Source organism: Pagrus pagrus (genome assembly GCF_965226575.1).
Source record: "Pagrus pagrus genome assembly, chromosome: 2".
NCBI classification, from domain to species: Eukaryota; Metazoa; Chordata; class Actinopteri; order Spariformes; family Sparidae; genus Pagrus; species Pagrus pagrus.
Window position 1 is genome coordinate 26,790,685 of NC_140186.1, and position 71,065 is coordinate 26,861,749.

The 71,065-nt window shown below is 41.8% G+C and overlaps 4 protein-coding genes across 5 annotated transcripts; 3 read left to right on the forward strand and 1 right to left on the reverse strand.

Annotated features, from left to right (window-relative positions):
- Positions 1-1,124: 1,124 nt before the first annotated feature.
- Positions 1,125-10,097, forward strand: LOC311266455 (germ cell-specific gene 1-like protein). Its single transcript, XM_084368830.1, has 5 exons — positions 1,125-1,621; positions 4,887-4,934; positions 6,170-6,322; positions 6,901-7,012; positions 9,068-10,097. The coding sequence occupies exons 1-5, from the start codon at positions 1,333-1,335 to the stop codon at positions 9,360-9,362; spliced, it is 897 nt and encodes a 298-aa protein (XP_084224956.1). The 5' UTR covers positions 1,125-1,332; the 3' UTR covers positions 9,363-10,097.
- A 727-nt stretch (positions 10,098-10,824) lies between these two features.
- tmc5 (transmembrane channel like 5) lies at positions 10,825-21,033 on the reverse strand. Of its 2 annotated transcripts, none has more exons than XM_084375649.1 (18): positions 20,958-21,033; positions 19,438-19,554; positions 19,205-19,307; positions 18,036-18,117; positions 17,668-17,928; positions 17,126-17,268; positions 16,712-16,856; positions 16,233-16,385; positions 15,702-15,868; positions 14,962-15,037; positions 14,771-14,868; positions 14,574-14,669; positions 14,393-14,468; positions 13,775-13,908; positions 13,476-13,649; positions 12,476-12,554; positions 12,221-12,310; positions 10,825-12,128 (listed from the first exon to the last, which is right to left on the reverse strand). In XM_084375649.1, exons 1-18 carry the CDS (start codon positions 20,962-20,964, stop codon positions 11,562-11,564), a joined length of 2,568 nt encoding a protein of 855 aa, XP_084231775.1. In that variant the 5' UTR covers positions 20,965-21,033; the 3' UTR covers positions 10,825-11,561. The 2 variants fall into 2 exon arrangements, with proteins under 2 accessions (XP_084231775.1, XP_084231774.1); XM_084375648.1 differs by having other exon boundaries at positions 10,825-12,131.
- Positions 21,034-23,795: 2,762 nt separating this feature from the next.
- Positions 23,796-32,942, forward strand: tmc7 (transmembrane channel like 7). The gene is made up of 16 exons (XM_084340150.1): positions 23,796-23,998; positions 25,949-26,222; positions 26,365-26,513; positions 26,647-26,802; positions 26,881-26,966; positions 27,040-27,185; positions 27,259-27,406; positions 28,574-28,756; positions 28,886-29,031; positions 29,295-29,409; positions 29,968-30,065; positions 30,648-30,831; positions 30,923-31,053; positions 31,272-31,427; positions 31,522-31,600; positions 31,716-32,942. Exons 1-16 carry the CDS (start codon positions 23,983-23,985, stop codon positions 31,917-31,919), a joined length of 2,271 nt encoding a protein of 756 aa, XP_084196276.1. The 5' UTR covers positions 23,796-23,982; the 3' UTR covers positions 31,920-32,942.
- Positions 32,943-33,049: 107 nt separating this feature from the next.
- nomo (nodal modulator) lies at positions 33,050-50,008 on the forward strand. The gene is made up of 31 exons (XM_084341134.1): positions 33,050-33,279; positions 33,878-33,967; positions 34,053-34,098; positions 34,219-34,319; positions 34,630-34,736; positions 34,839-34,911; positions 36,405-36,557; positions 36,750-36,887; positions 37,602-37,691; positions 37,798-37,903; positions 37,997-38,147; positions 38,264-38,441; positions 38,826-38,967; positions 39,057-39,188; positions 39,863-39,999; positions 40,110-40,197; positions 40,398-40,461; positions 40,548-40,643; positions 40,745-40,966; positions 41,387-41,469; positions 41,607-41,766; positions 42,743-42,869; positions 43,764-43,877; positions 44,055-44,182; positions 44,271-44,412; positions 44,628-44,711; positions 46,452-46,562; positions 46,656-46,757; positions 46,917-47,036; positions 47,170-47,262; positions 47,559-50,008. Exons 1-31 carry the CDS (start codon positions 33,124-33,126, stop codon positions 47,688-47,690), a joined length of 3,666 nt encoding a protein of 1,221 aa, XP_084197260.1. The 5' UTR covers positions 33,050-33,123; the 3' UTR covers positions 47,691-50,008.
- The last annotated feature ends 21,057 nt before the right edge of the window (positions 50,009-71,065 follow it).

The window sequence follows — 71,065 nt, forward strand, 5'->3', positions numbered from 1 at the left end:
ATGACCCGGTCACTCAAGATAATCCACAGACTTTGTTGTGAGCTCTACTCAGTACTACTCAGGTTTATAGCATCTTCAGTGGCACTGGAGGAAACTTCCAAAGTAAAAACTTTTCTATCTAACCCTAGTGATGTCATCAGGGTAACATGGATTCAGCTTCAGACTGAAATTATTGAACAGAAAGCCTACATTACAGACTTGAGGTGCATTTGGTGGTTTAAACTGGTTTGAAAGATTTGTGCCTGTAGAAGGCAGGGAGGGAACGAGTTGAAGTCATTATTGCGTTGCATTGTGGGAAATGTAGGATGCAGCTAGAATTTTATTTGTGCAGTTGGGGACATCCTCACTTCTAGGGACTAAAAGGATGGGATATCCAAGGTTTTGCTGCTTCCTGTCTTTTATAAGGACCCTTTTTGTGAGTCTCCTAACTTTATTGCTGAAGTGGCCCTTTAATTAATGAATCATCATCATCATCATCATCATCATCACTGAGAAACTGGCTTAAATTCAGTCATTCTACAGTGAAATCTGGGTGTCTTTGGTTTTGGATCGCAGTGGGAACTTTTGCCCCACATATGGCTGATAATCACCCTGTGGTTGATGAATTGTTTGTGGGCGATGGAGGGAGGAGATGTAGAGGAGGAGACAGAGAGGAGGAGACGGAAAGGAGGGGACAGAGAGGAGAAGTCAGAGAGGAGGGGACAGAGAGGAGACGGAGAGGAGGAGACAGAGAGGAGGGGACATATAAGAGGAGACAGACGGGAGGAGACAGAGAGGAGACAGAGAGGAGGGGACAGATAAGAGGAGACAGACGGGAGGAGACAGAGAGGGGACAGAGAGGAGAAGACAGAGAGGAGACAGAGAGGAGAAGACAGAGAGGAGGAGACAGAGAGGGGACAGAGAGGAGAAGACAGAGAGGAGGAGACAGAGAGGAGAAGACAGAGAGGAGGAGACAGAGAGGGGACAGAGAGGAGAAGACAGAGAGGAGGAGACAGAGAGGAGGGCGTGAGAAAATCCCACCCTGGATGCGAGCATCAAATCCTTTGACAACGTCACGTCCTGGAGGCTGGAAAGAGGAAAAACGAGTGGGATGCCGGGAGTTGTGACAGTGTGTCTCCCAGCTGGTCTCGTGTGGGGATGCTGTGTGTGACCTGCGCCTCAGTGGACACTAATGGTAACAGCGGAGCGGCTGATGGGAGCTCTACCTGACCAGGTGTGTTTGGAAACTAGCTCGCGCACCCACCCACCCCTCTTCCTCCTCCTCCTCCTCCTCCCCCTCGCGCCCATGAACTTTTCGGTCCTCCGCGCGCCGCTGCACCCCTCTGACGGACCATGACGACGTCTCGCAGGTGCAGGACCCTCCTGTCGGTTAGCTTGAACTTCTTCGCCCTGTTTTTCTCCATAACCGCCTTTATAACGACTTACTGGTGCGTGGGGACCCAGAGGGTGCCCAAGCCAAAGTGCAGCAAGCTGCGGACTCACCAGTGTATCGACTACGGAGTGAACGAGACGGACCCGAACAAGGTGGTGTACAGCTGGGAGACCGGGGACGACAGGTTCCTGTTCAGACAGTTCCACACCGGCATCTGGTTCTCCTGCGAGGAGAACATCCACGATGAAAGTAAGACCACAAGGTGTGTGTGTGTGTGTGTGTGTGTGTGTGTTTTGAAGTGGTGGAAGTACATTTACTCAATTAGTAGGCTAAATATTGAGGCTAACTTTTTCATTATATAGCCTACAACTGTACTACGTCACCACACCTCAGTCAGAGTTGTACTCCTACTTCCTGTCCAGTGAGAACCACCTATCTATGATGAAGTGACACTGGATGTGAATGTTACTGGTAACCTAAAAGATGAAGTGTTTCTCTCACTGGTTGAGAAAATGGTGCTTCTTATGCTAAATAAACTATTTAAAACCCTCTTGAATTAGTTGGAAAGTGCATTGTGACCAAGCTGAGAACAGGCAGCACAGCACAGCCACACAGCAAACATGATGACTTTAGATGTGGTGCCTTGATACAGAGTAAAATACTCAACTACATTTAAAGTTGTTAAAATCAGCTCAACCTTAAACATCTAGAGCATTACAAATGCACCATGCAGTGTATATTAAAAGAGTTTATGGGAAGACATTTTAATCAAAGAGAAATTATTCATTTTCATGACTGAATAAACAAACTGGCCTTAAAGAACAACATAGTTTCACACTGTTTTATTTGTTTATATGTGGCGGACCCTGCCACCTTTTTTAGCTTCAAACAGTGTTCTGGGGACCTTCATTTTCCTCTGAGAACAGCTTGTTTATTCAGATAACAAACAAAGAAATATTTCTGTGTTTGTATTATTACCTTATTAATATTGTAAATATTAAAAGTATGAATTACTACATAGCGCCCCTTTAATACAGCAGTATTAAACCAAATAACATGATATGTTATAGTAAAACACAGACCATTCATACTTTAACATAAGTATGGTGTTGATTGCAGTACTTTTACTTGTAGTGGAGTTTTTCCACATTGGTATTGATGCTTTGACTTGAGTACAGGATCTGAATACTTGTTCCACCAGTGGTGTGTTGTGTGTGGCTGCTGGGCTTGCTTAACTTTATACATCGCCAATTGACACAGTTATTACAGTTATTTTCTTTGCTTATATTCATGTGGGAAGTGCAGTGATTTGTTGTGCTGAGAGGTTTAATGTTAAATGAGAGCACATTTACTAGAGCGCGACCAGCCGTTAATATCCACCGATACTGGCCAACCATATTGACGTAAATGTTATCGGATTTTTATTTTTTTTTTACAGAAAATAATGCAGAAAAAGATGCTTGGAGTAATTCGTAGTTGTAAAGTTTCCAGTGAAGTTGATTTGAGGGATCATTTGCAAAAATGTGCATTTATGCAAATATTCTGTGTATATAAGAATCATATAAGAATGTGTATATGTATCAGCGACATATATATATATATATATATATATATATCAGAATTTTCTTACTGCCTAATATTGCTGTCGGCATCGGCACCAAAATAGTATTAGTATTTAGAGGACACAGTGAAATTGTTTTGGCAGGGTAAATAATGAGAATGAAGAAAGCCTTAATGCAGAAAAACTATATCTTCCCAATTTTTTATGTATTTTTTTTATTGATTATTTCAATGATTCGAAAATCTAATTTTGAACTGTCTTTTTCTATTTTTCTAAAATTGCCTTTATTCCTTCATATTTTGCAGCTTTCATTTCACTATCTTTTGCTTTGATTGTTACAGAACAGATTATCATTGTCATCATCATCCAGCCATTCACAATTTAAAACACAATACATAACAAACAGGCCTTCATCTCTGAAATCTGTCATTATAGCTCATCTGTCATAATGGCACACTCAGTTCAAATGGAGATTACTCGCTCTTTTTCTGTTATTCCATTTCAGGATAATCACTCTCCATTAATATCAGTCTACTTATCAAATTGCTGGTAAAATTGCTTTGTCTGGTTTTATCTGGCATGAAAACACAGAGCCAACAGCAGCACATGGGAGCTTCAGTGTGAAGGGTAAAAAAAGGAGAGAAGGGAGGACAATCACACTCCAGATACAGTATTGTGCTCTGTTCAGGGCTTTAAGTGAGGGGCTGCAGCACTTGATAGGAGCAGAATGTGATTGCTTCACAGCTTAAGCCAAAGGGAAGAGAAAACAGTGAATGGAACTGGATGATATTGGAGTATAGTCCTTACATTACAAGGGGTTCAAGATGGCGAAGAGTTTCATAGCATCAGAAGTCATGGGAGGTTCAGGTCAAAGGTGTGATCAGGCCTGGTTAAATATCTCTGATTAGTTCACTGCATCTTTATCAAGAACTGTTCCAGCGTCCAAAACTCAATAAAACACCGCTCTGACATCAGCCAGTAACTGTGCTAACAGTGCTAACAATATATATTTTTACGATGCTAAAGACTAAGAATGAACCACACACTGAGATTACTCCAGCAGGAATTGCTAGCACATGTCTATCTCATCAAGTGGCTGTACGATGGAGGGGGGGCTGAGACAGCTTGAGTTAATAAGGATTATGTAACAGGGGCCTTGATGAGTTTTTCCTCAAAACAGCTGTTGCCACCCTTCTTCTACCTGATTAAAGTGTTCCACTTACAACAAATCCAGCGACACGCTCCGCTTGACATCAGAGGGGAAGCATCACATCTGCAGGAACATGCCGTGTCAAGGGTCATATTTGATATCCTGTCTGTGAGAGTGACGCAGGAGCACTTTTACGTCTCACAGTGTGTTTAAGGTTGTGACTGGCGTGAGTGTTACTACAGTGCAGAGTGATATCTCTGTTTTATTATATCATTGTAATTCTATGCAAAGTGCCTGTAATTCAGTAGGACAAGAAGCAGATGTTGAGCGAGCTTTGCCAGCACAGCAGCTGGTGACACTGAAGCAGAAGCTCAAAAAGCTGCATTTCTGACACACCTGCCTCTTATTTAACAATCTGTCTATTTATTTTTGAACTTATGAACTGTGAATTTGGTGTTGCTGCGTGGCCGTCGGGCAGGAGGTCATGCTCCTGTCCGAGCCAATCCAGTGAAAGCCACCTGGATAGAAATTGGGAATTAAACACAGATTAGGAACTGGACTGAGGTCTGTATCAGTGCAGTCCTGAGAGCATAGATTTATTCAGTTTGTTAATCCTAAACTGGTCTCCTCTGACATTGCCTCTTCTTTACTCCTCCACAATCATATTACTTCATATTACTCAATCATAAACTTGCCTTGCCTTACTCACATATTTCTGTGAATCCAACAGTAAGTATTGGCTAAAGATATGACTGCTGCAGTGCTGGGCGAAATCATGATATCATGTTGTTTTTGTTCTGCAGGTGAGATGTGCCGAAGCTTCATCGACTTGGCCCCTGCATCAGAGAAAGGTGAGTGTCCACTGCTCATCAACAGGAGGTCCCATCAGGATCAAAAGTTCCACAACGATCCCACTGAGGACACCCAGGAGTCAGTTTGCATCTGTTTAGTAGAGTTTAAAGTTCACATGGTGAAGTTTCTGATTGAAAGAGGTTAGAAATGAGACTTTTTCCTCAGATTGAAACAATTTGTATTGGGGCAAGTAACGTCAACGTTGAACGCTGCAATAAGGAAATCTATTGTTCAGTTTTCACAGGAAACATAAAATGATTGTCTCACTAAATTTAAATGTAATGTAAATCTGAAGCCTGGTTTAGAAATCGGTAACAGAAGAGACTGAGGTACTATAAATCAAGTTTATTGTGTCATCAAGACATCCTCACAAAAAAAATGTAAACACATCTCTATCTTTCTAAATAAAGTCATCATCATCCAAGTTTTGAAGATGATGATTTAGACAATGACATGGTACAGTCTCTAAACTGAGAACGAGAACTTAAGACCTAAAAATATAAATTTTCTAAATAATTAAACCTATTTATGAAGGTATGACATCCAGAGCTACAGCAACTAATGACTACTATTTTGACAATTGAGAAACAAAAAAAGTCAAAATTCTCTCTTAAATGTGAACATTCTCTGGTTTCTTCACAGTTTACTGTGACAGTAAACTAAATATCTTTGGGTGGTGGTCACACAAAACATTATAGGATATCATCCAGAACGGGGCTTTGGGAAACCCTTCTTGACATTTTTCACCATATTCTGATAATTTATAGACCAAAAAACTTCAATATTAGACAATAATCAATTTTGATCCACTCAATTATGAAGGACGATTGTTCCCCTGTACTGTAAATACTTCATGTTCGGTTTGCAGTAAGCACATAACCCTTATTGTAGGCACTGTCTTTTGAAACTCTTTATGAAACCATGGGAACACAGATGCTGCCACACACATTTCTTTTTTACTTGAAGGATTTTCAGCTGTGGGGACATTGTCATTTGAGAAATGCTCACTTCCTGTCTCTCTGTGAAGTGACTGAATAGCAAGAAAGACTGCAGTAAAGATTCATTTTCCACTTGTTAATAACATATCAGTGTCTGTGTAAACTGCTGCACAATTAAAAGGACATGAAACAGCTACACATGACGTTATTGTAATATATTGTAAGTTATGTCACACTATAATTGGAAATGTTAATATATGATTTGATTTAATGTGCATCATGTGCTTATTCTGCAGGGATGCTGTGGCTGTCGCTGGTGTCTGAGATGTTGTACATTGTTCTGCTGGTGGTGGGCTTCAGCCTCATGTGTTTAGAGCTGTTCAACTCCAGCAACGTTATCGATGGACTCAAGCTCAATGCCTTCGCTGCTGTCTTCACTGTGCTCTCAGGTATTTTCATTGTTATGAGCTGAAAGGCTGTGAGTGTTTGTTTTTATTGCCTGTGATGCCCTAAAGTCAAGTGTTTGTGATTCCAGTTCCCACAGCTTGATTAAAGACTCCCATCTTGTGGTGAGCAGTGTGTGATAACAAAGCAAAGGTCCTCTGCTTTTAAAATGGATTTAGAAGATGAAGTGGGCTGTGAGCTTTCTTTACTGTAATTATCAGGAATGAATACAAAATAGATTCAAATGCATGACAAAGGAGTTTAGTACATAACAGAATGAGTCATTTTGATAAGTCATAAAGTGAAGAAATGTTCTTTCAGTGTCTGACAAGATGAAGAGAAGTTCTGATAGGATCAGAGGGGATATTAGTTTTGCAAAATAATCTTTCTTTCAGAAAGAACCAGAGTGCACTGTTAGGATGGGGACTGGCATCACATTATTTCAGTATGTGTGTGTGGGTGTGCATATTTGTGTGTGGATGAAAAGGCTTCATCATTCTATTTCTGAGGAACGCTTTGTGCTTTTTCTGATTTTGGACCGTTTGTCATGCAGCCAGCTGACTAACCACATATGTTATTTCAGGTCTTCTTGGCATGGTGGCTCATGTGATGTACACGCAGGTCTTCCAAACCACTGTCAGCCACGGCCCTCCTGATTGGAGGCCCTACAACTGGGACTACGGCTGGTCCTTCTGGTATGACTCCACACATCACACAGCAAAACTCAAACATCGCACTGTTTAAACAGGCCAAAAAATATCACAATCTATTTAACCCTCAAAGACCTAGACAGCTGCCGGCGACTAAAAATAGCTTTTGTTCTAAAATGTTTAATAGCTTTTGAACCGTTAATCCTATCCATAGGCTTTAAAACCTTGTGTAATGCGTTTCTCAGCTTTTCAGTGTTATCACAAGTCTTGTTTGAGCTTCAGGGACTCATTGGTGGACATTATGCCATCACGTTCTGCAGCATTGATCATAAAGGAAACCCATGTGGAGTCTTCCACAGGGCCAACAGACTTTGCTTTTGGATAACCTTTCTATTGACTGAACCTTTTTTGGACACATTTAAAGGATTTCACCTGTTTTTCACTGAAAAATACCTCTGATCATATTATAATAAATGGCTGTAACTTCCTTAGGAAAGGTCACATGTAGACAAAAATTCAGTCTCAAAAGTCTAAAACTTCCAAGTTCTTCATTTTCATTAAAAAACTAAACTTCCTGAAGTTCTGTCTATGGCCACAATAAAAAAAAATTGACTGGTAAAAATGTAAATGTAAAATGTGGCCTGACTGCAACTTAAAGGTGTTATTGAAAACATTCAGCCACTAAATGTAGCGTTCCATCTCCCCCTTCCATTGTATTCATGTCACAGCACTGCTGTTGTTTGAATCATCTGCTCCCTCAAGTGGGTACCAGTTTATTGCACTAGCTAATGATGATAATGCTAGCTATCAAATGTTAACGTTCCTAACATTAGCTAGCTAAAGTTAGGGCAGTACAGTGTGTTGGGTCCATACTGTAGAAATCAGTAATTTTGCTGACCAAAATAATCATTTTGGACCTGACGAGATGTTTTAAATTATTAATTTATGATTATAATAATGTTTTAAGGAAAAAGACATTTTTATTCTGCACCTCTCTGCAAGCTCTGTAGATGTGTTCCTTTTTTTAAATGAGTTGTCTCCATTAAAATGTTTTTATCAGTGTGACCTTTAAGGTTTTCCTGAATCAGATGATGTATGGCACTTGGTGCCGACTGCTAGAATAGGGTAGGAAAAACAATATATACAGGAGGAAGGTGCCCCAAAAATTTGTTCGAGGTCTTTAAAGGTTAATTGCAATCACCATCTAAGATTTCAATTGTAATCTTTCTTCATTTTTACAGTGGCCTTTGGATTATTGCAAGACTCAAAATAGCCAATGAATTTCTCAATTTTAAACACAATATTGCATTAAAGATCCTTATCCGCCATGCCGCTAGCTATAACTCTCGATATATTATTTACAGTATGTCACCCAAAGAAGAGTTATGTGAGGTTACTAATCCAATCAGCAAAGCCATCTAGTTGGCTACATCACTGTATTGGCTTATTCAAGTAGCATGGACCTGCTAGTCTGGAATAGAAGTAGTAGGACTTTAAATACCACAATCTCTACGACTTGCCTGAAGAGCATAATGAGGAAGCCTTCAGGATCAATCACAATCTAAAATCATCGGCCAATCCTGCTTGTTTTATTTTTGTACTAACACCATATGATGTACAAACAGTCAGCTGCTCCGCTCTCACCTCTCCCCAGCATCACTGTCTCTAATGAAAAAAGCCCAAAGCTCTCATGTTACAGCAGGATTAGGCTTTGGTGTCCAAAGCCCCAATACAGGCGTGATTGGAATTGCATAAGGGGATAATATTTCACTCCTTTACAATACGCACAGTATGCTGAAAATTCCTTTCAGAGGCTAAACAATTCTTGACCTCTTGTGCGCATTAACCAACCTGCATGAACAGAACATAGGACGGTGATTGGAATGTCTCATCTCACATGTGGCCGGCACGCTTGCAGGGAGCAGAAGGACTTAAAGCGATTGACACTAATCTCTGCAAACAAAAATATTGAGGGAAAACTGTCAAAATGCAATTTGGATTGTGTCCCTACACATCTGCTCGCCATTTTTTCATCACAAAAGACAACAGCAGTAGCAACATGTGCTGAATTAAGTGACTTTTTCTTCTTTTCTCACTCAGCATGGCGTGGGCGTCCTTCACCTTCTGCATGGGTGCATCAGTCACCACCTTCAACTCCTACACGAAGACCGTCATCGAGTTCAGGCACAAGCGCAAGACCTTCGAGCAAAGCATACGCGAGGAACACGCGCGGGAGGCCTTCGGATATTTCCGGGAACGCTCCGTGCACTCCATCTCCAAATCGGTGGAGGTTTATTCCAGCCAGACCCCGAAAAGTGGCAGGAAAACCCCCATTCCTGCTGACTCTCTGGACCTGAGTGACATTGCAGCATCTTTGGGGGAAGAACAGTGCTGAACGGGAAAGAACAGCAGGTGGTGGGATTATTCTTGATGTGTGCAGAAACGGGATGAAAACCTTACAGGATTTTAGACTACATCGTTAGCTCCATCTCTTTAACACTGCCTTAATTGTGGGTGTGTCGTTGGCATCGGTAGTCACACCAGAGCTTTGAACTACAGATGACTGGGAGAAAAAAATGAACAATCTCATGGATGAAGGTGTTTTTTTCCACAATGTAGATTTAAAAGAAACTGTTAAGTATACCCACAGAAGTAGAGTGAGGGTCTCTCAGATCAAACAGCCTTATTAAATCAATCAATAAATCAATGCAAAGACAGGGTGACAGTTTATCTGGTTTTCATTGATGATGAAATAAAGCCACAGATTCTTCCTGCAAATGACGTGCCTACATATATAAATTGTAAATAAGTCGTGGAATGTAAGTGTGCAGTATTTTTGTACATACAATGGTTGTGTAAAAATGTGTCTCATTTTTCTTCTGGATGTTAACAATCAGTTACTTTTATCATTTCACAGGTCGCAACAAGCAATTTCAAAACACATCGGTGTTAATAATATCAGGAAAAACTGATGTAGAAACACATCAGGAACAATCAGCCGACAGTATAGCGTCACACATTCGCAGTTCAGTTTGTAATTTTCATTTGATGTCTCTGCTTTGTTTGGAGGAAATTAATGATGCTGTGACAATGTCTCTTTTCAGAGTGTTTCAGGAGAATATGCTGGGTATTAAAGTCTTCCTCCACTCAAAAATGTGTTTTCTGTTATTCCTGACAGCAATTTCCTCAGAGATTTTCTTCGCCCTGTGTTTGCTTCTCAGGCTACAAAGAGCCGACTGCCCTATCCTCTGATTGGTGGAAGTTTTTACCTTCAGCCCTAACTGAAAGAGTGCCGGCAAAAAAATCCCTAAACTAATATTTTTGTTTATAGTCAATATATATTTTATCTGAAAAGATTCTAGAATCAAAGATATGGCAAAAAAATAAAACTGTTGTCTGCTGAAGGTAAAATTCCTCTGTGCTCACATAAAATTCTGAGTTTAAAATGCGCATGTTCCTTGTGACAAAACAAGGTTTTATATGCAACTCACACAATTATGTGAAAACATACACTGAGAAAAGTCTTCTCCATGAAGTAGGAGACATCTTGTGTCCACTTGAGAGAACAAAAATATCTGCATAGATTTTTGGATTTTTCGTGGGGAAAAGGAGTTTATATTATTTTAATAGTTTTTATATACAAAAAATATAGGGGGGGTCTGTCATGTTTGACAAGATGGCCGTTGTGTGGTCAAACTCAGCGTCTACTCTGTGATATTGTGTCCATAATGCCTATAGATGGCAGTGTTGTCTCAACAGAGCATGTGTGCAAAATTACATTTAACTCATTTAATGATGGTGACTGTATTTTCTTGGTTTTGTAGTTTGGTCTCAAAAGCCATTTTTATAAGATAATGTAAAGCACTGGACAATATAACTTTATTTTTGTTATTTATTTGCTTTCTTTTATCTAAATTTCATGTTTATCTACATTTCACAGAGAATATATACAGTTTTAGCATGTTATGTTTATGATACACAAAATACATTATAAATGGCACAAGATCAGGCCTAGTGTATATATTAGGCTTGAGCAAGTATGAGTGTCAACATCTGTACTCGTAATGAGCCTAAATCCTCATTGGGCCGCTAACTCAAGTTTATTTATTCAAGTAAAAAAAAAAAAAGTGAATAGTTTATCTAATAAATAATAAATATAACACCTTTTGATCAACCTTTAACAATTTCAGGCTTAAATTAACAACTCTTTGTTTAAACCCATTTTGAGTACAGATGCAGAAGTTATGAAGTTGTTTGAACAGATACAGATAATGGTGTGCTCACTCATCCTATGCTCCAGTACTTATTAACCTTGCAAGGCTTATATACTGTCATAGAAACATACTATTAAATATATTTGTAAAAAGGTGCATAAGAGGTGGACCTGCCCTCTCTCCTGGTCCTGCTCTAGCAGCTGTTTTAGTACTTTGTTCTTCCAGAACAGCAGGACTAAATGTATTGCAATTATAAAACAAATCACCCAATTTCTAAACTTGGAACTGATCCTGATACATATAAGTGTCATTTAAGTCATCTTAAAGAAGTCCATAATGTTCTTTTCAGTTCTGTTCCTTTGCCCACGCTAAGATAAAGTTCAGTAACCATCATCGTACTCGTTCTGGGCCTGCTGCCGGGCCAACATGGCCTGTATGAGGGCACTGGAGCCTGCGGGAGCTGGATTCTGTGGAGCCTCCTCTGCCCTCTGCCGGGCTTGCATCACTTGCATCATGACACCCGACACGGGGGATGGCAGGCCATCTGTGTCTCCGTACTCGTCTGCTCTTTGTCTAGCTTGCATGGCCTGTGTGAGAGCGCTGGGTGTGCTGTCAGACAAACCTTCTGTGCTGAAGTATTCATCTCCTTCTTGAATCTGGGACATCTGCCTGGCTTGCATGGCCAGTGCGAGGGCACTGGACGATGATGAGTGTGTACCATGCATGTGGTTCAAATCTTCATCCTGGCCTTCAGATTTCTGACGGGCCATCATGGCTTGAACCAGAGCGCTGGAGGTGGAGATGTCTGAGGGTACTGGAACTCCACCGCCGCTGCGCCTCTCCTCCTCCTCCTCCTCTTCAAGCCTCTGGCGAGCGAGTAAAGCTTGAACCATGGCGTTTGAGTTGGACTGACCGCCTGAGGGGTGGTCATCTGAACGCCGACTGCTCTGCTGAAGGACAACAGGAAATATCCAGTGAGGTTGATGACAACTCTCAAGTAAAAAATGATAAGATAGCGTGAGATATTTAAACAACAAACCCTTTTCTGACTCTTCTGTTTGGGTTTTTTTGGACTGGATTTCTGGAGGTTCTGGAGCTTTTCTAACAAGAAGGACTTGTCTTTCCCCTCCTGGTGACAGAAAAAGAGAAAACAAAGGAAGAACATTGTATATTACATTGTTATTACTGAAAAATGAATTTCAAATTCCTGTATAAACAGGCACACCACATGGGTACAAAATAAAGGTGAAAATAGACAGACACATTTTTAGGGATAGTTTTTAAAAACACTCACATTAACAATCTGTTGTCTCAGTTGGCCAATAAGCTGCTTGCGGCCTTGAGTGACTTGCCAGAAGATGTATATAATGACCCTGAGGAGGCAGACGCGATCACATGCGTGACATCATGACACCATACTGACACAAAGATGAATAAAGAATGTGAATACAGACACAACCACGCTGCACGAACACATTGTCCTAGACTGTAGCCGACAACGTTTAAAAGTCAAATACATTTCAGTAATTGTACTACAACACTGGGACTGTTTGTTTTTATGCCACTAAACTGAGCCACATGGTTACCCTGCATGACTGATGTACAGAGTGCTTAATGTCCCAACAAAAGTTAAAATCAATGATCTGAAAGGGGACTGCGCTGGACGTGACATGTTGTCTCAATATCATAAACTCAACACACTGAATTTTTCATGTAGCTGACATTATATCCTCAGTTAATTAGTTTCTTTCTACAATTTCTTCAATATGCAATAAATAAATAACAATAATGCACTTCTCTTTCCAATCAACACAAAACATTTGCATAATTTATATATGATTCGTATAATATAGCTTAGTTTAAAATCATTACAGCCTGTACATATATTAGAGAAACAAAATATCACAGCTGATCAACCACCTTGGTCCTGACTGAAATATCTGTTGCTATTCAGTTCTGTACAGATAATAATCATGGTCCCCAGAGGATAAATCTCTGTTGTTCCCTTGTCTTCTCCTCTCGCGCCACCATGATCAGCCTCAACTGATAGTGCTAATTAGCTAATGTTAGCATGCTAACACCTGATTACTTCTGATTAGTACATGATAAGACATAAATTGTGGTTGTTTTTGCACATTGTGTGTAACTTGTAGGTCCAGAATGAGTGAAAATGTGTATAAACTGACTCACAACTGGATTCTATCTGCTTCAACACAATACATACAGCACACACACACACACACACACACACACACACACACACACACAACATAACACCTGTACTATGCACTTACAAGATGATGAGAGTGATAAAAAAGTAGAAGATTTCACTTCTGATGACGTTTTGGTAGATCCAGACGACCCAGTGAGAGCTGGAGATCTCCTCCAGCTCATCTATCCAGATACCAACCACACTGAAGGTATTGTTGAGTCTCCGAAAAGGCCCACACTCCTCTGAGGGAGTCAGGCTGCAGAGCAGGAGAGAGGGATAAAATGAGACCGACGAATGCAGCTTGTGTACAAAATTGGCACTGTTTTGCATTTAATTGTGCGTTAATGTAATGTACGGTAGAAATAGGTCACATCCTCGTACCTCCAGGCAGTGTATGCAACTATGGACAGGGCTCCCACAAAGAAAGGGAAGAAGAGGAGGCCGATGAAGATGGTTTGCATCTGAGCTGCTCGGCCTGACCGCCGCGGAGGCTGGCAGTTCTGGGTCAGACTGACCTGAGGAAATGGTAAACAGAAACACTCATTATTTTTAACTTACTGAACATCACAGTTATTCATCTCCATAATAAAACATGAAGAACTCATCGGAGCTTTGATGAGCTTTTGCTTCAAAGGTCATTCAGCATGTTCATGAAACATTCAACAACACCAGACCCAGCCAAGCTCGAATTACCAATTGTCTTCAACTCATTTACTCTTCTGCGATTAATTGGCTTTTCATTGTGAGCAAAAGGTTTGCACCATAAATCCAAAGCCCTGCCTGTCTTTTCCATAACACAAAATAAAGCATGCGCTCAATGTGATGAAAGGATTTTGATTAATTATTGAAGCAGGTGCCCAAATAGAGTAACGTGAGCCTAAAACCGTGTGTAGAGCAGCTCAGGCAGCGATGGCATTGTATCTGCCTAAGGCAATATGTCATCTTGGCAGTTCAGTGTACAGTCACCAAGGCCTCTAAACATTAAGGGCCGGCGTTTACCTTCTTTAAGTAAAACAAGATGAAAAATTTGAGAATCTGGATGGCAGGCAGCAGAGGAGAGAAGTAGATTCCAATCCTGTGGAGAGAAAATTAAGGATAAGATAACATTTTATAAATAATTTAGCAGAGACCAGGAAAAAAAAAAAAAAATCATGATTTTAATTAATTTTTATTTACTTACCAGGCCAGAGTCTGTGCATAGATGAGTTCAAGAACATTTCTGGCTATGTCAAACTCTGGAACCCCCAGACGTGGGAATAATCTCGTCCCAACAACACTGTTACAGAGAGATAATGAATATGAGTTACATCTGAAGTTAACGTCTTTACATTTCTATGATTGTGAAGAATATAAACAAACGTTCAGTGTGTAGCTCACTTGCTTAGAAACTCTCCAAAGAAGGATCCCAACATCAGAAATAGGAAATCAAAAATGACCAGACGGTACAAAGCCTGTCCCACCATGGACTCCCAACACTGTGGGGAACACATTAAGTGAATCTCGACTGATTAAACTAATATTTGTGTTTTTAAAGATAGAAATGAAATGTTTGTCCCCGTCAAACGTACCGAAAACTTCTCAGCCACCACGTTCATCCAATAATAACACAAGACAGCCAGGATGGACATCTTGAGAAAGACATTTCTGTAAGTGTAAGAGGAAAAAGATTTCAAGCATTAAAGCTTAAAGAAATAGTTGGACATTTTGGAAAAGCGCTGATTTGCTTTCTCGCTGAGAGGAGGATCAGAGGACTGGACCACTCTCATGACTGTATGCTAAATATGAAGCAGTTAATTAGTGTAGCCTATCATAAAGACTAGAAGCGAGGGAAAACAGCTAACTTGAATTTGTCAGAAGGTAAGAAACTCTACCTACTGTACCAGCACTTGCATTAATGCATTAACACATGGTATCAATTTAAATTTATCGTATCACATCGTATCATCGCATCGTATTATCGTGTCGTATACTATCGCATCGTATCGTCACATCCTGCACCATGGTATCGTATCATTGTATCGTACTCTATCACATTGTATTGCATGATTAGGTTTTTGAATTGATTAAAGCAATGAGATATAAGTTGTTAATTAGGGAGCCAAGCTAGTTGTTTCCCCATAATTCAACTCTTTATGCTAAGCTAAGCTAATCGGCTGCTGGCTCCAGCTTCATATTCGGAGCGGTATCAATCTCCTCGTCTAACTCTGGCAAGAAAGCAAAAAAACGAAATTTAAAAACTGTTTCTTTAAAAAAATATATTCATTGATCTCATGTCTTAATAAAAGTAACTAGATTTCCTGCTTTCTACCTGACAACCAGAGCGTAGATCTGTCTCCGCTGGCTGGAGTAGATCTCAAACTTGTTGAAGAGGGAGTAGAAGAGCGGGACAACCAGGTTCATCAGAGACACCACAAAGGGGACCAGGAGGGTCTTCGCCTCCTGGAGCAGAGACCAGTTGGCTTCATCTGTTGTATGCTATAAAGATAACACATGGAGGTCAGATCAAGATAGTGTTAGATGACGAATACTGTGTGCAATGAAATGAATCAAACCCTGCATTGCCGGTAAATGACATTTGACACATTACATGTCAGCAAGTTGTAGGTTTATGACGCACTCTGTTAAAGAGCAAATAAGTTACAATGCCATAAAGTATGCAGTTTCTCTGCACATGCACACAAAGGGAACTGTCCGTTAATATTGGCTCCAACAGAACAACAAGATTACCTCTCCAAACAGAGAGGAAACTGTTTTTTCTCTTTTCTTTAGTCTATATCCAACAAAAACAATGATCCCAATTTAACAAAAAAGACTAATTATTCAGTCTTCACTTTCGTACCTGATGTTCATATTGGCAGAGGTAATAAATGCTAGCTCCACAGCCAACAGCCAGGCCGGTGGAGAGGAGCCAGGAACCTAAATAAATCCCAAAGTGCTTCAGCTTTTCAGAGCGGGTGAGCAGCTCCCCCTGGGCCTTCTCTGACAGAGACTCCTGAAGGGATGGCAAGAGGACAAACGCAGTGATTAAAATTAATGAGACGTGTGTCGTGCCTTTAAACAGGAATTAACCTCTGAAAGCTAATTGTCTGACATATTGTGAAAATATCATTTGCAGCCAGGGTTTACTACCAAAATGTAGCTCAAAGCTTAGAGAAGCATGTTAAAAAGTATAAATGAGTGGATATTTACTGTATACTGTATGATAAACATGTCATTCAGAGGTGCCTGTTTCAGATATATTTCACAACCTGTAGATGAAATCCCATTACACCTCTCTCTGTCCTGACAAAAATCAGTTCGTAACACAGTAATAATCACCTTTAGCTGGACACGCAGGTTGTTCTTGCGCTGTCTCACTGCTTTCTCATTGGTTATACTAAAATCCCAGCTGCACAGGAGCTGCCACGCACTGCTGGAAGCTGAGTCTGCTAGTACATAGTTTTTCTTGAATGAGTTGGCCATGCTGCATGAGGATAGAGACAGAGTGCAAACAATGATAACATGCAATCTTGTTGTATTAAAGGGGCACTACATAGTTTTGGAGAAGCAAAAAAACTTTTTCTGCTATTGAGCTGACAAGCTGTTCTCAGAGGAAAATAAGGTCCCCAGAACACAGTTTGAAGCTAGAGAGGCGGCAGGGTCCGCCGAAAGACTACAATGCTACATAGTGCACCTTAAAAAATACAAATGAAATTACCACTGTTCTATAATGATACAGACAAATGCGCTGACCTGAAGATGAGTGCAAGTCCACACAGCACCATGTAGACTGCAATGGTGAAGAAATAGGCCAACTGCATGTTGTACTCCGCCAGGCCCACCAGGGTTTCATTGCTGTAGCCGCCGTAGTACATGACAGTGTAGTTAAAGTAACCCTGGAGAAACCACAACACATTTACTTTACATTGGAAAACATTCTCTCATACTGCCATAATCATCTGGTAGTGCAGACGGGCGAATCAACTTGTATTTAATATCAAATAATGAAGCGTTTGACCGTCAGGACATTTTGCAACATCTCTTTGCAACAACAAAACTGGATATTTTCAACAAGATATCAAGACATTTTCCAGCTGTGTCTGTGGCAGCAAAACCAGGTATTTCCAAACTCCAACTTCTGTTACTAGAAATGACCCTTTTTCACATTAACGATCAAAATTAGTGATTAGAACAAGAAAATGTCCAGATACTCTATATATCAGGGATCATTTGGACAGTTGTGACTTAACAACAGGCTAAAGGTACGTGGTGGTGTGATAGGAGGCTCCACTTACAGCTCCAGTCAGTATCTCCAGCCCTCTGAAGCTCACATTCGCGGTTACGTTGGGTGTGGGGTCGTAAACAAGCAGCGGGATGGTGATAAAGCCAAAGTTGACCAGGAAGGAGAAGATGTTGAACATGAGCAGCCATCTGAGGAACAGGAAGTAGGAGAGGACGCTGGTGCCAAACCTGCCGCCTACCTCCTTGATGATGCCTTGCCACAGCTTCAGGGTCTGCCTGGCTGACCTTACACTGTAGCCACACCTGCGGAGAGACTGAGAGAACAGCTTGTGACATGAAAACACACGATCACATACCCTCACAATGAGTTGTTTAAGTATGGTATTGCTGCATAATGTTTTATAATGAATGAAAAACTCACCAGTGACACATTCTCAGAGCAATCTGCGAAACATGTGAACTGGCGGGATTGTTTGGCAGATTTGAATGCAAGTACTTGGCTCCTGTGGAGGTAAATTAGAACATAATTAGTATGTTTAAACCTATATTTCCTGTTGAATTACAAGATCTGCCACAATGATATAAAAACCTTTGCACTTTCATTTTAAAGGTCACATAGTGTAGAAAGTGCGATTTCCATTATAAAGCAGGTCTGGCTGCTGTATAAATACTGTCAAAGTATCAAATCGCTTTATCCACAGAGAAATGCACACAGCCTGTATTCAGACACTGTGCCTTTAAACATGCTGTCAGGACTTCTGTGAGGTTGTGATGTCACAACTACACAGTCACAGCTCTCAGCCACGCCCACAGTACGACCTTTGGCTGCAAAAACACCAGCAGAGCTGATGCAGAAACATGGTGGGCAGTGCCCCTGCTCAGGCCTGTAAGAGCTGACCAATCAGAGCAGACTGGGCACTAAAACGGAGCGTTCAGAGAGAGCGTGAATAAAGGTGCTGCAGCTTTGAACAGTATGATAATTATACACAAATAATGTGGGGGTTTTTTTAACATTAAAGGCATCATTGATAACATTCAGCCACTTAAAATAGCAATCCATCTCCCCATTCCATTGTATTCGTGTCAGAACATCGCTGTTGTTCACATCATCTGCCCCCTCAAGAAACTTTGCTCAAGCTAGCTAACATTGTTAACATTGCTAATGATTGCAAGCTAACATTAAGGCATCACAGTACGCTGGGCACATAATGTAGAACTCTAACTAATAATCTTTTTAAGAATTGAAGAATTATTCTTTAAGAATTATTCTTTACAAGCTCTATAGATGTATTCATTTTTATTTAACATGTACTTATTCTAGTAAACACCCAAAATCAAAGTGTGACACTGAAAATGAGAATAACATGGGACCTTTATGTAACATACCTTGAAACAAGATAGCAGGGTAAATATGTGTGTCAGTTTCCATGTATGCAACTTCAGTGTTCTATATTGCAACACCATGGAACCACCTTGTCTTTGCAAACAGAAACCTTGGTTTATGGTTCTCAGCAGGGTGTAAAGGTTAACTCAGGGCCTAGAATGATACTTACAAGGAGGCACTTTAACTGCCTGTCGGTCAAAACCCACCTGATTTGCTTCTTCTCTTCAAAGCTCATCGGAAGGTCCCGGATTGCCCGAATTCGGTCTCGTGTTGACAAGGCGACCAGTTCCTTGACCAGGTCCTGTTCCTCTGTCACACACAAGACGACAAGACAAGCCCTCCCTGTTATCTTGTCATAGGCTACCATCCAGGATGCAAATGTCACACTTCACATTGCAAATATCCACAGCAAGAATTGACGCCCGTCACAGGCTCTTACCATTCTCCATTTCGTTCCTGATGGCGTCTTCTGTGAAAGCCAGATGGGAAGGATCAGCAGTAGGAAACATGCTCATCCTCCTCATCGTCATTCCCCTCCATCTCATTGTCATGTTCCCTGGATGAACAAACGAAGAGAGAAAAATGTGTTTTGCTGTTGAGCAGTGACTGTCACAGATTCTGTTTTGAGCTTGACATTTAAAGGTAAACTCTCGGAGCAGATAGGAAATACAGGAGCAGAGTGACGGTCATCAACCTCTGTACTTTTAAATGCAGCTGCTCACACAGTTAAACAATTATTCTCCCATCACAGCTTCATTCTTCCTTTTATAATTTCCTGATTAGCTAGTGCACATATACTTTGAGACCTCCTGTAAATACAATGATTGAAAGCACAGCTGATAGCAGCACAACACATATGAGCTAATGTGTTTGCATATCACTAACTTTACATTATCTTAACTCCTGATTAAACCTATTGCCAGCTAATGTAGGCCGGCTGTCGTTCAGCAGCCTGACACAATTTCTGAGAGACTACTATGACTGTGATACTGATATGAAATATTGGTACATTGATAGAGATAACTGCTCTCAACAAATACGACTCGATTCCCTTTGGAACTGGATCGTTTTCACACTGTAGAGCAGGTTTGATGTTAAGCAGGCTCATCACTAGTTTAGCATGTTGGCAAACTATTTGCTATTTAGCATTAAACACAAAATAAAACTGTGACATCAATAGTTTTACAGGCATTAGGTCATAAACCAAAGTGTTGGACATGGAAAGTGAAGATATAACGTTATTCATCCTGAGTAAAATGTGACTGTTTGATCCTAATTTCACTGCAATCCATCCAAGCTGTTGAGACATTTCATTGAAAACCACAAATGTGAACCTTGAACCTAGGAAAAGTGGTAGTAGTAGTATCCTTCTTTTGGGGACCACAAATGTGTATACCATAGTTCATGACAATCCATCCAGTAGTTGATGTGATATTCCAGTCTGGACTAAAATGATGGACAGACTGACTGGCAATCATTTCAATCCCCAGAGCTTCTAGCGTGGCTAAAAATGTGAAAAGATGTCGCATCATGTTGAAAACATAAGCTGAAAGCTTAAGACACGGTCTGTAGGCCTTTTAATTATACACAGATTTAGTTACGATACACCACATTCAGCACAGTGCAGTTAAAATGTCTGCTGACGTCAAAAAAGGTCAAGACAATCCCATTCCCTGTTTTTTATTTTCTTTGCCAACTTCCTGGTACTGCATGTCATTTGTCATTGTGAGCGGCCTCCATTAATAATTACCCAGTTGGATTTTGTTAAGTTGATTAAATATCAAGGTCAGCAGGTCAACGTGATTGTCACATTTATTTTGAATTATTAAGGGACTTAACAACTTTCTGTGTGTGTTTAGCGATATCCATAGCAACATTGTGAGCGCCTACAATGACTGTAAAGACTCCGAATAGGACCCATTATCTGGAGGAGTGGAGAAAGATTAGTTTAACGATTACCTGACATGGAAGAAGGAAGTCGAATGGGTCGATCATACTGGGAGTCTCGGGGGATTTGAAAAGTGCTGTGATCTGAGTGAACAAGTGAGGAGGAGAGGGAGTATCAACACGAGCGTCACTTAGCAACACACAGAGGCACAAGTCGTCAACACGGAATAATGTTGCTTTTTTTCAATGCAGTAAGTTTTATACAAATATGTAGAATTGTTCTATAGTTTGATAAACTGAGCTCGGTCACTCAGTCCTGGTCCACTCACTGTGGTCATGCTGCCATGAAGGACTCCCGGGGCGCGCTGAGATGAGACCCATGGGGATGCTCTGCCTCCCCCTCCAGCTCTCCTCCTGCCAGCCCCCCCATGGTACCCTCCCTACAGCATCGTCTCTGCCCATCTGACCGCTCGGATGTGTGTCTGCCCCGTCACCCCGCCAGGCTGCGTCTTCCCTAGCATAGGGGTTTGTGTGGTGGGTTTTCCTGGAGGACCCACACAGAACAAACAATATGCAAAGTGACAGATACACGTCATATCATTGAGGTCGAACGATTTGTGTTTATGATGCCCAATAGCACCGGGGTTATCAGTTCAGGAAAAGAGTCATGATTCAGATGTGGTAATTAAGCAAATGAAATGGATATGACCGCTGGACTATGGACTGATGTTTTTGTTTGTTTTTTTAGGAACTTCTTACCCAAAAGAATAAAAATAAATCACTCTCACAGCCAGAATAATGCCAGGACATTCCTTTCACTCTCTCACAGTACACTTTATACCCAGAGATCACACACAGCACTCACTCAGACACATTCTTTGAAAAATTAAAGTAAGGAAAGCAAGATTTCTTTAGGATAAATGATTCACTGGCGCGCATTTGAAGACAAAACCACATTGTATACTATATAACCACAAACCTTCTATCAATCTCCAGAGTCTCGCTGTCATGGTAGGCAGGGTTAAAGATTCCTCCGTTGCTGTAGCTTGTCATGAGATCCTTCAAATTGATCCTCTCGCTCTTCGTTGAAAACAACAAAGATCCTTCAGCTCAGTCGCTCCTCACTGTGTTTTTTGTGTAGTCCAGTTCCAGCAAAACACATTAAGAAACTTGCCCTTTTGAATAAACAAAAAACCTAGATGACTGTACCAGTGTGTCATAGGATGGGAGTAGATAGGAGTATTTATTTGCCTCCGTCACATGTTGAATTAAGGTTTTAATTGCTGGCTAAGTCAACTTTAGTATCATCACATGAGGAGGTCAAGTGCCTTTCTGTGCTCAGAGTGACAGCCACATTATCAGAGGGGGAAGCATGTGTAATTTAATCCCCTGGTTCCATCCTCATCTGTTCATCATTAATTCACATGGCAGGTTTGGTTTCCATCACATGTAGTAACCTAGATCTGCTGTTTTAGCACAGATCCACTGAAGGAGAACAATTCAGCAATGTCACATCTGACAGAAGAACCTCGTCATAACGTCATAAATGCACTATACAGTGCAGATAAGGAAAAATCTTATAAATCTTATGATAAACTATATTCTGTGGTTTCTCTTCTTAAAAACAACTTACCTGGTAAACGTGTTGTAACGGTGAGAAGACAAACAGAAGGAAGTCCAGACAAAATGTTGTGTTGCAGAGAAGGGGTAACCTGTGAATCAGCCTGAGAACCAGCGTCGGAGAGATTAAAGGAAAGACTGTGTGGCTACCAGGAAGTGTGTGCTCAATTAACCTGGAGAGGTAAAAGTCCACTGCTTCAGAATAGGACAAGGAAATCTCATGTGGACACTTTGCATTGTGACCAAAACTGATTAAAACCCCTCAGGCTAAAATGTAACTGGCATCCTTAAAGAGGGAGTCCAACAGTCTACGTTGAAGCCACTGTAGGTTCTGTGGTGGCCTGTTTTCTGCAGACAGATGGAATAATAAATAAATTAATAAATAAACAAACAGCTAAATAATACACCAACAGCTAAAATCCTTTACAGGGAAGTGCTCTTGCAAATTGGATATGTTTACAATATCACTGACTGAGGGGACCTTGACCATTATAATAGAAATTGAATGTTATTGCTTTGCAGAGGTCAGAGATTACATGCATATAATCTTTCATATAATAAAAAACCTCTGCAGTTCTCTGTACACAGTATTTTTTAGGATAATTGATGCATTGTTGCCTATTTTGTTTTTCTTCTTTTAGCTTAAACATGCGCTCCACTGCTCGTACACCTGGAGGTTACCTCAGCCTGTAAAAACAGTTGCACAATGTCTTCTTTGGACAGAGGGGGAAAATAACGGATGATGTCATCAGGGTTATCTCAGCATGAGACTTCAAATTTACACCAGACAGCAATAAACATGGAGTGGGCGTGGAGTTTACCAGGCAGGAGAAGTCTGACAAGAGATGGCACTGAGATGCATTTTGGGAAATGTAGGATTCAGTGTTTTTGGAGTTGTTTGACCCATTCAGGAACCAAAAGTCTATGCTGCATACATATTGACTGCTCATCATTTAATGTGACTTGTTTATATGTGGCGGACCCTGCCACCTTTCTAGCTTCAAACAGTGTTCTGGGATATTATGTTCCTCTGAGAACAGCTTGTTTATTCAGTTATGTGGAAAAAAATAATATTTCTTGCATCATTTGTTTGTATGTTTACCACATTAATATTCTGAGTTAGAGTTTTTTCCTCAAAAACTACACAGTGCCCCTTTAAAATGAATATATTTAATATGACAAAATGAAAAAGGTACAGCAAATGATATAAACTGATACAATGTTACATAACTTAATATGCATGTTGTGTGAGTGAAGCAGGAAGCGTGGATGACAGCAGTCTGACACAGTGAGGTGCAGCAGGTCGGAGCTGCCCTCTCTTGGACCTGGATCATCCAGGAAGTTGTTGTTCTCTGGGAAAAGCTGTGTTGTCTTCCTGGCGGCGGACACCGTCGACTCCCTGTGGACCAAGTTCATTTTGAGCTTTTAGCCATTTTAGCCAATACATAGTGTTTGTCATCTGTCAGAAGAGGGAACCATGGAGGTGGACTCAGGTAAACTGTCCTCACTAACTGCGACATGTCCGTTTAAAGTTACTTCAGCATTAGCTAACCAGCTAGTAATGCTAACCTCAAACTCCTATCAAACAGTCGCTAACAACGGGCTAACAGCTAAGACCTGCTGGTTAGCTATTTGATAAGAAAGGTTGTGTGGAAGAGCTCAAGTTACAGAGTTTAAAGAGTTGTTGGTCCAGTGTTTTTTTAACGTATCGAAACTCCTCTGTTGGCACTTTCCCGTGCTGAGTCTGCTTCTTGGTTAGCCATTGTCTGGTGGTGCTGTGTGCAAATACAACAAGAGACACAGTGATAGTCTCTGTCAGTGTTGGTGTTGTATTAGAAACACACGTTAACTGTCATAAGCTACACTTTGTCTTACTGTTGGAGCATTTTGACACATTTAAGCTTCACTGTACTGTAGGTAAGACATACTGTACTGCTATACTGAAGGATGGATGTGATGATGGCTGCCAGACTAGCAATTAATCAAACACATCATCAAGTTTCTGAAGATATTAGAGAGTGTGGGAATAATCAAAGGAAACAAACTACATCTTAAAAAGTTCATGATTTACTTGGCTGCATGGCTTGGACCCTTTGTCATTTCCAGACAATCTTTATTATTATTCTATTTCCAATAATAAATAAACTTCAGGTATTTATTTTTCCCAGCATTAATTACACTGACTCACACAAATATATATTTAGGCCCTCAAGATATAAAAATTCTCAAACTGATGTCAAACCACCTTAACATCTCCTCTTCAGACAAACTTGTTTCTAAAAAAGGTCGACCCTGTAAAATGTAATGAGCAGAATGCAATGATTCGCAAAAACCTTCTTAACCTAAAGACAAATGAATACAGTACAAAGACAAAATATTAAATGTTCAGATTAATGAAGTTTATTCATTCTGGATTTGATGCCTGCAACACATCCCCAGAAAGTTGGGACAGTGGCATGTTCACCACTGTGTGTCATCACCTTACCTTTAACAGCACAGTGGGCACTAATTGCAGTTTTAAAAATGATGCACCCCAACATTTTCTGGGATTGGGGTTGTAACGTGTTCGTATTCTTCACTAACTTCACTTATACAAATTTTCTGACAGTCAAAGATGAAATAAAATCTCCTTTCAAAGAAGGGAATTAAATATTGATATTTGCAAAAGATGGGGAATCATTTTTAACATGAATTATGAAAAGACATATCTGATTTGAATAAAATAAGTCTTGTCCTGTTCAGCTGTCTGTCACAAACAAATAATCTGTTACTAGCCTACATTTATAAACTTTAGTCCAGTGGTGAGAGATTATAATGTTTTACTTCCTCTCAGTTTTAACCATTTAGTAACTGTTAGAAATGAAAAGTTGCAAAGCCTCAGTCCAACATTATCAAACACATCATCTATTACTTCTCCAGCTAACGATTGTTTTCATTGTTGATTAATCTGTCGATTAGAGTCTCAATCAATCAGTAAGTTGTTTGGTGTAAAGGAGACCGATAACCGATATCTAGAACCAATATAAATTTGCAATAATAATGAGATCTTTGGGTCAAAATTTAGAATAACCAGCGATGGAATGTAATTAAGTACATCATACTCATGTACTGAACTTTGAGGTACTGTACTTACTAAAGTAAACAGTATACTAAGATAGTATTTCGATTTCTGGTACTTAATACTTCATTTCCTCTACATTTGTTTGATAACTTAAGTTACTGGTTGTAATTGGCCAGGCCGATAATCAGTCTCTCCCTTATATTCAGTTTACTATCATAGAGGAGTGAGGAACCAAAAAATACTCACATTTAAGACATCAGAGATTTTTGCATTTTTTTTCTTAAAAAATGACTCAGACCGATATCATCAAAATAGTTGGGGATTAATTAAATACTTGACAGCTTATCGATTTATCATCGCCGCTTTAAACTCTCTCTTGAAGTCTTCTTCACTGATCGGAGTGGAAGAGTCAGCAGTAACCCCCTGTTGGACCAGCTCCCCAGCTACCAATCCTTGCTGTACCGCAGGAAGTCGTCGGCCGCTGGCTCCAAGCGAAGAAACAGCTCTAGAGCGCGACTCGGCTCCTCCGGCAGTGGGAAATGGGCCGTGAGCACCGTGAGCACCGTCAGCAGGCAGGAGGAGAAACAGAAGACTCAGGCGGAGCAGAGACCCATCCGGGAACTAGCCAGGCCCATGGCTGAGAAACGCGTATTCAAGTAGGAAACACATTATCAAAGCATTCTTACCAGCTTCTTGAAAAGAGAAGTTTAAACATCTGTTCCAATATGTTGATAAATGAATTCATTGTTCAAAAGGTTTCCTATGACTCTCAACAAAAAAATGTGTCTGACTTGTTAGCACACAGCGCTTGGCGGAGGCTCGAGATCTCAGCAGTTGGAGCCAGTTGAGGCAAAGCACCCGCAGGCTTCTGAGGAGGCTGAAGGAGGACGGCCAAGAGTGGCTGAGCTCCCTGAAGCTGTGGAGGGGAGACATCCATCTGATAGAGGGTGAGAGATGAAAACTACTTGCTCCTCATCCTCAGAGACGGTTATTGATTCCTCTTCAGGATATGGCCAACATGAGTAAATAGACAGGAAGTTTACAGATCGCTGTTCCTCTCGTCTCCTTTACATTCACCAGGGATGTTCGGCACCGGGATCCTGTCCTACTTCTCCTTCCTGCGCTTCCTGGTCATGCTCAACTTGATCATCTTTCTGCTCATGTTCGGCTTCGTCATGTTACCCATCATCGTTGCTCACCACACTTCAGGGAACATCACCTACAACCCGCACGATGGTGAGAGGATGGTGTTTGGTTCAACCCAGTGAGCATAAAATGTTCTGGAGCTTAGACTTTTCCATCTTTTCACTACAGGAAGTGTTTGCAGTTCGTATCCAAGCAGTGCCCGTCGAGGTCTGGTCATCTTTCATGAGCACATTACAGATCTGCTGTCTGGTGGAGTAAGTCGTTGGACATTAAATGATCTCTGGAAGAAAAAAGAAAGAATTTACATTTGGTTTCCTTCAATTTTAGGGCTTTCTGGAACAGACCTATCTCTTCTACGGCTACTACAAGGTGGACAAAATACACTTTCCAAAGATGACCTACAATTTGCCGCTGGCCTACCTGCTAGTCACTATAGCCTACCTGTTCCTCAGTCTCATCTGGATTGTGAAAAGGTACAGATAGGGCTAAAAACTAAATTAACTTAAATTAATTGATGGATCAGTTTCTGACCAACTTTTCTTTAAGGTCTGCCACAGGGTTCAAACGTAACCTGGTCCAGGATGAGGATCGCTTTCAGAGCTTTTGCAACAAGATTTTTGCCGGCTGGGACTTCTGCATCACCAACGAGAACGCTGCGAAGCTGAAGAGAAGCAGTTTGCTCTATGAGCTCAGGGTAAGTTGATTGTTTTCGCCCAACGTGACGTTTTATTGAAGAGAATTCAACAGGATTCAGTAAAATAAGATAAGGACATCAGTGGCTGTTTACATTCTCAGAGATCCCAAAACAAACTAGTAACTTGTAGTTTTAAACTGGTCTTTGGTGGCTGTGCTGAAAGGGGAATTTTTACGGGACAAAACGTTTTGGAGTTGGTCCAGTAGGTCGCATCTGCTGGCAGCCACGACTTTATGACCTGCTTGTTTTTGCCACTGATAGACTGTTTGTCTAAGTGTCTGGCAACATAATGGAAAGGATCCCTACAGAGATAAAAGAGTAAAAGCCTTTTTGTCTTTTATTTCGCTCTAGCTCTCACCACATCCACCGGACTCCATTTACAGAAACAGTAATAATCATTGTAAAACACACGTCATTCAGACTCGACAGAACTCACCAAAACCGTCTTGGCTCGTCATTTCACTGATCCAACAACTCTGGTTTGATATGAAAAGTCTTAAAGTATCTGATATTAAATGTATGTAACTTTCAAAAGTACAAGTCAAAGTAAAACATACATGTGTTTACGTTTAATGTAAAGTGCTACTTTGGCTCTGCTGTAGCATGCAATCTGCAGAGTAACTAAAGTTATCAAATGTAGTGGAGTAAAAAGCACAATATTTGCCAACATAGTGGCTGTTTCTGGTTAAACTGAAAGGAATATACGCACAAGTCTATCTCTGTAGGGCAGACATGTCCAAACTATTCCACAAAGGGCCGTGTGGCTGCAGGTTTTCTTTCCAACCAATCAGCTGATCTCAGTCTTCAGACAGCTGATTGGTCAAAGTGTGTGCTCTTGGGTGGTTGGAATGAAAACCTGCAGCCCCACGGCCCTTTGTGGAATAGTTTGGACATGCCTGCTGTAGGGAAACTTTCCATAATGTGATCAGACACTTGGAATATATGGCCCAGAATTCCTCTTCAACCTGTGTGTAACTACTCTGTCTACCTCTCACTGTCTCCAGGATGTTTTATTTTTAGGAGCCTTTCTAAAAACTCTTCTCAGCCATGTAGACTGATGTCAAATGTTTCATTAATAAATCATTTGGTTGTTGCAAATGTTTGATCTCCGTATCCATCAAATGTTTGCCTGCCTCGTTCTAAAATGACATGTTGTGACATCCCCAGACGGATTTGGAGGAGGAGAGGATCAAACAGAAAATAGCAGATCGCACCCGCAAAGAGAAGTGTCGGATTTACGTCATCCGCTTCATCCTCAACCTGTTTGTCATCGGCGTTCTGGCTAGTTGCTTCTACAGCATTTATGTCGCCACCATCTTCTCCCAGAAAGCCCAGATGAATAATGTTAAGGTAATGAGATTATTCAGATCTGGTCTTTTTATTAGCATCCGAGAAACTGCTTGTCATGACTAGAAGCTCCATTCAAACTAAAAACTGTCCAGATTATCACATTTTCAGTGACTTCATGTTTGGTTGCAGGTGAATTTTATCGTGGATCTCGTCAATGAGTATCTACCCTCCATTGTTATTACCATGGCCAACTTCATCACCCCCCTCCTCTTCTCCGTCATCATCAATTATGAGGACTACTCGCCCGCCTTTGAGATCCGCTTCACTCTCATGAGGTACAACGAACTTCCACTCACTGACCACGGTAACTTGAAAAGTGATTGCAATAGGAGGCGACTACTATCAGGTAAAATGGCATGTTTGCCAATAAAAGAGGATGTATTACATAAAATCATTACAAGGAAAAAACATACAAAGCACAGGAAAGAAAAAATGATATGGTCATTAACACTTAATGGCTGAATTGCTGTCTTTAAAAACATGTAATCAATGACTTCCTCTTTTTCTTTCTTCCTCCTTTTCCTTCATGTGTTCACAGGTGTGTCTTCATGCGGTTGACCAGTATCGGGGTTTTGCTCTTCTCTCTCTGGTCTCAGATCACTAAATGTAAAGAGGGGCCCTGCGTCTGTGGCTATAACCATTTGCTTTACTCTGTAAGTCGTTTTCCTGTAATCCAACATTATATATAATGTATTTCTTGCGATGACGCACAGGTGACGACATCAATCATCATTATCACTTTTAGCTGTGTGTCAATATGCATACCTGTAGCTCAATGTTTCATGATTTTTCTGCACCTATCTAAGGCCCTGTCTACAGTGTACATGTACACAGGTATTTCTAAAACAAAGCTACTTCCATACCTTGTGCTACGTTTCTTTAGCTGGAAAAGTTTTTTTTGTTTTTGGTCCCCAAAAATATAGATGTGGACAAGGCTGAAGGGGTTGTTAAGATATTATAAATGTTCATATATATAATGTTAATCAATGAATTTGATCTTGATAAAAATGCCTCTCAGTTGTAAGTGAGCTCTACATTTCCTCAGTCCTGTATCCCTGATTTAGGCTTTCATATTACAGTATATAAGTGAATTAACACATGATGGAACTGATCCTGGGAAGAGTCTCAGAAATACTTCCCTCCAGTTTTATGGTGATATATTGCACGTGCATTTTATTTGTGTCTCTGACTGCCTCTGTTGTTGTCCACAGTGCTGGGAGACCCGTGTGGGTCAGGAGATGTACAAACTCACCATCTTTGACTTCATCATCATTGTCGCAGTCACCATCTTTGTGGAGTTTCCCAGAAAGTAAGAAAAAATGCTTCATCTCAAACCAGCCTTTAAATCTTCTTCTAGTTCAATGTCATCATCTTAATGCATTTCAGGATGTAATGTATATTAGAGGTGGGATAAAATACAAATACAGCAACTTTTTGCCTGTTAATGGCTGTTTTACATTGAAATGATTGGACGCATGAACATGGAAAAGTGGCAGTTAGTGTGTGTGTTTAAGAGGCACTAAAGTGAGGCTTTATGCACTTTTTTTACACATTGCTTCCTCTCAGTCAATGTCAAATTCTGTGAAACTGACACCACAATGCAGTGAATGGATACATAATCCCTGCACTTTGCTTTTTTAGGGGTATTTTGGATTCTATCGATGCCTTTATAACCTTTATAAATGTATTCTGTCTCTGTATGACCAGTGAATTATTTACAGGACTTTCTGGAAGCCTTGTTCAAGTATAATATGTGTTTTTAATCTGTCATCCAGATCCATTTTCTTGCCTTTCCTCCAGCAGTTGTAAACTCTAATAGGTGTAAATTTGTCTCATCCTTTGTTTTTGAGTCATTTCTAACGGTGTCCTCGTGTTGCCTCGCTCTCCTCAGGCTGATAGTGATGTACTGTGACTGTGGCCTGGCTAAGTGGTGGGGCCAGCAGGAGTTTGCTATTCCTCAAAACGTGCTGGAGATCGTGTACGGTCAGACCATCTGCTGGATCGGCACGTTCTACAGCCCGTTGCTGCCCGCCATCTGCACCATTAAATACTTCTTTATCTTCTATATCAAAAAGGTGATTGTTTTGTTCTGACATGTTTTTCAAACATGGGTCAAAGTCAGAGAAGGTTTCTGATGTTCTATTCCTTTCTGGTTTTTGTTTGTAGGTCTCGCTGGTAAACAACTGCCGTCCCGCCACGCGTCCGTTCCGAGCCTCCAGCTCCAACTTCTTCTTCCTGGGCGTGCTGCTGATAGGCCTGGCCCTGGCCTGTCTGCCTGTCATTGTTAGCGTGGCACAGTAAGTAATGTTGATTCAGTCTATTAGCTAATATCATATGCTTCTCTGCAGCTTTAGTAGAGCCATGTGTGTTGTATTGACAGAGTTCAATATTTGTCTTGAACTTTATTGTTAAATATAAATGGAGACAGGATATTTGTCATTTTTGACTGCTCATTGCCACTGCCTGCATGTTTCTTTTGGCATATATACTCATTCACGCATCCCTTGTCGCACAGAATAAACTGCTCCCAGGCCTGCGGACCATTTGTTAATTACAACACCTCCTGGGAGGTGGTGCCAACTTCAGTATCCCAGCTACCAAACGGAGTCCAAAATCTGCTGTATGGCCTCTCATCAGAGGCCTTCGCCGTCTCCTTCTTTGTTGTCACATGGTACGTGTTTCTGTCTGCTGGTCCAGCCTGGATGATCAGTACAAAACTGATGTTTTAACTCTTGGTAACAATTAGTCTTTTCTCCTTCCTGCAGTTTGGCCATGTTTTACGTGATCGCACTAGCTGGAGCTCACAAGAGAGTTATTAACCAACTAAGGGAGCAGCTAGTCATGGTAGGTTGACTTAAATCTGTTTTACGATCTATACAATTTCTTTTCTTGATCATATATTGATCGTCACTTGAGTTATTACCAAAATTGGGATCTTCTATCTACTATCTATTCCCAGGAGGGCCGTGACAAGCGTTTCCTGATCCAAAAGCTGTGCCAGGCCCAGAAGTACTCAGCGATCAAATCCCCAGGGCCCAGATCACAGCCCCGCAGCAGCAGGAGCAGCAGGAGCAGCCCCAGCTACCACACAAGCTTCGCCAACAACTACACTGAAAGTGTGTTCCTGGCACACCCGACTCCCGACTCCTCCACACATGTGTGAGGCAAAGGACTGAAATCATAGAGACAAGACTGGAATAGAAAACTGTAGCTTCTTAGTTCATATCTTCAATGTTCTTTTTGATTGTACAAACACTACCACTTGGGAGTTTCTGTGGGCCTGCTTTCATTAATGTGTGTTGTCTTCTCAGTGTTCTTGTGTGTTGACAATCTGGTTATTATAAAACTATTAAGACGCCACGATGCTCAAGTATTCTTAAACCAAAACAGTCGTTGCTGGCCAGATGTTTCTGTGTGTTTCTTTACTGTCATTTTTCCTTCTGAGAAGGACTTGAATTGTTCTAACCACTGGAGTTTGAAAAACCTTTCTGAATTCGATGCACTTTATACGTATTAACACTAGTGTTTTCTTACTTTTTATAACTTTTGTGTTAACAGAACAGTGTGTTCATTGTGCATCTTGTGTGTTTTTACATCTGCCATGTATCATTATTAAAACACTGAGGTTGTGTAATAATGCAGAAAACTAATACATGTCAAAATACTAACTGTAACTGTTCTTTTCAACATTATTGTGATGTTATTTGTTTTTTTAAGATTTTATTTAGACTTTTTCAATATATACAGTCTACATCATGTACACTTCTTGCATCAACATAACACAGACACACATTCTTAAGACAAAGCAACATAAGGAAGGCATAAAGTTTCTTAAATACAATTGATGAAAAGAGAGTAATCCAACTTTGCTTATACCTCACTGTATCTTGTATTATGTCTTGAAATGTTGAAATTAATGGATTAAAATCTGTCACCTCCTCTAAGTGCCCCAGTCAGTAAGGTATTTGCCTTAATCTTAGATGTAGAATATTTATATAATAACTAATATAATTTGTTGGGAATTTTATTACTACAAAAATGTTTTAGTCAGATTTGGGAGGAAATGCTGTTTTACTTTATTACGACGCCTTTTTTATGTGACTGCAGCGACTGCCTTTAATGTTAAACTCTTGACATGGAATATAAATATTGAAATTTGTCAAATAAACATTACTTTTTTGTATTATTTTTCTTTCCCTTTCTCCAATTTTCTCTTTCTCCACTGTCACAAACTCCTGCCTCCTCCGGCCCAGCAGAGGTCGCTGCTCCGGACTCTCCGCTCGCTCGGTGACAGCAGCTCAGCTGCTACGGAACCGGAGGCAGCGTGCTGTTGCTCGGCTCAACGAGAGATCAGACAGTCAGCCAAAATGTTGAGAATAACGATCCGGGCAGACTTCGGAGCCCTTTGGGTTTTATTCTGTATCACCTATTCTCAGTTCTTGACCGTCTCCTCTGATGACATAGTGGTGGCATGCGGGGGATTTGTGAAATCCGACGTGGAAATCAACTACTCTCTGATCGAGGTGAGAGTGCAAACGTCCCGGCTAGCTAGCTCGAAGCTAGCTAACAGCTAGCTGGTTTATCGTAGTAAGCTAGGTTAAAGGTTAGTTAGGTGGAGAGGAGGTTTGGTTGAATGACAGTTTGAATGAAATAAACACAACAAATATCAACTTAAACTCAACATGCTCTCTATGGTGCTTCCAAATATAAAGTAGAGCAATAAATGTAGTTTTGTGATACTTTAGCAATCTGCTTAATTGCTATTTCTTGTGTTTTGCACGCAGTCATTGTTGGCCGTTAAATGACATTAGCGTAATATAACGTCAGTTGTGTTACACGTGGCTGCTAACTGTTAACCCAAAACCTGTCTGTTAACGAGGAGGACGATAAATGTGAGCCATCAGTCCTAATCCCTGCTCATTCGCAGGCTCCATGGGATTAGCCATTTGGCTAATTGGCTAAATTAAGTAAATCCCAGGTAGAGTGGTCTGTGTGTTGATGACAGGTGATGCACATGACTCCATCTTAGTATTTAAAACAACAAGAGACTGCTCCAGTGACACATCAGTGCAGGTTTAACAATGTAATGACTGTATACTGATCAGTTTCTGTCATTCACAGATTAAACTGTACACCAAACAAGGATCCTTGAAATATCAAACTGATTGTGCTCCAATCAATGGCTACTTCATGATCCCTCTCTATGACAAGGTTTGAGATTCTTTCTTTTAAGTACTATTCCCTCATTTACTCACGGATGGTGATTGTAGTGGATTAACTTGTATTTTTTACACAGGGAGACTTTGTTTTGAAGATTGAGCCTCCTCTTGGGTGGAGCTTTGGTAAGATCGTATAACAGCTGGATTCATCATCATCATCATCATCATTGTTATTAATGCCGGCTGTTCTCACGTTCTTGCTTCTATGTCTACGATTTATACATTTTTTCCTTTAACTCTCAGAGCCGACCAGTGTCGACCTCCATGTGGATGGAGTGAGTGACATCTGTACGAAAGAAGAAGACATCAACTTTGTTTTCACAGGCTTTTCAGTCTCGGGAACGGTGAGAGTTGTTAAACATTTCCCACCCTTCATCTTGTCATGTCACTTCAGCTTAAACTTCCTACTCAGATTTAAATGTATTGCAGTTTTATACATGTTGAAAAAAGTGCTTAGGTGTACAGCAGGGTGAGGTGCAGCTCCGCACACTTATATTAGTGCTTCTGTTTGTGTAAATGACTTTCCAGTTCTTATCTGTGCAGCAAACACCAGAAAAAACAATTTGATTTCATTTCCGCCCCCTCTGTAAGCTTGTTCTTGGAAAGGTATCAGTCTAGGAATTAACTCATGTCTCTGATTATGTAATTGTTCAGGTTCTGAGTAAAGGCCATCTCCTGGGTCCGGCCGGAGTAGAAGTCAAACTCAGCCAAGTGGGAACAGAAGAGAAACTCCAGAGTGTCGTCACACAGCCTGGAGGAAAGTAAGTGGCTCTGCCTGTCTGTTGGTCAGAGTTTTACGCAGGTGTTTCTGCAGTAAATGCGTGTCTTAAATTCTATTTCCTTTTCTTGTCTATTTAACACAGGTATACCTTTTTGAAAGTACTCCCTGGAAACTATGACATCACGGCTTCCCATCCCTCCTGGACTCTGGAGCAGGTTGGTACCTCGCTTCAGTTTTCATCAGGCTATGTCAGCAGACTATGTAGAAACATGAATACAGCGTAGATGTGGGGTTTGAACGGTACAAAACCATCTCTGAAAATATCACGTTGTTATTATTCTCAGTTCCAATGTACACGGTATGTTAACCGTACATTTTCTTACCGTGGTATATCTTGAAACTGGTATACATCGCTGCAACACTTTATAATGTGACTTTGCCTATTTTTCTTTTATTAAGCAACATTTAGATTTAGGTGTCCTTTTTGATGCTGCTTTGTCATTTCCTGAAAATCGAAAGACCAAATTGTATCTGTGGGACTGAGCTTTGTATTGATGATCTAGCAAACTTCCCTCAAAGATGCATTATGTAAGAATTGGCCTGTCCAACCCTGACAACAAACCAATAGGGGCAGCATATCACAAGAGTAACTGCTTACTGCCGCTAACTGTAGCTGCTGCAAGTAATCCATGCAACTAGAGCTTCGGTGTGGGAACGCACAGCAGCAGGGAAGTGTTGGTGTTTACACCGCAAGCACAGGAACGGCCAGGGGTAGCAGGCTAGCATGCTAACAATAGTGGATATCTCATCAAAATTGTTCTTTTTTCAAATTCTGTTAATAATTTTTAGTAATATTTAAAAATGTTTTCATCTAAAATTCATAGAAGTTTTCATATTGCCACATATGGGAAACACACAGTGTGTTCAGATAAAGATAAATCTATTGGCTGATAAAAGTCGGCCGACCGATGCATTGGTCCAGCTCTAATTGTAAGAGAGGGTTAAGATCATTAAGATTTTTTCCCGTTCATTTCTTGGAGTCATTATCTGAGCTACATTATAAGACACTTCAGCGCTGTCTTCAACATTAAGCCCAGCTGACTGCTTCTTGATCAAGAGCAAATCACTTTGCAAGACATTGTTATCATGGTCAAGTCTTAATGTCTTCAATTCTCCTACACACAGTTAAGTTGGTGATCTATTCATAGATTTTAGATTATAATGTCACATGCAGACCTGAGAACAAATGATATGTATACACTACATCACACACAGACACTGTTATGAAACAAAAAATAGATGAACCTCCTCATGATGATTTAAAAAGATGGATTAAGGCACTTGAGGCAGATCAGCAGGTTTGTAACTAATGATTTCTAGCAGCAGTCAGATTAGCCCTGTGTTAGACATCATTTTCTAACCCGTACTCGGGCATTAACACACTGCTGGGCACCACAGAGTGGCAGTGCTCCATCTGAGTAGTGTCATTAATACAATGAGGAATGAGTCATCTCAGAGGTCTTTTTAATTCTTTATCCCCACTGAGTATAGGAAATTATTCATCCTCTTGCTCAGCTGATAAGGTTCCCTGTCAGGTTAGCAGGTTTCATAACTAATGATCTCCAGCCGTAATCACATTGCTCTTGACAGGGCCATTATTCCGACCCTCACTGTAACTTACATGGTGACCTTTACCGTCTTCCTATAGAGCACCACCTCAGTGCACGTCTCCAATGCCAATGCCCCGGCCGCCGACCATCTGGTGGTTGGAGGCTACGACGTCTCGGGGGAGGTCCGCAGTGATGGAGAGCCCATGAAAGAGGTCACCTTCCTGCTGTACTCAGCCACAGTCAGGAGAGAGGTAAACCAACATTACTTTACATTTTTAGAAACGGCGACGAGTGGAACGACATCGTGATTTCACTGGGCTGCAGTATTTAATGAAAATCATTGTATCATTCCTGCAGTATTTCTAGAATATCTTAGTATTTTGTTGAGATAATAACCACAAACTAAAAGTTACATTCTGCCACATTCGTTGGTGCGTTTTCAGGACGTCAGTGGCTGCAACATGTCCCCAGTGGAGGGAGCAGATCCTGGAGACAGCTCCCTGATCTACATGTGCAGCGCTCTATCCAGAGAGGACGGGACCTTCGTCTTCCCCTCGCTGGCCAGCGGCGAGTACACTGTGGTAAGCTTTCTGTTTAAACCAGAGGAAGGCTGTCCTCGTTTCTAATCTCGCATAAAATTTTAGATCGTGGTCGGTTTCAGGACACCTGCTGTTTCCATGGTGACAGCAAGTGTGGTCTAATACTCCAGCAAACACTCGTTGAGCAGCTGCCTTGTCTGAACTGCAGCAGAGGAGGATCTGGTGTGTCTGTCAGCAGTTCACTCAGACAGAAACGCTGCTTTTTTCCTGTGACATCTTCACAAAAGAAGAAGCCACCCAGAGTTTCACCAGTTTGAAGCTTTTACTTAACTTCTCTTATTCGGTGTGAAGACAGTGAACAGTAAACAAGGAGACTGGTATTTGGTAAAATTACGAAGATATCCAACTTAACCTTGTTGAAGAACCGTATTACATCATGTTCTAACCACAACAGCAGAATGGATTTCTTACCCGTCACCTGTCTCATGCTTACATATGCTATTTGAATCCGGCATGGGAATGGCGGACTCCGCCACCATCACTAAAAACGACTAAATAGAGATATATTAACCAAATACAAATGCATCGAAGGGATATTGCAAAATATGCAGACCATAAATATTATCAAGATTTGGGTTTGATTTCATGACTTTGTTACTTTAACCTGCACACTGCATTGAACATGACCGCCTCTCTCTCATGTAAATATCTGGATATCTGCTGCCACTTCATCCTTTGTGAAATCCCTCCCTCCAGGTGCCGTTCTACAGAGGAGAGAGGATCACATTTGACGTCGCTCCCTCGAGGATGAACTTCAAGGTGGAACACAACAGTTTGAAACTGGAGGTAAAGAGTCAAATTATGTCAGTTTTTCCATATTAGTCTTACTATGATGTTTGTTCATGTTACCACAATGTGACATGTGACGCTGTTTCTATTGCTTTGCATGTAGCCCATCTTCCGCGTCATGGGCTTCTCTGTGACGGGTAGAGTTCTGAACAGTGTGGGTGGGGAGGGTGTCCCTGATGCCACAGTGTCCCTCAACAACCAGATCAAAGGTAACCACAGTAGAAGAGACACAGTCCAAACATCGGTTGTCATTGTTTACACGTTTTCACACCGTGGCTCACTTTGCTATTCTGTCTTCACAGTCCTCAGCAAGGAGGACGGTTCTTTCCGATTGGAGAACATGACGGCTGGCACCTACACCATCCGCGTCAACAAGGAGCTCATGTTCTTTGAGCCAATCACAGTGAAGATCGCTCCCAACACACCCCAACTCCCTGACATCATCACAGCCGGGTTCGTCCGGCCTGTCCGCTTTTTTGTGGCATGAGCTTCAGTGCTCGCAGCTTGGCTTTTGATATCACCACGTCTCTGACTAGCTTGATCTAACTTCTAATGTCGGTCCCTCGCAGGTTCAGCGTGTGTGGCCAGATCTCCATCAGCCGCCTGCCAGAGGGCATGAAGCAGCAGGGCCGCTACAAGGTCACTCTGACACAGCAGGACCAAGACAAGACCTCCAGCAAGACCATCGACTCCGATCCTCAGGGGGCCTTCTGCTTCCAGGCCAAACCTGGTGACTACAGTGTTCATGTGAGTGTTCACATTCAAACTCAACCATTTTACTAAAATATCTCAAGACCAACATTTTCAGCCCTCAGTTTCACTCACTAATTAAAGGAGCACTATGTAGTTTTGCGGAAGGCTCTTTGTTTACTATCATACATGACAAAGAAAAGCAGCACATTCTTACATTTAAGAAGCTGGAACCAGCAAATATTTGACATTTTTGCTTGAGAAATAACTGAAACTTTAATAATTTATCAAAATATTTAGCAATTCATGATTCAGAGACAGCCCAGAATAAATCAGTACTCTTTTACTAATAGGCTTTGAGATGTATTGCCAGATATACAATTGATTTCAGTGCTTATACAGTCGTGTGATGTAAAAACTTTGCTTTGGCCATGTGTCCAGGTGTCTCTCCCCGAGGCGGAGGTGAAAGCCGGCCTGGCCTTGCAGCCTCAGGCCCTGCAGGTCTCCCTGGTGGACCAGCCTCTCACAGACTTACTCTTCACCCAATTCATGGCTTCTGTCTCTGGAAAAGTCTACTGCTTGGGTAATTTACACTTAATTTGTTTCCACAACACTACATCCTTGTTCGTATTTTAACATGAGCTGACCTTGTGTCCTCTGGTCGACCTCTAGCGTCCTGCGATGACCTGTCGGTAACCCTGCAGCCAGTGAGTCGTCAGGGAGAGAGGAGGGCGGTGGCTCTGTCCGGCAGCAGTGACACGCTCAGCTTCTCCTTTGACAATGTTTTACCTGGGAAGTACAAAGGTCAGCAACACCTTCCATTCATAATAAAAGTAATAATGATAAGTGTGATATTATTCTTTATTCCTTGTAATTTTTATATTAATGCAGTGTTGATCGGAGCTGTTGCCAATGAAAAACGTTTGCAGTTTGCAGCACAAATGCAAAGTCAGCGTGCCACTTTTGACTGGCCGGCCGCAAGCCAGCTGTCGTATATAAACTGATTCCTCTGTCACATTTATATATTTACTCAGAAACCGCACTAATTATTCTCTAACATTTGTGGGGAAATCAATTAGTAATTACCAGCTTTCGATCATAATTGGTATTTAGCAGCAGCTTTCAGGAAGCGCACATTATTCAGCCAGTGTTTCAGCACCTTCTGGTGCTGCATCCATCTCACTCACTGTTCAATACACACAATCTGTTTTGTGTGCCTGCGAGCTGTCTGCACACACAGCGTCTTTGAGGCGTGTTTACTCAGCTCGCAGTGTCGCCAGGCCCGAGCAGTGCGAGAAGTTTACTTTCTAAAGCGTTTCTGTAAAGATAAGAGAATGATCAGATCTTGTTTGTGAAGGCTTCGACCTTGGCTGGTGTGATGGATTAAAGCCTTTCGACAAACATTCGCATCTTTGTTTCTCTGTTAATTTTACTCTATTTGTTTATTATTTGCTCTCCTCTGTCTTTACACATCTCAGTGAGTATTTCTCACGAGGAGTGGTGCTGGAAGCATAAGTTCGTGGAAGTGGAGGTTCTGGACTCAGACGCCTTGGGGGTGGAGTTCAGACAGATCGGCTACATCCTCCGCTGCTCCCTCTCGCACGCGATTACCTTGGTCAGTAATCATTTACTCTACATCAGCCTCGCCTGCTGCTTGTTGTAGCAGATGGTGGCACGTCCACAAATTATTTTTCTAATTCCAACTAAACACATTTTTCATTGCAGGAGTTCTTCCAAGACGGCAGCAAACCCGAGAACGTCGGCGTGTACAACCTCTCCAAGGGAGTGAACCGCTTCTGCCTCTCCAAGCCAGGTGAGGTTCATCCTCCTGACCTCTCATTAGCTAAACATAGCATGAATTAGCATATCTAAAAAAGAAAAAAACATCAGTGTACCAACTGTTCCCTTGTGCATAGTTAGAGTGCAGTGTTTTGAACCAAAGGGTCTGTGTCAGACTTGCCTAAATATAAAACTGGAACAGAGTAATTAATCATGCTACAATGGTTTGTCCAGGTGTTTACAAAGTCACCCCTCGCTCCTGCCACCAGTTTGAGCAGGAATTCTACACCTACGACACGTAAGTAATGAAAAGCTGTGTCCGTTTTTGTGTTCTGCCTCTTACACAGTTCAGCCAAATGACCGTTGTTAACTTATACCCAACAGCTCGGCCCCCAGCATCCTCACCCTCACCGCAGTGCGGCATCACATGACCGGGCTCATCACCACCGACAAGATCCTGGACGTCACCGTTACCATCAAGTAATGAAGACTCTACGCCTTCAGTGCTCATTCTTCAGTGACCCAGTGTGCTAATGTAAGCTTAAATGTATTTCTTTGGACCCCTCCCTCCCCTCGCACAGATCGTCCATCGAGAGCGAGCCGGCGCTGGTGCTGGGCCCCCTGCGGAGCCTGGAGGAGCAGAGGCAGGAGCAGCAGCTGCAGGAGATTCTGCTGCGCCGTCAGGAACGAGAGCGCCGCGCTGCTGAAGAGGACGGAGGAGCCCGGGATGATAGCCCTCCTATCCAAGAGAGGGCTGACGAGCTGACGGGACCCTTCCACTATGAGTTCTCCTACTGGGCCAGGTCAGTGCCACTGACATTTCACTACATTTATTTGTTCTATCATCAAGTGCAATGAGCATGAACTAAGTAAGAATTGGATCGTGTACATACTAGTGCTCAGTGTCTTCCAGCATTTGGATGAGCTGTTGGTTTTGGAGGAAATGCACCTTGTTTAGTTTAAGTAAACTTCCCTGTTACAGTTTTTTCTCCACAGGCTCATAACTGTTGCCTTTTATTGAGGAACTATATATTCTCTAACTCTGCTGCTCGTCTTGTACTGATGGATCTCCAACAACCCCAAATAACTCCCCTCACTTTGCAGCTTTATTTTTAGCGTCTGGTTGACATCCACTATTAATAATCATCAAGTCCAACTGTCTTGTTTAGTCCTGAGCCCATGTGACGATGCGGTGAGTCAGTATATTCTGTGTGACTGTACAGGGCTGGAGAGAAGATCACAGTGACGCCCTCCTCCAAGGAACTGCTGTTCTACCCTCCAGAGGTAGAAGCCACGATCACTGGAGGTAAGTTTCTCCACACATGCTGCCATCTAACGATCATAGCTGCCTTTTAAGTATTTCATTCTGTACAAAAGTGGATGGCAGGAAGCTTATATTTGGACAAACAACAGCGAGCTAAAGTTGTCGCACTGTGTCGACAGAGTCGTGTCCAGGTCGGCTGGTGGACATCGCAGGGCGTGCAGGTCTCTTCCTGGAGGGCAAGGTGTCACCAGAGCTGCAGGGTGTGGAGATCTCCATCACGGAAAGAGGAGCTGCTGCACCGCTCATCAGTGTGGCCACTAATGAGATGGGAGCATACAGGTAGGAGAGCCCAGCACCTTACATGAGAGATGAGAACAAAGTGCATCTAAACTACATGCGACATAAGGAGCTGAAAACGGCCTCGATAACAAGGGACCAGTCTATAAACACATTTTAACCCAAACAGCCGTGTGTTGGTTTTGGTTAAATCTCTGGCAGTAATGTAATTTTCTCTTCAAGCCCAAAGAGTAGAGAGCGCTGGTCAGCCAAACAGACAATTAAATTACAATCTGTGCGTGAGAGACCAAACCAGTTAGTGCAGTCTGTTTGAAAGGACTTTAGGGTAAACACTGTCAAAAAGGCTGACAGCTCTGAGCTCATGAAGTGCTGCATCTGTGCCGTCCGTGCCATGAAAACCATATTGAGATTTTTGACTGACCACTGGGGAAGAACAATCGAGCCTTAACAAACGGGGCCAAACAGATGTTGTTTTACATGCAGATGAGCAGCTTGGTGAGAGGAGTTTTTAGCCACACAGACATGTTTAGATTCAGTGTGACTTCCACTTTCTGAGGACATCAGTCTTTGATGTCCATCACAAGTAAACATTAGCTATCTCTAAATCCAGAACTTGCTTGAGAATCTTTACGTTTTTAAGTTTTCTTCCGTATCATAGTAATCCAGTAAAAGCTGTCTCTGCAGATATGTGTAAGTGGCAAAGAGGAAGTGCTTTAATGTAATTTGGCTTAGTTTTAATGGTGGCACATCATAACTCACTTAACCCATTGCAACATTACATACTTCCTGTTCCTATCCAATGAATGTGTAGTAATAATAATAATAATAATAGTATTTTCTCTTCTTTAATTATTAGTGGTTTAATAATTAAGCTTAATTTTTATTGACAATGGTCCTTTCATCATTATCATCATTATCATGTGTGTGTCATTTTGTTTCGTATGCAGGCTGGTATTACATACTTTATTATCCTGCAGACATGCACTCCTAACCACCTTCTTGCTGCTCTCTTTGTCAGTGTGGGTCCGCTCCACAGCGACCGGCAGTATGACATCAGCGCCAGTAAAGAAGGCTTCGTCCTGAGTCCGGTGGAGGGAACCCAGGGAGACTTCAAAGCGTTCGCTCTGGCTGGTGTCACCTTCAAGGTACATGTGACCGGCCTAGCTTGCTTACATCCCAGTAATCACCAGCCACTCGTACATTTGCTGTTATTATGACATGTTACTGTTCAGCTGACGCTTTGATCCAGAGCATCTTCTCATCATCGCTCTTTGTTCACATTTCACTGATGACGCGTATTAAATGGAATATGAAATGACATGAAGTGTTGTTAGTTCTGCTGTGTGTTTTCACTAAATATAATTAAAAGAAACGATCTTGGATGATGGTTGAATCAGTTTTCTGCTCGGCTGTGTGTTTCGCCTTTGTACTGCCTTTGTTTAAAAAAGGTCTGAAATTATCTCCAGTGACAGTGAGATCCTGACACAAATGATCAGTGTTAGTTTCCCGATCAGGCTGTGTGATAAATTGCGTTTAAAATCTTTTGTACGACGTTGGCATACAGAGTTTTGTGTCCTTTTTTTATCCTCCCTGAAACAGAACACTGGAGATGCTAAACTCGACTGTCAGCCTGATTATATCCACAATTTCACAATATGAGCCGTGACTTTCAAGGTTTTTTTGTGCTAGTCTGGCATCTTGACAGCGAGCATTTAGTCTGCTGAGGCGCGGCACATTTTATTGTTTTTTTTAGTTGTGTCGTTTTATTTTTGAATACTTTTGCACAATCCAATTCCAGTTTCTGAATAGTTTTAAGAATTCAAAGTTAATTTCTCTTTGAAAGGGTGTACTTGCATTATTATGCTATTAAAAGTGGAATTAAATGTTTTTTAAAGAACAATAATATTGCTATCATCCAACAAAAGTAGTTACTGTGGCAGGCCTACATGAAGTCCTCACAGACGTTTGATTTAGAAATAAATGAGTTATCGACATGATCTGTAACCTGTTCTCTCCCTCTCTTTCCTTCTGTGCTGTAGATCAAATCAGAGGATGGTCACCCCCTGTCAGGTGTGCTCCTGTCTCTAAGCGGAGGACAGTTTCGCTCCAACCTGCTGACCCAGGACACTGGCCTGCTCACCTTCAACAACCTGGTAGGGATCCAGATATCCATCCATTTGCTTTCACCGTCGTAATGTCCCTCCTGTGATGTAAGACATCAGTCAGCTGTGAATATGATTGTAGGGATGCTTTGACTGGTGTTGTGCTTGAGCTAATGTGTGTATTTTTCTGCTTTCCATTTGACATAATCACTGTTTTTCTGTCCTCAGAGTCCCGGTCAGTACTACTTCAAGCCCATGATGAAGGAGTTCCGCTTCGAGCCAGCGTCTCAGATGATCACAGTGGAGGAGGGTCAAAACCTCAGCATTGATATAACCGGCATCAAGACTGCTTACAGGTATTTAAAAGAAAACGTACAGCATGTTTTACAGTGTAGCTCCACTTGAGTCTGATCAGTGTCGTTGTCTTGTTGCTGTCTTCCCCAGCTGCTACGGAGCGGTGCAGTCTCTGAGTGGGGATGCAGAGAGGGACGTGGCCGTGGAGGCGGTGGGACAGGGAGAGTGTAGCATCTACAGCGAGGACACCGTCACTGATGAGGAGGGTCGCTTCAGACTCAGGGGTCTGCTGGTGAGTACACCAGGCACAGACTCACTGTCTCAGATCAGTAGGAAAAGTAGTGACTCGAGCTTTTTTAAATCACATTGCGTAAGCAGCATTTGAGCTGTACCTGATTGTACACAGCAAGATTATTGAAACCCTCAAATGCTAAACTCGTTCTTTATCTTCCAAGCTTTTCTACTGTACACCTTATATGACTTAATCGATGTATTGTTTCTTTGCAGCCTGGTTGCAAATATCTCATTCAGCTGCGAGCTGAAGGCAACGACCACATAGAGAGGGCCTTACCACAACACAGAGCTATAGAGGTAAGAAGCAAGGTTATTTAAGGTCAGCAAGGCTTCACAGAGCTGAATGATGTGCACAGTAAACGGTCATTCAACAAAGCTTGAAGAATTCATGCATCATTTTTTAAAGAAATAAAATATTAAAGGAATCGTTTAATTTAACAAAGTGTCGATAAGCATGAGTCAGTTTTACACTATTCTAACTCAGAACTCATAACATTAACACATCTCCACCATCTTGTGCATGTGTTCCTCTTTCCTGTCAATATCTGCTGCCTACATTATCCAGAATGCAACTGCAGGCGATATAGGGGTAGATGCTAATGTAGCAGCTAACGTAGCCTTAAGCAGAGATGAGTTGTGGGCTATAGAGGTCTGGTGAGCTCACTTCTTTCTTAGTGGAGATTCAGACCCTAAACAGCTGGCTGGCTGGGTGTTGTTTAAGTTAATGGTAGGACATGAAACGTGATCCAAGAAGTCCAGATGTGGAAACAGATGTGTGTGTTTAAAGGCTTACCAGACACCAAGACACTGCAAAATGGATACAGACATACAGGATTTTACAGCTCATGAGTGATGATGTTGCGTTGTGTTACAGCAAAAATTGAGCGTGGTTCAAACTTGTTAACGGGCGATCCAGCATTGTTGTTTTGCTGCATTAGCATCAACAGACTAGTCTCAGGGACATGAATGAGAGAGAGAGCTACATTTAAAGGTGATATTTGTAAGAATGTAGAACAGAATGTGAAGAAATAACAGTTTTGACATTACGTCCAAGGCGTCTGTGTGTTGTGTTGCAGAGGTATCTGCCGAAATTAGCATGCTAATCAGATAGCCCTGAGCCTGAAGACCTCTTTCTCCCAGTGGTTCATAGCTCCTGTCCTAGCTGTATAAACTTGGACTACCGGGGGAGTCTATCTAGCTGCACAGCTAACTGAGCTAACAAGCTAACAGTAGCTATAGTCATGGGTGTATAAACAGCATACAGTTAGCAGCAGTTAGCAGTTACTCTGGTGATAAACTGCCCCTATTTGTTAGTATGAATTCAACAGGAGGCTGATTCTTACATGTTACACCTTTTTTTTCATTTTCAAACTTGTAGCTTCAGCCCAAACTGATGCTGACTCGAGTGACATCACTTGAGGACATTTATCAGATATCACACAGCTCCCTCTGCAGCCACAAAACGCTTTACACAACTTTTCCTGACATACAGTCTGCAGCAGAGCTCACCAGGAGCTGTAAACAGACCTTGATGTGTTAAATCAGTGGAGTTCCCCTGCAAGCAGAGCAAATTGCTACATATGTTTATTTAGTCTTCCAGTTGTGCAGGTTTATTACATTTTGCCAAACAGTAACACCTTTCCAATGTCATAGTGTTCTCAAAGGTTTCCTGTAAGCCGTGCACTGAAAACTAGATAGGAGGGTGTGGAAAACTTTTGTAATTGAATTGTTAAAATAACTGTGGGAACCCTGTGATTGTGACTTATCAGCAGCCTTATCACATGGCTCCTTTCTATACACAGAACAAAAGCAGCGATAATCCCATTGCAAGTTTAAACCTCTCTGTTCATAATTTTAGCTCGTCTGAAAAGTGCAGGGCCCCTAATCTCTCTGGCAGGGCAGGAAATGCCTTAATTCCACTTAATTCTCTGTTATTATCACACCGTGTGACTTGTACAAAAGCTTTATACGCCGTTCACATTTTCTTCAAGAGTCCTTGGTTGTATCTGTACATTAAGCTCCTGTGCTCCTTCTCAGGTGGGCAACACTGATATCGACGGGGTCAACATCATCGCCTTCAGGCAAATTAATCAGTTTGACCTCAGTGGAAACGTCCACACGTCTCCTGAACATCTCCCCACACTATCGGTAGGACTGCTTGGCTTATATTATCTCTGCACTTAGATGCATTTCAGTTAACTACAGTTTTAATTAAACTTCTCCTACTTTTTCTTTGTCCAGGTGAAGCTTTACAAGAGTGACAATCTGGACAACCCAATCAATAGTGTCTCTCTGGGACAGTCACTCTTCTTCCACTTCCCTCCTCTGGACAGAGATGGAGAGGTACCCACTTGTAATCCTGCCCTCAGAGGGTATTATTGGGTCCAGACTGTGGAAAGAATAGTCCAAAACCCAGAAATCGTACATTATTCATTGGGTAAACGTCTCCCTAATGTTGACACACTTGTATATTTCACTGTCACCTTTCTCTTCCTGCTCCAGAGCTACGTGCTGATGCTTTACTCCACGTTGTCGCGCTCGCAGTACGACTTCACTCTGCCTCAGGTCACCTTCACCTCCAGTGGCTACCACAAGCACATCACACTCACCTTCAACCCCACTGTAAGATACACAGTATTTTTTCCTGACTTATCTGAGGCATAATGTGGCTGGCTTTGTATTGATTGGCCTTTTTCTCTTGGAGTTGTCTCATCTCAGGGTGTGTGTGTGTTTAATGTGTGTGTATTTCTTACAGCGTAAAGTGCCTGACCAGGATGTTGCCCAGGGCTCCTACATAGCTCTGCCCCTCACTCTGCTGCTGCTGTTAGCTGCGTACAACCACGAGAAGGTACATAACCACATTTTTAAAGAGCTTTTCTTGCTCGACTATTAAATTCGGAATCTGTTTAGTTGGAATAAACCTCACAGGAATTTGGCCTTATCACGCCCGAGCCTGAAATTTGGAATGACATCAAGAAGAACGTTCTACTTCCTGCAGTTTTCATGTTGTATAATCAGTACTTATCCATGTATTAATTCCTGGTAATCACATTTTTTTTCAGGGATTTTCTTGATATTTCAGGTTGGAAACTGTTAATCCAAACAAGCATTTGTTTAATACCTTTTTGTGGACCTGTTTTGCAGGTAATCCCCCTCCTGTTACAGCTGGTGAATCGTATCCAGGGAGTGAGGAGCATGGCCCAGGCCAGCGGGGACAGTGCCGCTCTGGACGAAGCCAAACGTCAGGCCAAGAGACAGAAGGCCAGGCGTACATGAGGACACAAGCACGGCTCACCTCAGACCACATCAGTGTGTGACGAGTACTACACTTGCGCCCCTGGTTACAGCCTCAGAGCAGCCTCAGAATAGAGTATAAGATAAACCTCCTAACATTTGGAGCGGCTGTTAATCGCGGGCACTTGTGAACTATTTAGCTCACTAAGATGTGATTTGGCCCAGAGTGAAGCCCAACAAGAACCACTCGGCACGCATTACCACCACCTCATCATCAGCCATTCAGATTCACTGGACTGATAGCTGACATTTTACAGGTTGTTTTCTTCTGTTATTTTATTTTTTTTCCAGAACACTCATTGTCTAAGAAATTGTTAATATTTGTGATAGAATATGAGCCATTTTTATACCTTTGTAATTTATCTAGGTCAACTCAAATCTTCTGCGTGTGTTTTGAAAGCACTTGAATGCGTTTGATCAGTCCAGAGGTAGTTTAGGACCATCGGGCACCATGGATTAATCATGTGTCGCACCTACTAGCATTGGGGTTAATTCAGATAATAACAAAGGGGATTTTTTTTTTTTGTCAAATAGACTGGAATTCAATAAGATCCAATCATGACTACCAATTCTAAACTAAGGACTTGACTTCAGGATGTTAAAGATGTATACTTAGGGTTCGGACGAGGGTCACAGGGTTTTGAGCTTGTGAAATGATGGTCAGAAATTGGTTTGAAAGTGTGTGGTTGTATATAACCCTTGTAAACCTGTCGGGAAAGACTTTGTGAGTATGTAGAAGGGATCTGTGGTTGTAGAGAGATTTGAGGATGTCTAAATGATATTTGTTTTCACCATAGATTTTACACAGCAGCTCTAAGAAAAACCATAGCTCAGCACAGATTCAAAGCAGAAAACTCTGAAACTCACATCTGTACACACTAAACTGTCTTCTGCTCCGAATCTGAACCCGAACGTTCACAAAAGCTAACATAGTTAGCTTATTCAGACTCTCTGAACTACAAATCTTTTCTTAAGATCCACATAACATTTTAACAGGTCTACAAAAGATGATTAAAAAATTAACTTTGAACTTTTTTAAAACTTCATTTTACAAGCTCGAACGCTTTTTGACCCTTATTTGACACCGTAGGTTTGCTATTAAAGCTGCACTATGTAGTTTTAGAAAAGAAATTCAGAAGCTAAGGAAAATAAGAGGATAATAACGAAAGGTGGCAGGGTCCGCCAAATACAAACAAAGTAAAACAGCATGAAATCATGTTGTCCTTTTAAGGTCAGCCTTTTTTGTTTGTTTGTTTTCTCTTCTGATTAAAAAATCTTCCCAAAAACTACATAGTGCACCTTTAAACTGACTCGGCCACAAACTGAATCGAGTCCCATAACGCCGTCACAAACGGGGGTTTAATTCTGTAACCGCTAACTATGATTGAGCGACAGCCAAAGACAAGCTAATAAAAGCTTTGTACCATTGTCAGCCATGTCACTTAAGATGCAAAACACCCACGAGTTACTGTAATGCACTCCACTTCTGATGGCGTTTTATAAACTGTTAAGTGTGATGCTAGATTGACTGTATGTCAGGTTCTCCATCAGCTCAGGAAAGTGGTGGTTTATAGGATGCTGGAAATTTGGGTTTAAATACAGTGTGAAGAGATTTTTTTGTTTGGGTGGGAGGAGGGCTGGGGGGAGCTATAGGGGGATAACTGATAGATGATTAATTTATTAACATATTGCTAATCAGATGTGAATGATAACCTTGTTTGTATTCTGGGAAACGTCTTTCAGAAGTGTGCTTGTTGTTTGGATGGTGTTCTGTCAGATGAAGTGTGCGACAAGCTCTTGTTTTTTTTTTTGTTTTTTTTTAAAAGACAACGTTAAATTTAAATACTCGCATCCACAGAAGTGCAAATGAATATCTACAAAGGCTTCATCACGACCTTGAGTCAGACTCTGAAAGATAAGGCAGAATTCTAATTTCATAAGCTCATTTTCTTACCACCAAGCTGTGTAATGCACTGAAAAACTACGGAGCCCAATTATTTCTCTGTATTTAATTCATCAGCTCTCAGTTGTGGCTGACTTTCTCTGAAAGATGAGAAGGCCACTGACTATTTACTGAGTTGAAAGATATTCCAATTAGTCTACATTTAGGGGGAGTTGATTAGTTTGGCTGGGGAGGGAGAGGGAGGATAAAGGGTGTGGGGTGTAATTGTCATTTGGTCAGAATCTGTTCCTTTTTTTTTTTTTTGAGATAATGAATAAAGTTCGACTGAAAGGAAAGTAACTTGACTGTTTGTGGTTTTGCCTCTAGGGGGCAGTGTAACTTTATGCATGATTGTTGTAGATCTCATCCTGTAAGTGTTTAAGATCAGAACCTCTATACTATATTGGTTCTTGGTTAAAAAAAAAAAAGAAGAGGAATACCTCAAGAAAATCGATAAACACCAGACTGACTTATCTCATTACTCCTGCTCCTCTCCTCATGGTATAAGATGCTTTAGGGCACATTAGAGTGCAGCCAGAACAAGCTGGTGTTTGACTAAGAGAGGTTAAAATGCAGTAATGGTAAAGTATACAACTGACTATAAAGGACCACTTTACTGAGTTTCAGCCTAAATGTATATTGTAATGTGGAAGAGAAGTGTAAGTATGGAGCACTAATTCCATCTGTTCTGTCTTGAGAGCTCTGCCCCACCAGCTCCCTTTGCTGTCCACCAGATAATGTGAAATGTGTCAGGGAGCAAAGATCCTAATGAACTACAGTGGGACCAACTCCAAGGGAGGCTGGACGTCCAAAAGTCTTTCTACCATTTAATCAGCTCAATCACAGTTGAGGATATGGTTGGATATACAGCAGAGCATCAGATGATGACCAGACAAAAACTACTTCTGTGACCGAACCTTAGGGTCCGGTATTTGTGGCTTTTTATAAAACAAACAAATGACAGTGTTAATTGGAAAAAGAAAAAAAAAAATCAATTTCCTGAGCAGCTTCCATTGTCAGACAATAACAGGCTAGGCACATCATTTATCAACACTATGACCGCAGGAAATTACATCGCAGCTTGACACAAATCTGTCGAACGTAGCCGGATGGTGTCATGAGGTGGGGTTGGGTCGGAGCTCACGAGGTAGTGTTTGCTATAAATAGCTGAACAGTTCCTGAACTGTGATTAATCACAGAGTTTGTTGGGCTTTATATTAGATGCAAGTGGCCTTTTTGCAGGAGACATATTTAGTTTAGTTTGGAAGTCTACACACTATCTGGGTCGTCTGATTTAAAGCTGCAATATGTAGGCCTAAGAATTGGCCACCTTTTAAATTCACACTCGAAACAAATGAGGGGCAGCGTATCCGCTAAATGCTGCTAACTGTAGCTGCCCTTTGCTAGTTAGCTCAGTTAGCGGTGTAGCTAGCGGTTCGGACTGGGAGCGTTGGTGTTTACACAGCTAGCACAGGAGCTTTGGACCAGGACGGGCTGGGGCTAGCTGGTTAGCATGCTAACTTCAGTAGATACCGCTGCAGCATAATGCTGCTACATGATGTCAGTAATGCTGATTATTCACATATTATTGTTCATTTTAGTTGATTTTTCAATATTCTCAGCTAAAACATTGAGATAAAAATGCCTTTAACTGCAAAACTGAGCTGTGTGTTAGCTTACTCAGAGCTGGGTTGGCACTTTTGATTGAATGCTAGTCTATAAAAGGGACACGCAAATATGATGGTGAAAGCTGCTCAAGACACTTCATCTTTCCAGTATATTATTTTCATAATATTAAATGTTTTCGGCGTATTGCTGCCACTGTTGTTCTTTTGAGCACGTGCCCCCTCTCTGTCCGCTGTTTTTCTGTCCATATTCTAAGTTATTAATATACTGTACGGTCAAATGTGAACACTTGGCTTATTAACAAAGAAAAAAATGAACCTGAATGAAACTTGTTAGCATTCAGCAGCACTGAAGGTGTGACAATAGCTGATACTCGTGGGGCATGTTGATTGTTTACTGCCAGCGAACACTCTCTCTCATGTGCGAGGGCCCGTGAATCCTCATCATATAAAATTAATGAAATAAGTCACGATGATTATGTGAATTGTTACACAGCGAGAAGCTGATATCATATTCATTATCTACTTTACAGCCTATATAAACTATAAAACACAGAGCTGCAGTGGTTGTGTGTGTTTCAGTGTGTGTATGTGTGTGCTCATGCAAAAGATACATGTGTGTTTTTATCAAGTATATTGCACCAAAGTCAGGAAGCAGTGGTGATTGGGAGAAGGGAAAGGGAATATAATTTCATGAAACCAGTAGGTAATGTTCAACGCTGACATGTAACCCTAAAGCATGTAACCATCTGTCTGTCTGTTACTTGCATATCTGGAGAACCGTTCATTCGATCTACTTCACGCTAGGCAGGTTAGCTTTTGAGGATCCAAGGCAGTGCAGTGTTGAATTCTGTGCAATTTGGACAACGTTCAACATTAGACGTAAACAAAAAATGGAGATTAGCATGGTGCAACAAAAAAAGCTTTGTTTAACGAGTCTGGATGAGTGGGGAGACACGGTCAACACAGGTTTTCTATTCCTTAGCAAGAACTGGAGGTGAGAATATACATTTCTGTCAACAGTAATATGCTAGCTAAAGTTAGCTCCAAAGGCTAAAATGTTTACCGTTGTTTGGCAGCACTGTCAGCTGCTCCAGGATGGCCAGGACCTCTCTTATTGGTTGCTATGGCCGAAGATTCCATTTCGGGTTTCGGTTGTGCGCATCCTCGGAAGTAAGCGCTGGCCGACATAAGATGCATTATGCGCATGAACGGTAGGAGCAGTGTAGCAGCAGTATGGGGATGTGACGGGGTCAGGGGTCAGTAAGCACGTCAGCTGCAGCAGGGACAACGAAGGGACAATAAGCTAGTGTTTGCCATCTAGTGGCATCCACAAAGTATATAGGCAAGTATGTGAAAAGCAATGTTCACGTGTGGCTCAAAAGCAAGCAAACCTCCGTCCTAGGACTGTATCTGTAAACCTCACATTAGCAGATAGTCTTTGACGAACAGCATGACTGTACATGAAATCCTGAACAATAACAATGAAATGCCGTTTGAAATAATTTGCTTATATGAGTGCTGTAGATTGTTAAAATGATCCCTCAAAAGTTTTAATGAGGAACAACAAGGTGATTTCTGTTCCCTCTACAGTCATCAGTCTCTTCCTGCTTGTCTCCTGTTCATTATTCTCACTCCTGTCTGTTATCTCCAGTTTGAGCCTTAAGAAGTGAACTGGTGGTCCCTTTTTTTTGCCCATTATTATTTCTTATCTCTCTGTTCAGCATTGTTAGTGTCTGCCTTTATCCCCTTCATCCGACGCAAACACATTTGAGACCGTGCTGTCCTGCATAGCTTACGAGGATTTGTGTATTGTCCACCTCTGTGGATTTAAGTGCCGTTGTCTGAGAGCCCGTCGCTCAGTGCCCTCACCTTTTGACGGTAGCCGAGACACTGGACTGAGCTCATCTGCTGGCATTTTGTCTTGATGAGATGCCGCCAATTAGTGCGAGCCACTCTGTCTGGAGCAACCTGAGGACTGAAAGTTCGCCACAACAACACACACCGGGGTCAGCGGCTCGATCAGAAAACCTCGTCGCTGATGTTTATGGCACTCGGCAGCCTGAGTCACAGTTTTCCATTTCTTTCAACTTATTTATATTGCTTGAGAAAACTGTATTTCTTTCTGTTGCAGCCATTCCCCCTGCAGGGATCATTATGATACAATTTGTCACAATTTTAGTATGATTTTCTGTAGACAGCTGTTTCACCACATGTATCGCTCACTGTCATTACCAGCACTTTCAGAGCACTATCTGTGCTTTACACAGCCTCTGAATAGCTCCCACTTTGTACTTCAGGGATCCTTGAGAGCTTATAAGAAGCCCCCATCAAAAAAATGTGGATTAGTGATCGCTTCTTGCACCAGATAACCTGAAATATTTTGTTGTCTCATGAGAAGTTTCCACACCCACAATCAAACTGCTAAATCCTTACGCATGAATTAAGGTTCGTTGAGTCACTGTAAGTGAGTTTCTTAAATGCAAATGATTGCAAGGTCCTCTCCAAAATCCGCCCGGCGTCACGGCTGGTCCTGCGTCTGCTGCATTTGCATCAGTGTGTCACCTAACATAACCCCTCTCCATTCATGTCACCCCACACTCCAGTGGCTCGCTGCCCAGGCTGAGTCACCCCTGCTAGTCATAACGCATTGGCCAGGACACAAGTCATTGTAGAGCGGAGGAGGGAGGAGGCGGAGAGGGGCGCAGCACACCGTCTGTGGCACATTAATACCAGACGTTTGATGAGAGGGCCAGGGAAGGGGAGCGGAATTGAATATTCATAGGGGGATGATGACAAGATGGGCAGCGGTGAGGCTGGTGTGTAATAGTATCCACTGGCTGCCTTTTTGTGGGAGCTCTAGTCTGTGTGTGTGGAGACACGACCCAGACGGACTCTAAGTGCCAGTTTCTATCAGAGGGTGTGTCATGTCACCCTTTTATGAATCCTCTTGCCTACTTGCTGTGTGCCAGATAGGATGATAGCTGAGGTGGCCGTGTCCGCGTTAATGTAACCAGAGAGATCAAGAGTGCACGGAGGGCATTAAAAGTCTCACATCACTCACACACTCTGACTCAGAATAAGAATATTACGGCACTCTTAGACGCAACAGCCTTTACAGCAGCAACTCTTTCTAAATTTCCATTGGCTGCAGACGACACATGGGCTTTAACTTTGGTGAACTTTGACGTGCAATTTTGCACCGTTGATCAATTGCAAACAGTCTCGACAAAGTCAACCCATGAGGGCACGGAGAGCCAAGAGCCCAAAGTGAAGTATATCACATTAGCTTCCAGCTATGTGCTAACGGCTGCACAGATAGGCATTGAACCAAATAGCATCCTTTAAGGAACTATCAGCAGCTGGAGACGGCAGCTGTGTGGTTGGATGTTGCAAGTGTCAGTTATATCAGAGCTGGAATGTTTATTAAATGTTTTGGAGCAAAGAATGGCACTTTTCTCCAAAAAATATATTTTTTGCTCCTTTTCTGACTCACTTCAGTAAATGTTTGATTGACCAGCTGGCTCTGCTGGTGGTAGCTCTCTCCTACTGTCGATCTGATTGGTTGAAGTTAGCCTGTGATAGACGGTGACAGACATTCGATCGCCTGCCCAGCACCGGCCCTCTTCTGAACAGTTTCTAGCAGCTCCTCTCCAGATGGTCCTGTGAAACAAACCATTTTGTGAAACAAGTCATCTGGCCTGTCAGGTTACATTAGCTGCATTGCACATCCAATTTTATATAACCTGCTCTGCTGAAGAAAAGATGGTATGAATATGTTAACTTTATTACATCAAAAATGGATTGCTTGACTAATTCAGTGTAAAAGGTATTGTCTGTATTTATTAAAGGTGCAATATGTAAGAATTTTAAATGGAAACATTCAAAAAAATGTACTAAAACTATCAACAGGATGGTAAGAAAGAGCAATTTTGATGTTATGCCTTCCTTGTATTGTGTTGCAGAGATATCTTACAAAGTTAGCATGCTAACCAGCTAGCCTTGGCCATCCTAGTCCAAAGCTCCCGTGCTAGCAGCGTAAACACCAACACTACCCTGATGCTCCGAGCTCCCAAACCGGACCACTGGCTGCATGGTTTACTTGAGTATGGGTTTGACGGGCCAGTTGTTACATAGTGCACTTTCAACCCCCAGAGAACTATAACACAGCTCTGCACCCCCACAACTCGACTACGGGGCTTTGTAATGTCCTTCTGCTCATTGTTTTGGTTTTCTTGCAATTTTAATGCTTCTGGTTCACTTTGCTCTCATCAGTGTTGATCCAGTAGCAGAAGGCAACTAATTTCAGCAATACAGTCTACAAAACAACTGCAAGCTACCTCCCAAGCACCAAACAGCACAGCGTAAAGGTTAGCCGGTGAACATGTTACTCTGTCTCTTACGCTTTACGTAATCTCTGTTTTTGTGATTAAAGACACATGAATGAGTTCTGCTGGCCCCAGGAACCTACTAATGTTACAGCAGCTCTTCTATATCAATAATTAATTCAATAGTCAATCTGCTTCACACTTTCCTGTTTGGACAAATTTAGCAGTCTTTGGTGAGAGGAGACGAGATCAGGTTTGAGCACCTACATCAAACATCTTTGATCATCTTTATGTAAGTAAGGAACATTTTGAATTTATATCATGCGCTCCTGTTAGATGTAAAGTTCCCCCCGACACTCTGAGCCCATTCTGTTAAACACTTAAGATTACAGACTTTAGAGGTCAGCTTAATTTGAAAATGTTTGACATTTATCCAAAACTTTTTTTTGCTTGTGTCTCTCCCTGCCACACTTCCTCTCTGTTCTGAGGAGTCAGTCTTTTCATTTGTAAAAACATCTAAAACACGTCTGCTTCTCCGTGTGCGCCGCGGTGCCTCTTCCCCCGGCAGTTCAGTGTAAGGTGAGCCAGGTACGAACACCTCTAATCCTCTGCCTTTCCACAAATCTCTCCTTGAACACGTGTGTGACACTGACCACCTCCACCGGCTGTCCTCAACATGCCGTCGGCTTGCCTTCCCTCCGTCCTGCACAGGGTCAGCGAGGTGAACCCTCCTCCCTCCGGCCCTTTCCAACCCTCGTTGCACAGGCCCGCTCGCCATTCAGCAAGGTCTCCATAGCTGGTGACCCGCTGGCTATAAGAGATTTTTGTTGGCGGGAACAGTGATAAAAGCACAGACATTATGGTAATAAAAAGGCTGACAGGCTCTGGAAAGGACTGACTCTCTTTCGCTCCCTCCCTCTTCCTCCATCCATCTCGTTTTGTCTCCTATTTCGTCTCCCTTACCTCATCGCTCTCCTCAGCTCTTGGTTCCGATACACTGGTGCCGTAGTCTATACTGTCATCTGTACGGTCAACGGAGCCTGACGGAAGGGGAGGAGGAGGCAGAGAGAGACAGAGGGATGTCTGCTGTGAGTATACGAGGGAGAAGTTGATCAGACCGGAGTTGTGGAAGTCCTTGAGCAAAGTCACGTTGTGGAGGAGGACAAAGAGGTGGGCATGGCTGCTCTGACACCCCGGAGGAAGCTTCGACCAAGAGGCTTCCATATACCCAGACCTTTCCTGAGTACATCAGTGGGATGAGCTTTGAATGTTAAATATTTAACATCAGCTTGCAGTGCTACCCGTATCGATTAATGCCCAGGCAGTCATTAAAACTGCCCTTCCAGTGTGGGCCTCGCTTAATTCAAACACAGCATAGTGATGGTATTTGTGTGAAAAATGTGGTTTTAAATTAAAGTTTTGCGTAATTTATGAGCCAAATTATTCATTTTATTCAACTTGGCTGCATATCTTGCATGGATTCCCGAAAATGTCCTGTGAATCGTGTGCCCTGCCTCGGTTATCTGCGTGCTACACAGCCAGTGAATATGGAAACACTATTGTAATGAGGTTTAGTTTGCTTCAAGGCACAGCCGCGCCACACATTAAACAAACAAACAAGATGTCGTCGCCGGACTCATCAGCAGTAATTCACGCATCCGTCAGCATCAAAACAAGCTGCGGAACTTTCTGGAAAACGCTACGATTCAAAAATGATTGAGGATAATGAAACGAGGGGGAAAACCTGAATTAAAGTTTCATCGTCTCACCCTTCACACTCCGCCGAGCAGGGGGAGGATACTGATGATGCTGCCGGATACGACACACATGTTGTGATTAGGCGGATATACCTTTTCTGATTAATTGGATTAATTAAGTGGGTGAATAGTCACCCAAGTGATAGCATAAGAGGGTTTTGTGTGCAAATTTAATTTGATAGGTGTGCTGTGCATACAATTAGGAGAGCTGCGTTGATGTGGGTGTGCAGCAGAGAGGCACTGAGCGAGGAAAAAAGAGGTGTGTGTGTGTGTGTGTGTGTGTGTGTGTGTGAGTGAGGAGAGAGACAGAGTGAAATCCTCACTGACCTCCACTGTTGGTTAGCCCGAGGATGAAGAGATGACACAGTGGGAATGGGTAAGCTAGTGTAGGCGGTCTTTGGTGCAAGAGGGAAGACACACGGACGGAGCGCTCTCAGAATGTAAATGCGCTGTGTGCAGCTTTTACCATCAAAAATTCATTAGCCCATTAATTTGGAGACATTAATATGTTTAGTGTGAGCAAATCAAACAAATAAAAGCCGAAACAGTAGCCCGCTATGCTGAATTTTAAAAAAGTGCTGTGCTGAAATCTCTGTAAAAGCAGACAGACAGAAGATACTGTGCATCCAGTGGGAGTAGAGATAAAGCTTATAGAAATGTTTAGCAAAGGAGTCTTGCCACTTGCCACTATGAGGTTGAAGGTAATCACTGCAGACTGCAGAAAGCACTGGCTCGGCCATATAATCTAAACTTCTCATTTTTGCCAGGCAGCAATCTCAGGGGCGGAAAAAGAGAAGCCAACGTGGAAGTACCAAAAACTGCAGTTCTGAGAATGGCCACTTGAGGCCGACTCCAAAAGTGAGTCAATCCTCTTAAGAGTCCATGTTAAAGGCCCAACTTTACAGCAGAAACGGAAGAAAAAGACAACTGTGCAGAGGGTGAATTTTTAAATAACTCAGTCATTTAAATGATATTGAGGTGTAACGTTATGTATGATAAGGTGCATGGCTGCTCTGAGTGCTGTCTGCTCAGCTTCACCTCAGCTGAATCCGGTCACTACTCGTGATCTCTCAGCCGTGTTTGTGCCGTTGATGCCTTCTGGAGAATTTTTAATGCAAATATTGGACAAATAATATAGTTCGCTTTGAGGTTAACTTGACAAACAGACCTGAGCGGAGCGAGCCATCCAGTTAGCGTTAACCAGCAGACAGAGAGCCATGGGCAGAGCCCGGAGCTTCTGGAGGAATAAACACCGCGAGTCAAGAAAAACACATTGATTGTTTTTTAAACTTTTGGGATTAAAAAGCGGATTTATCTTCACTCTTACTTCTCAAGCTGTCAGCAACAACGAGCCACAGAGGTGTCAAAATCCACAATAACCTAGTGTAATTCATTATTTACCTGCTGAATGGAGGGAAATGTACTTTACTTTGTGAATGTACAGAGAAGAGATGGGGAAAAGAAAAGACACTACAGGATAACAGAAAGAAACAGAGCATCTGGTGAGTGCTACTGTCAGAGACACTGAACAAACACACACACACATATCCTCAGTGCATGTTGTTGCTAGCTATCATGTGGCTAACGTACAGTAAGGTACTCTGGCTGTGTGGAGTAAATAAACCTGCGGCAAACTCATGTGAGTGATGTGAAACTAAATCTGCTTCTCTTTGTGTGAACACTGATAGCTTGTCAGCCTTGACTAGCTTGGTAGCTTCCAGCTGAGTGGGCTTGTTTGGCTAACGAGGCCTGCTTTCGCTCCACCTACACCTCTTATCCCAGTTTTGATTAGCTGGATTGAGTTAGGAGGAGTCGGGCGCTGCCAAGATGGCGACGGCCGCTACCACCCAATTTGAGTTTCATTGTTGCTCTGCAGAAACCTGTGGGTGATGTTCACTATTTTTACGGTCAATGGTTTCTGTTTGTGTGTGGATTAAACAAATGAGATACATGTCTATTAGAAAAATTAACAGTTGCTGGTATACAGTTTTTTTTAACGGAGCCAGACAGGCTGTTTATTCCTGCTTCCAGGTTTTGCTATAAAACCTAACTGTCTCCTGACTGTAGCTACTTATTTAGCACACAGACGCGAGTATTATTGGACTTCTCATTTCACTGTCAGAAAGAAAGAAAACATATAAACATGTTTCCCAAAATGTCTAACTATGGCTCTAAAAAGGCTTCAGGTGCCATCTTAAACCTGCGATTTCAGTCCACAAAAAATATGTATGTATATATAAATTCTATTCAGTTAATGAGACCTTGCAAAATCCTTTAGCGAAAATACTTTTTAAGTTATGAATTTCTGAAGTTTGGCCCTTGGAGCTAGATTTCATCATGTTTTTGATCCTCATCATGTTTACTCTGAGCCTCACCAATGCTTTTTTTTTTCCCCACTGGATTGGGTTGAAATTTGTTCTGAACATCAAACGAACCCATGAGGATCATTTGTTACATGTATTCACTTGAATAGTTATTGCAGAATGTTTACAGTCATAAAATCAAATACAATAAATCATTTTTAGGCAAGGCAAGTTTATTTGTATAGCACAATTCAGACACAAGGCAACTCAAAGTGCTTTACAGGCGCATAAAAATTACATTAAAGGCATTTTAAAACAGGTTAATAAATAGGAAAGCAGGCTAAAATGGAAAAATTACATTAAAAGCATTTAAAATACATTAAAACAAAACATTAAGAAAATAAAAGTCAGAGAAAATAAAAGTCACGGTGTAATTCAAAGCCTTAAAATTGCTTCAGTACAGTTAAAATTGACACAACCGCAGATATCAAAGTAGAAGTTGACACTATAGGAAAGCTGCAGTAAACAGTAATGTTTTCAGCCCTGATTTAAATGAGCTGACAGTTTGTTCACATCTCAGGTGTTCAGGGAGTTTATTCCACAGGTGAGGACCATGGAAGCTAAATGCAGCTTCACCCTGCTTGGTTCTGACCCTGGGGACACTGAGTAGACCTGTCCCTGATGACCTGAGGGCTCTGGGTGCTTCATACCCAACCAGCAGCTCTGACATGTATATAGGTCCAAGACCATTTAGTGACTTGTAGACCAGTAACAGGATTTTAAACTCTATCCTTTGGCTCACAGGGAGCCAGTGCAGGGATTTAAGGACAGGTGTGATATGGTCAATTTTCCTGCTGTTGGTCAGGACTCTGGCAGCAGCATTCTGGATGAGCTGCAGCTGCTTGATTGATTTTTTACTGAGACCTGTAAAGACGCCATGACAATAATCTAACCTACTAAGAATAAATGCATGAACTAGTTTGTCCATGTCTTGTTTAGACAGAAGTCCTTTAATTCGTGCAATGTTTTTGAGATGATAATAGGCTGATTTAGTGATAGTCTTTATGTGGCTGTTAAAATTCAGGTCTGAGTCCATAACTACACCCAGATTTCTGGCTTGGTCAGTGGTTTTTAGTGTAATTGAGTGAAGTTGGCCACTGACCTCAAGCCGTGCATTTTTGGGACCAAAAACAATGATTTCTGTCTTTTCAGCATTGAGCTGGAGAAAGTTCTGGCCCATCCACTGAGTGACTTGTTGGATACATTCACTCAGCGACTGTAATGGACTGTAGTCATATGTAGTCACATTTTTACCCAAAGAATCTTCATTTTCAAATATGTAATCTTCTCTAGTTTTAACTTTCTTGCACCAAATTTAAATTCTGTTTAGTATAAATATAAGAGATTCGGTCCTGTATAAAAAATGACTGCAACAGATCTAGTTAAATATAGCTTCAAAGCAGGAAAACACACTTTTGAAGATATTTTGACTGTATTCTTTCCCAAGGGGGATTATTTTCCTTTGCTTGAAACGATTGTATGTGAAAGTGTTGATATTCATTGCATACAAACAGTATGAATCAACCAAACTACACGGAATCAAAATTGAATTGCAATAAAGTGAAAATCTATCTTTCTTTTGCCCCTTTGAGCAATAATTAGTTATGAATCAACAGTCATTCATTTAGGAGTCATGTTTATGAGTCCCTGATGAATGTAAGTTAAATATTCACCCTCTTTTAGCTCTGCTTTTGGTCGCCTCCAACTCCTGAAGGGATATTTGTGGCACTTTAGTTGCTAAATGCTCCCCTGGGTTCACTAGCTAGCCGCCAACTTTGGTTTTTGGCGCTCTGCAGGAAGTGTACAGTGGGTTTTTAGAGCTTGTTTTGATGAAAATAGCTGCCTGCTGTGGCACAATGAGAGCAAAAAGTTGACCCAATCAGCAAAGCTTCAGCTGGGCAGCTAAACAATCAGCTAAAATGCACTTTAAAGCTCCGCAGAGCTTGAGGAAACTGCAGAGTTGGGTAATAATCCCAGGCACAAAGTGAGTTTGCAGCCATATTCTCATGTCCGTGCATGTTTTCAATTAAGTCTAAGGTTTCCATAAAACTACCGCAATCATAAGAGAATTTACTGCAGAGCTCAGCGGTCTCCACCCCTGTGCTGCTGAAATCATGTTTGCGCACCAGCCAAACACAAGTGCAGGTGATTTCACTGATTAGATCCTCCCCTCTGACTGAAGGTGTGCTCATCAGTGAAATCAAACGCTCGAGTTTGCCACAACCGCAGGCCTCTCAACAGCACACAGTGTGCTCCACCATCTCACTTCTAATCTTGCTGCTTGATGTCTATTTGTCCTTACATCTCTTTATCTCTTTCTCACATGTCGCTGCCCCCCACATGCTGCCATCCTCACACCTCTCTGCCTGCCACAGTCCCCTGCTTTCTCTCTTTCCTCTCGCCATCCCTCACGCTGAGACGTTCCCTTGTCTTTCTGTGTGAATAATACATGGCCTCTGAGGCTTTGGATTCGGACAGAGAAGAGGATCCCTGGCCTGGGCTGTTTTTCTGTCTGCTCACCTCCTGGGACCCTCACGCTCATAGCGTCTGGGCAGCTGCTGAGAGGACTACTGAGTGACCGACACACACACACACACACACACACACACACACACACACACACACACACACACACACACACACACACATTTCCTAACCTGATGCCAGGTTTGCTAGGTTCACAGATACACTCAAGGCTCAAATACATGTATATTTCACCAATCAATCACATTAAATAATATTATAATTATTTATAATATGCTATATAATTTTAATAATGCAATGTTTTCTATTGTTGCTATGGGGATTGCCATGGACTCTACCACTGCAACCATGTAACTTGCACATTTGAATCATTGTCTTTGTGTTGTTCTTAGTGCTAAACCATATGCAACTGTTGTTTCAGTTTCTTGATTATGTTTCACCTCCCATCCAACTCAAACTGAAACAACTCCAGTTGCCTAGGAAATAGCACTTACCATGACCTGATGACTGAGAACCTTCATCAACACGCCTTTGTGCTGTGTGGTTATCTAAGCTGTTATGTTATTTATGTTATTGCTATATACCTGCTTGATAATGTTCCAAGTATTACTCTCTAAAAACAGATATCTGTAAGCAGAATCTGTAGGAAAAGGACAAGCTTTCAATATCTGAAGTGTCGGTTTCCATTTGTGGTTTGTTTGTAGTGCAAATGTTGACCAATCACATCTCAGTGGGCTCTGGTTGCATGCAGGTTTACAGTCCGTGTGGGGAGTGTGGGTGAATACAATGGTAGGGGGAATTGGAATATCAATAACACCTTTAATACAGACTAATCCGACTGTAAACAATGAGCGGAGGACAGAGGAGGAGGCCTGGATATCCATCATCCGGAAGCACCAAAACACAGGTTGTTGTCCCCACCGGCTGAATTGTTGCAGATGAGATTGCGGAGAAAGACGTATGCAAACATTTCCGTATGCTCCGTGTGTGCATGAGGGTGAGATCAGAATGCAAATCAATGGCATGAACATCCCGGTTTGCTGTGTGGTTGACACAATTGTATCTTTCTTGAGATAATGGGCCATCATCGCTTGTAGTCTTGTCTGGATAATTTATTGAGCAAATCCCAAACCCTTCTTTGCATGGGAAACATCTGCTCACAACAAAACAACCCATAATGGAACACCGGCTTCTGCATCCCTTAATGAAATGACAAATACAAATTCACAACTAGCTCCCCTTCCCCAGAAGCCCTTTAGAAAACACGACATCATAACAGGGACAAATGAGAGCAAGTCTCCCTCTAATTGATAACCTCATTACCTATGTCTACCAAGCTATTAACAGCCCCCCGCTCTGTAGCGCCCGGGTCACTGGGTCACCACTGGGACTCGCATATGAGAGCAGCCAGCATTAAATTGGTACAAGCTGGCCCGGCCTTTGTGTGCTACACTAGCTGTCTGCTGTCAAATGGCTCCGCTGGACAGACACACACTCAGCGGGGCAGCGCCTGCCACCAGCTGCTCTTTGATGATACAAACAGAGAGAAGGACACACAGGGATGTTGGACAGAGGGATCTGGCAATGGAGGTGTCAGGTGTCTGAGATTGTTATCTCCAAAGCTGACAAGGCCTCTGTACTTCCACTTTGTCTGGATGCGCTTCAGGAGAAGTGGTTGAAGAAAAAGACTCAATGAATCATGCAACTTCATGTCCCATAAGTGTCATCAGGTAGTCCGCTGATGTTGAATTATAACATCTGACCTGCACCATTGTGTGTTTAGCTTCTAACCTTTGTTTGCATAGTGGCCTGATGGGTCCTGTGTAAGGCTGCCAACAAACAAGCCCTCTTTAGAGTCGTATTTCACCAATCACATAAAATAATTTACTTATCTAATTGAAAGCTGCTGTTAGCTCTTTAGCTCAGTTAGCCGTGCAGCTAGCAGTTCGAACTGGGAGCTGGGGGACCAGGGAAGTATTAGTTTTTGGACTGAGACAGGCGAGGGCTAGCTGGTTAGCATGCTAACTTAAGTAGATATCTCGCCTACATAGACATCACAATGTCAGAATGGCTATTTCTTCACATACTGTTGATATGTTTGGTTAATTTTTTACTTTTTAAATTCTTACATATTGCGCCTTCGAAATCTACAGTGATTGATTTTTTGGGTCACTTGGGGGCAGTTACAATTTCACTTTAATGCTAATTGTTTTCATTAAATAATTGTATTGTTCGACATTTAAAACTATAAGAGCATTATGAACATTAAAAAAGAGAAGGGTGATTCAAAAGGCACTCCAGGCACTCAAAAATAAAAAAATAAAATTATCAAGAAACGAGGAAGGAAATATTTAAAAGCCTTCATTGTTGTGGCTGAATCGTTGAAAAAAAAAATCAGGACTCTGATGAAGACCTGATGGTTGAAACATTTTTTAATGATTTAGCCATGACAGTAGAGGCTTTTTAATATTTCCTTCCTCATTTCTTGATATTTTATTTTTTGGATTGCATCTGGAACCATCATTATATGTTTATAGCAATCATTAGTGGTTGAAATGTTTCATACAACAGCTGGATTAGTTTTAATTAACTGTCCAACTAAACTTACATAACATTAGCCGAGCTACACTTATTTTCTTACCTTAAATGTATCGTCATCATTCACTTTCCATTGTACACCTGGTTATGAAAACAATTAAATAAATACATTAGACAAAAAACGTAATAATATAAAATAAGCTTTTATTAAGAGTATGTAATATTGATAAGGCTGAACTGACTGCAAGGCTGCATGCCGGCCTTTGTTGATTAAACTATATCTCAGTTGTCTTATTAGTGATTATTCTGTAAACTTCACAGAACCACAGTATGAACTCTTCTTTTGTGTCCACGAAGGCAACACCATCTTCTTTTCTTGTATGTTTGTTGACGTTGATGATTTGATCTGTATATTTCTCTACTCAGCCAGCACAAATGATGTGAGCACACGTAATGACCACGTCATTAGCTTAATCCTCACTAGAGTTAATTTAGTGAAATTGATCCGAGCCGTGGTACAAAGTCAGACCTAATGAAGCGTGACTGTCATTGATAGGTCTTGGTTTTCGAAGCGGACAACAAGCAAGATCCTTTTAAACAAGAACTAAACATCCAACCATGCATTTCCCTAACAGCCTGCGTTTATCCTAAAACAGGATTAAAAAAAAAAAAAAAAGATTTTAATGAAGCACAATTAAATATGCAGTATCCAGCCAATCACATGACTTCTCTGTCCAGTTCAAATTGGCTGGATGGATCAGACTTCCTGTTCAGTGATCAAAGCTCCTCTGAAACTGTTCCATGACCATGACTCAAAAAAATGTCTACAAGCTGAAACATACTTTATTTGACTCGTGATTTGATCTCTTTCACAGATTTTTGTCCAAACCTGGATTCACCTCATCAGTGTCTTGACGGCTCGACTATTTTCCTCCCACAATCAAAAACACAGCAGAATATCTGTATGCAGCTCTCCTTGTCTGACAGCTGTCCAATCAGGCTCAATCACGGGTGCTGACAGTTTATAGGTTCTCTTCAAAGACCTTAAGATACTGAAACTCATATGAGAATTCATCAAAGCCAGTACTGTCATTAGTGATGAGCCTTTTCTGAGCTGAGTTGTTCTCCCATCTACACCAAAACTTTGACTCTTCTCATGATTTAAGTGTTATTTTAACACTCATGTTGACAGACGGATAAGATTAAATAAATAAATGCCGTTGACAGGAAAAGTGGGGCATGTGCAAGAAGAATGAGGTGTGAATGCTACAGCAAATGTTCAAGTTGATGTTTCTGCAGTTATTGCTTTCTCAACAAACTTGAAAGTTGTAATTTGTAAAATATGGCCAGAATGGGAAGGTAGCTCCAACAACATAGGGGGCAGCATATCATCGGAGTAACCGACAGCTGCTGCTCTTTGCTAGCCATCAGGGCTAGGCGTGAGAGTGAACACAGCTGGAAACCTGATGCGGAACTGAACACAGCCTCCAAGTCTGACATCGGGATACAAGTACAGAGGTGATTTACAGCAGCTCTGACCAAGACTTTGACTTCAGGGACAATGAGACACATCAGGCAGGGACGGGAGCAGATTGCTGCCTGAGAAAGCAACAGAGAGCTGGACATCAGCAGCGAGTGATAATGGTGTGTCAAGCTAGAATATTTTTACATCTTACTCTCTGAATTGAGCATTTATTTCGACGAACTCACAGAGAAACACCCAACTCAGCATTTTCCCCTCAGCCCTAACCAGCTTTTTTGTCTAGTTTGGATAAATGTTTTGGTTTTCCTGCTCAAAACTCAGCTCTCATCCCTGCCCAGCACCAAATACCATAGACAAAGTTAGCTATAGATGAACATTTAGCAGCTACAGAGCTAAATATTACTTGGTGAGACCAGTCACCAAGGCAGAGGAGAGCAAATATAAGACTTAGATGCATCAAGGTGGCCAGGAACACACAATCTGACATCGCCGTATTGGTGTTGTTCCTGTAACATCATAATTAAAGTTGCTTCATGGCCATCACTGAAACTGACCAATCACATTTTTGTAATGTCGTAGCTGAGCCACTCGGGTGGGATGAGACCAGAAAAAGATATGCACATAGAGAAGTTATCCTTTCAAGCATGTGTGAAAGGATATATTCGAATGCAAACAATGTTTTCGTAACCTAACCAAGTGTTATTGCCGCTTCAACCTAACCAGTATAGTTCCCTAAACCTAACTGGATAGCGTCAGAAAACTGCAGAGAAACAGAAAATAATATGTGATCGCCCACTCAGCCACAATGGCTGACTTCAGGTTGGGTTCTTTTAAACATTTTCGTAAGTTGCAATGATGGTCCTGGAGCAACGTTGATGGTGAGTGATTTTCCATCCTCGTTGATGTTAGCAGTTACAACATTGACATTATTGACATTTCTTGATATTTTTCAAATGATCTAAAAATATGTTCATCTAGACCTTTTTTTTTATAAGTTCACGCAAGCAACCTGGGCAACTGTGTCCATGTCACACATGCTTGTTGCGATTTCTGTTTCTATTTTCATGTATGTGATTAGTTAGCTAGCTCTGTAGGAAGATGACAGCCCTGCTCTTGATCCTACTGAGCTCTGATTGGTGGGATGATTTCCAATGAGGGGAAACAGCTGTCAGAGGACGCAGGAGGAGGCAGAAGAGTGGGTGGTCATTCACAGGTCTGGAACAAGGCTATGCTAGTGTAGTATAGTATAGTATAGTATGAAGTTAGCCATAAGTGCAACATAAATATACATCCATTTACAAGTTGACAATGACGGATTGGGAAGAACTTGCCAATAGAGCCAGTCTCAGTCGTCTCTTCGACATGCAGTCAGACCTGAACGTGAATGGTGATGTTGGATATATACAAATAAGATCAACAAGATGCTTACCGAGTGTTTTGTGATGGACGCCCACAGGAAGGTGGACTTGAGTGGCAGCTTGGCAGCCAGTGGTGGAGAGATCCATCATGTCATGACAGGAAGGAGAGGGCTCTGACGTCTTGGCCTGCCCTGAAGGGCCAGCGGCTGTCAGCTTAATGAGGCTCCCGCTGACAGGTGATGTGGTTGTTAGATTGTGTGCGAGTGTGTGAGTGTACGTGTGTGGGTGTGGATTTTCACAGAGGTTGAACAAGTGCCTCGTTAGCATGACTTCCAGAGTTGAAATGTCTGTTATTTTATCAAGCGCGTCTCCAACAGCCTTATGCTCCTCTTTGATTTGTTTCTCAGAACAATCGCAGACGCTTTTGTCTCCATTTATATCTCTTAGATAACTAGAGCTTTGTTTTCCTCTGTAGTTCAGCTCAGTTCACCACTGATATTTGTGCAGCCACTGTATCCACCAGCATCTCAATCTAGAAACTCTCAACTTCCCCAAAGTCGCTTTAACCTAAGCTACTCCGGCCTGTGTGAGTGCACCAAAAACTTTGTGTATAAATAACTCTTTCACCTCTCCATCTCTAACTTCCTTTTCCCCTCCAGTGCTCCTCCCTGCTTCTGAAACTCCCTCACCTCTTCCCCTCAAACCACCCACTCATCTTCCTTTCCCCATGTGAGGGTATAAGGTTCACACAGTAGAATATAGATGAATCCAGCATGGACACCTCTATTGATTTCTCCCACACCGCAGACACCGGGGATAATGAAAGGGTTTTCCTTGCTTCCCCCCAAGTAGCCCTGCGTCATATTTCTTCGGGAGGTCTGAAAGTGGAAGACAAATTGAAAGAACTGGACTCGATACCACTGATGCGGTAGACTGCGCTTGTCTGATATGTTCACTGTAATCAGTATAAGGTGTGTGGCTTGTACTGTAAACAACAACAGCTGAACCGATGATGAAAACATTTTATTTCGAGATTGTTTCTTTTTTGCCATTTCTGCTTTATTTAGGGTGACCGCAGGAGAGAGAGAGAAAGAGAGAGAGAGAGAGAGAGAGAGCAGTGGGGAGAGACTTTGCTGCTGGAATCGAACCCAGGCCTCTGCAGTAAGGACTCAGCCTTAACACATGATACACGCTCCACCAGGTGAGCTACTGAAAGCATTTTTGCTGTTGTTACACTGGTGATGACACATATGCAGCTTGCACTGATAATGGTGGATGATTAAAACCTGAAATGTAAATAATGGGTTTTTGATCATAGACACAGGCAGGCCTATCCTTTCTAGCCTGTGACAATCACATGTTTTCAGCTGACATGATGAGCTGTAATAAGCTGCAGCCAGCTATTTGTGACAAACAAAGATTCTTCTTCTACATCATTATGCTAGTAGCTCCAGTTGGTTGAGAACATTGTCTCGGGATGACTTTTTCATGTTCTCATTTGAACAACATGTGCTCTTACTGCTGGCTGCACTGGTGATATCTTGTTAAAAGGCTAAAGTCAGTATCTAATGTTAAAGGGGCGGTGTATGTATATATGTATATCTACAACCGAGTATGAAGAAACAACAGCGTTGACGTCATGTCAAAAACGTCAGTGCACTGTGTTGCAGCTATGGATTTTAAGGATAGCGCCTAATCGCCTTGCTCCCAATTATACCCAGTGGCCACTCACGGTATTGCATAAAACACTTTATTCAAACTTGACATAGACAAAATAAAACTCGCCAAAACAGTCTTGGTTTGTCTTTTGGCAGCCGCCTCTGATTTGGTTAAAATAAATCCTCGGTTCACAGAGTAAAATGTGAAAATATTAAAACAATATTAAAACAGCCATCTGATGGTCTCGGAGGCTGTGTTCACTCTCAGTCTGGTGTCCAGCGGTGTTCACTGGGTGGCGTTGAGGGTAGTCGCTACAGACAAAGGCTGTGTCCAAATTCAGGGGCTGCAGCCTTCAGTGGCCTAGCCTTCGCGGTCCACGAGGGCCGGGTCCTTCGGACCGGTCTTTGATAGCCTCGTCCACCGTTGTTAAATGGGACGGTCTAGCCTTCGGAGTATTTCCTGGTTGCCTCACCAGATGTTCCCGCCCCTTACCCTTACGTCACGATTGTGAATGAAGAGATGCATTAAAGTCTGTTTTGGTTCAAATCTATCAAACGTGTACATTTATTTGTGTGTGTATAAAAATTAACAATAAAATGTGTCATATCTAAATTGAATCATTAACATTACAAAATAAACATGAACCCGTTGGTGAATAACAACTATATTTACCATAGCATCACCAGCGTCACGTATTTTAACTGAAAGTTGAAATTTGGAGGTTTTGAAGTTTAACATATCTGGCGTTGGATGTTTACATGACTAAAAACAGAGTATAAACCCATTACTTAAATTTAAATGCCATGTCTGCGCCACTTGATGTCGCCATTTTCTCTTGCTTCCTCCTCTGTTTCGGGACTGAACAGCGGTGCGCAAAGGATCTTGGGATATAGCGGGCCGTGAAGGATAGTAGCGATGCGTCCTCCAAACAGAGGGAAGGCCAGGCTGCATTTGTGGGCTGCATTTGAAGCAGCCCTCGAATTTGGACAGCCTTCGCGCAGCATTGTGACGTAATTGGCCTTCAAATGCGCACTTCGTGGGCTGCAGCCCCTGAATTTGGACACAGCCAAAGATAGCTATAACAAAGAGTATACTGAGCAGCAGTAATGGTTATGCTGCCCCCTATAGTTTTGGAGCTACCTTTGAATTCTGGCCATTTCTTACTGGATGGCCTAGCAAATCATAGTCAAATGAGTCATTTCGTGTGACACTATAACTTTTACTGTTTTACAGCCGCTTCTTTCACAATGTAATCTTATGGGGAAAAAAATGTGTTTTTGTGCCACAGTGCATCACATGACCTTGTAATGACACAGTTTGGCCACTATGAAAGTTGGCTTCAAAGCCTGGCGCTCTTCCTGGGGCTTGACTCAGACATGCTAACAATTTAAGCTTACCTTGGAGCAGATAAACACACTGTTTAAAATAGTTTTGCTTCTGTACTTTTGGCTGTGGAAATTGTTAGAAAAGACACCACCCTCCAAACTCTTTGAGCTACTTCAGTATTGTTCCTATTAGAGCCCTATTAAACAACCGCTGTTCAGTGGAGGGCGAAGGGTCACTCCTGGGTGATGAGATTTCTTCTGTGCATCATTATCTGAACTCACAACATCTGCTCTTCAGCTAGATGTTGCCAACAGTGTGATAGCGCCTAAAAATGAGTTATTGTTGTCATATTCTTACAAACAATTTATCATCCAACAAAATAAACTCAAAAGACAAGTACACACATTTCCTGAAGAGCTTTGACGCCATATTTTTTTGTGAGCAGTTTGCTGTAAATACAGTTATATGACTGTTGTTAAGCAGCAAGCTGGGGA

Coding starts and splice junctions, on each gene's coding strand:
- LOC311266455 (XM_084368830.1), top strand. CDS start 1,333: ATGACGACGTCTCGCAGGTGCAGGACCCTCCTGTCGGTTAGCTTGAAC. Junction 4,935..6,169: donor GGCCCCTGCATCAGAGAAAG/GTGAGTGTCCAC, acceptor CTTATTCTGCAG/GGATGCTGTGGCTGTCGCTG. Junction 7,013..9,067: donor GACTACGGCTGGTCCTTCTG/GTATGACTCCAC, acceptor TTTCTCACTCAG/CATGGCGTGGGCGTCCTTCA.
- tmc5 (XM_084375648.1), bottom strand. Junction 18,118..19,204: donor GAAGAGAAGAAGCAAATCAG/GTGGGTTTTGAC, acceptor TTACCTCCACAG/GAGCCAAGTACTTGCATTCA. Junction 14,869..14,961: donor TGGTGGCTGAGAAGTTTTCG/GTACGTTTGACG, acceptor TGTTCCCCACAG/TGTTGGGAGTCCATGGTGGG.
- tmc7 (XM_084340150.1), top strand. Junction 26,223..26,364: donor GCTGAGAAACGCGTATTCAA/GTAGGAAACACA, acceptor CTGACTTGTTAG/CACACAGCGCTTGGCGGAGG. Junction 26,803..26,880: donor CACCTACAACCCGCACGATG/GTGAGAGGATGG, acceptor TTTTCACTACAG/GAAGTGTTTGCAGTTCGTAT.
- nomo (XM_084341134.1), top strand. CDS start 33,124: ATGTTGAGAATAACGATCCGGGCAGACTTCGGAGCCCTTTGGGTTTTA. Junction 38,442..38,825: donor CTGGTGACTACAGTGTTCAT/GTGAGTGTTCAC, acceptor CCATGTGTCCAG/GTGTCTCTCCCCGAGGCGGA. Junction 41,767..42,742: donor AATGAGATGGGAGCATACAG/GTAGGAGAGCCC, acceptor TCTCTTTGTCAG/TGTGGGTCCGCTCCACAGCG.